This window comes from Gymnoscopelus braueri (genome assembly GCF_963280865.1).
Source record: "Gymnoscopelus braueri genome assembly, chromosome: 16".
Taxonomy (NCBI): Eukaryota; Metazoa; Chordata; class Actinopteri; order Myctophiformes; family Myctophidae; genus Gymnoscopelus; species Gymnoscopelus braueri.
Window position 1 is genome coordinate 7,213,968 of NC_137616.1, and position 72,089 is coordinate 7,286,056.

Below are 72,089 nucleotides of genomic sequence, written 5' to 3' on the forward strand. Positions count from 1 at the left end.
ACTCACATGTTTTACTTAAGTAAAAGTATCAATACCCTATTTTAGAAATAGTCTGTTACAAGTACAGTACAGATATTCAAAATTAATTTACTTGAGTAAAAGTACAAAGGTATTGGCATCAAAATATACTTAAAGTACCAAAAATTAAAGTACTCAATATGCAGAAGGTCACATTTAAAGTACATTTTTAAGTACAGTACTTAATAAATGTACTTAGTTACTTTCCACCACTGATAACCACAATGTCTCACCTGCCAATTGAGAGTGGCGTAATCCTCAGTTTAATCACTAGCCAGATTGGCACGGGAGTGGAGGGAGAGGGAGGCTTACATGTGGCTGCCCGCCAAATAAAACTATTTTTTTGTACTTTAAAAACTCAGCCGCTTGTCAAGTTCATTCGGCTGAGCACTTCTGTCTGAATAATTAGGATATCGGCTTACATTTGGCAGGTGAGAGATCCTGGATGTTCAGACAGAAAAGTTTCCCCACGCAGATGTGTGCTCAACACGGAATGAACTTGACAAGCGGGGCTGAGTTTTAAAAAGTACAAAATTAGTTTTATTCTGCGGTTAATAGACTCTTCCTGGAGGCTCAGGGGTGCCTTCTGAAAGTATACAGTACAATTATTTAGCATTCTTTATTTTGATCATTGGTAATTCTGATACGTTTGATACTTTTGTGTGACGCTGTAGTATGACTTAGTAGGGCGACTTAGTAGGGCATTTATGAAAAAACAGCAAAAGTTTGGATTATGGAGAATTGGAGATTCTCAGGTTCTGCCTGGCAGCAATGATATGGAGGTTGTGTTGATGATGTAGGCTACAGTAGTGGTTCTCAAACTTTTTCGTGTCAAGGACCCCCAAATTGATATTGATAAAATAATTCAAAATTATTTAAAATGTTCCAAACATTTTCGATATTTTTCAAATATTTTCAAAAATAGCAGATACAAGCTCACAGTGAGCTTGTAGATCTGCTATTTTTGAATAGCCAACATATAAATGGATAAAGGGTTTAAGACGATTGTGATGCTTTGTTAACCACTTTTGCTGGGGACCCCCTGGAACCCCCCTCAAGGACCCCACTTTGAGAACCAATGATGTTCAGTACATGGGCATACATGGGAAACAGACAGACGCGCAGACAGATAGATAGAGTGTGCATTGCTGTACAGGAACCCCCTCAAGCCCAGACCACTGTTTGAGAACCACTGAGATGGATGACAGCAGTGAGCTGGTTACAAGAAGGGTGTTTGAAATTACTATTATTATTGCTAGGCCAAATTGCTCCCCCGAGCAAGGCTGTAGGAGATGTATTGAAGTATAGAGCAGGTTTTGGGTGTAAAAGGCCAACACATTAATATTATCATCTGCTTCTAACATCCACAGTTGATATGAATTATTATCATCATCAACACTGAGAAATAATATGCTCTAAAATGTGAGAGCTGTGGGAAAAGGAAATTACAAATCTGACAACAGTGCCCTCAAGCGGTGGGCCAGGGTAGCGACACCACCATCCAACCAGCCTACTCCAGATCAATCTCCCTTCAAGTGCCCATTCTTCATCTGTATTCCCCTCTCTCTCTCTCTCTCTCTCTCTCTCTCTCTCTCTCTCTCTCTCAGAGAAAGTACTTTTTACATCAGCCTGGGAGGATCAGCACAACGTCTGAGTTGAAAGTGGAGGGCCCCGGTGTGTTGAGGACCGCTGTGACTCCTACTGTCGGCGTCTCAAGTTGAATCGCTCTCGCGAAATGTCAACATTTGTCCAAAGCGTCTGGGAGATTATTAAAGCTAGAATGTCACATTAGCATTCTTTTGGAGAGCCAATTCAGCCGGCGCGGGGCTCTCGGCTTGAGTTATACCCCTACCTCCAGACTCCATGTCTCAGCAGATAAATCCACTCCTCACTCCTCACTATACCAGATAAACTCTGCACATGTGTACATAAATCATCGTGGTAAACAGAAAAACGAAAATACCGTTCGTATTAAATATTTACGGCCAACTTTTTTAATACTGTCCAGATCCAGATTCCAGTCACAGCATAATATATTATCATCGTTGCTGTCGGGGCAGATATCTCCATATTTTAACCTTTTGTGTTTTGTACACAGGTCATATTAACCATGTTAGCCCGATATTACACTTTGGCTACTAAAAAATAGACGATCTACAAGCTAACAACGTGTTGTGAGCTTGTAGATATGCTGTTTTTTTAAAAAGATTGACACATTTTAAAATATTTGAGTACCTTTATTTTGGTATTTTAAGTGTATTTTGATGCCAATACTTTTCTACTTTTACTCAAGTAAATATTTTGTTAAAATAGTTGCCACATCAATTGAACCACTTTGACCCCTTTTTTTGTGTCTTGAACGTAACACAAATGTTCTCTTACGGGGGTCCCTGGCAAATAAATCTTTTCAAATGGGGTTCCGCTGCCAAATACATATCGTCTCTGTCGGGTGGAAACCTCATACGTCCACAACTGTTACTTTTCAGGATTCAAATACAAAAGTAGCAGATCTACAAGCTCGAAACGCGTCGCCTCGCGACGCGTTTCGAGCTTGTAGATCTGCTACTTTGGATGCTTTTGTGTGACGCTGTAGTATCGTCAAGTAGGGCGTTAATTTACGAAAAGCCACAAAAAGTTAGACAACAGCGGTACTGCATCAGAATTGGGAGTCCTTGACATGAAAGTGTTTGAGAACCCACTGCATTAGCCTACAACCACCATGGCTGCCATCCAGTAATTCCATTCTTCAGCTGGGCAGTCAGCAGACTGCTACATCCTGACGGAGCTGCCAACACCTACAAGCACATTGTAACTCGTAAGAGAGACAGACCCACACACACACACACACACACACACACACACACACACACACACACACTACAGCCTGGAGGAACCCATTCATTCTCATCCCACGGCCTCAACAAACATTCTGGAGTTTGTTTCAAGGTTATTACAGTTAACGAAAACTAACAAAATAACGACAACTAAAATTGAAAAAATCCTTTTTGTTAACCGAGCTAAATAAAAGCTAGGATAAACTAACTGACACTGTATTGTGTGTTTACAAAAATAACTAAAGCGAACTGAAATTATAGACAAAATACGTTTTTTATTTATTTATTGATTTAGCTATACCAAATGTATAAATAAATGCTATCTTTTAATAATTTATTACACAATACTTGCCCTTTCAATCCTGCACCTGACCTGCAGCTGAATTAGAAAACAAATATTCAAACGAAATAAAACTAAACCAAAATGAAAAAAACTATTATAACCTTGGTTTGTTTAATGGCTGTTTTTAGTTTGTAGTGGGACAACACGCACACACGCACGCACGCACACACACACACACACACACACACACACACACACACACACACACACACACACACACACACACACACACACACACACACACACACACACACACACACACACACACACACACACACACACACACACACACACACACACACACACACACACACGCATGTGTAGCAGAGTAGCTCAGCCTAAAGCCCAATATCTCTTCTACATGTTTGGTTTCCCATGAGGCCAGACCCAGGTTCGAATATTTGGTGTAACACACGCGTGCTAGTGTAGCGGTTAGAGCATACACCTTTTCATGCGGAAGGTCGTCGGTTCGAACCGTACTCGGGGTCAATGTCTGCAAGGGCATGCGGTCGCAACAGGTCCCTAACGCCAAATCAAATGGGTTCAGATTGGAGCTAGGTCTCCTGCAGGGGAAGCCTGTCCTGGACGGGAGTCTCCAGATGTAAAGACAGATGATGATGACACACGCATGCAATAAAACACAGGAAAACAAATACAACTAATGCAATAAATCAATGTTATGACTACAGACAACAGTCAGCCTCAAGCAACCATTAAACGGAGGATAAAAATGTCAATAGGATTCTAGGGGTTTACAGTACCTCATACATGGTGGCTGTAGCTACTCTGGCCTGACGTGGTACATTCTGGTATAGTTTGGTATGGTTTGGAATAGTTTGGCACATCCTAGTTTGGTCTGGGATGGCCTGGTATGGTCTGGTGTGGCCTGTTTGCAGCCTGGCGCGGCCTGGTAGCAGTCTGCCGCTGTCTGCTGCGGCCTGGTTGCTGTCTGGCGCCTGGCACAGCCTGGTACACACACTGGCAAAGTCTTGTACACACTGGCACAGTCTGGTACCACCTGGCACGGCCTGGTACACACTGGCACAGGCTGGTACACACTGGCACAGGCTGGTACACACTGGCACAGGCTGGTACACACTGGCACAGGCTGGTACACACTGGCACGGTCTGATACACACTGGCACGGCCTTCGTGCACACTGGCACGACCTGGTACACACTGGCACGGCCTTCGTGCACACTGGCACGACCTGGTACACACTGGCACGGTCTCGTACCACCTGGCACAACCTGGTACACACTGGCACGGCCTGGTACCACCTGGCATGACCCACACTGGCACAGTCTTACCTCGTGTCACCAGCCTTTCCACCGCGGAGGAAAGCCTGGTATTTGTTCTAAAACAATCTGTGTGATCCGGTTTAGAAAAAAAGGAAGAAAATAATTGTGGTTCCGGTGGTGGGTTCCGGTTGCCCCATCACATTGTTTTGCGAATCAATTAGTTTAGTCGCGCTACGAGAACATGGACATACCAAACGATAATTATACCAAACGAAACGATTAAATACCGGTGGTTCCGGTCGTGTGTTCCGGCCACCTGATGACGTAAAGTTATTTCCGCTCCGAACGGATCAGAAACCCGAAAATGGTATTGATCCCAGGCTAGGCACTGAATCTGGTATCACCTGCCATGGGCTGGTACCACCTGGTACAGGCTGGTACACACTGGCACAGTCTGGAATGGTCTGCTCACACTCCCCTGCTGGCCTGGGAAAGGGGAAACCATTAAGATTCCTGCGAGCAGGACACACTCCAATAGGAAACCATAGAGAATAAACACTGAATGAGCTCACCGTCGCGTTCCCATGACCCTGAGTAGTGTGTGTGTGTGTGTGTGTGTGTGTGTGTGTGTGTGTGTGTGTGTGTGTGTGTGTGTGTGTGTGTGTGTGTGTGTGTGTGTGTGTGTGTGTGTGTGTGTGTGTGTGTGTGTGTGTGTGTGTGTGTGTGTGTGTGTGTGTGTGTGTGTGTGTGTGTGTGTGTGTGTGTGTGCGTGCGTGTGCGCCTTTCAGCGGCTCAGCCTCCCAGTTGAACATGGAGGTAAACTGGTGGTACTGGTGCACGGTATAACACCAGACACATATTAGCTGTGACCAGCAAAGCCTTTAAATCCCTGCAATGTTTGTGTCTTGGTTCTGAGTGCAATTGGGAGAACAGAAACCCAAGGATTCAGGTATATATCAGCATTCAGCAGATGCGTGTATGTGATCAGAATCAATCTGTATTGTCACATCACATTACAAGTACGGTGGGTGAAATTCTTAGTTGTGCAGGCTCATCGTTGCAGTTTTAAAAAAGATAGTCATCTCATAGAGAGAGAGGAGAGGCATAAAGTGCATAATATGACTAATCTAGATACTACAATAATTAAACTAAAGTGCATAATAAATAAAAAGTCATGAATGTGCTTATATAAAATGTCCATTTATATAATGAATCAATATCATCCCGAAAAGAAAAAAAAAACATATCAGCCAGGTTCTGCAATTGTAAAATTGCCAATATGTCTTGTTTCATCCTTGTTACTGGATAGAGTTCAATCAACCAAACAACACCAAACAAGAGCCTTCTATGACAACAGCATAATAACGTCTCCAACGTTACTTTTTAGGATTCAAATTCAAAAGCAGCAAAAGTAGCAGATCTACAAGCTCAAAACGCTTCGCGCTCCGCGTTTTGAGCTTGTAGATCTGCTACTTTTGATGCCTTTGTGTGATGCTGTAGCGTGATCAAGTAGGTCGTTCATTTACAAAAAAAACACCAAAAGTCTAAAATATGGAGATAAGAGTTTTCTGCCCGACAGCGAAGATAAGCTGTTTGGCATTGGCAGAATGGATTTGGCAAATCTCTCATGGGCGCAACCCACATACTCCTGTGCTGCCGGTCCAAAAAATGCATGTTCCTTACAAGTGGGACAGCGTTTAAAAGGAAAATAAACATGCTTTCCAACAGCGTAAAAGTTATTGCCAAGAGACATTGTTTCAACAGAGAGACTATAATCTACCAAACACAAATTTCCGAATGTTTTGTTCAATGTTTATGTTTTTGTGTTCTTTTCTCTATTGTGTTCCATTCCATACAAGTACAGTATGAGATGACTGCACTTCCTCCCACGTCCACTAAGAGGCAGTAGAGGTCCAGTCCTGACCACTACACACACACACACACACACACACACACACACACACACACACACACACACCCACACACACACACCCACACACACACACACACACACACACACACACACACACACACACACACTGAAAGTATTGTGTTCGGTATTTGTTGATACACGACGAGGGGAAACCATATTTAGTCAAATTAGGAAAAAACAGCCGTTATCATATACAGAGATCTGTGGCGCTCCGCTTTTGATATATAATCATAGTATGGCCAGTTTAGATTTGCGGAAAAGTTATAATGTGAATGTTTATATCAGAATCAACACTCTCATGGTCCAAATCTCACACATTGCAGTGATTTATGGCCTTCCCCTGGAACAATACACGCTCCCTATTCAATGACTTCATGCAGATTTACTATGTGAACTATTTCACCACTGCAATCTCCAGTTTAGTCATCTCTGCTGGTGATGAGCCAAGCTCTCTCTCTCTCCCTCTCTCTCTCTCTCTCTCTCTCTCTCTCTCTCTCTCTCTGGAAATCCTAAAGCATTGGTTCTCAAAGTGGGGTCTGGGGACCCCCAGGGGTCCTTGGGGGGTTCCAGGGGGTCCCCCAGCAAAAGTAGTTAACATAGCATCACAATAATTTCAACCACTTTTATCCATTGATATGTTGTCCATTCAAAAATAGCAGATCTACAAGCTCACAGCGCTTCACTTTGTGCTGCACTTGTAAATCTGCTATTTTTGATTTATTTATTGTTTTAGAATAATTTTGATATTTGTTTTTAACATAAATCTCATCTTGTGGGGGATGGTTTTGATACGGATGATATGAGGCGTCGAGGTACGGTGGACGAGCTACAAAGTCTTGCGATAGTGGCGGCGGACAGTCCCTGGCACAAAACCTTTTCAGATGGGGGTTTGCGGCCAAATACAGTACATATCAAGGTCCCTGACCTGAAAAGGTTTGAGAACTATGCACTGTCATAAAAAGCTTTTTGCGCTAAATGCAGGCCACGTCACCTAGCGGAGCGGCCTGCGCGTTGTGTATAACATAGGATGTATACATTAAATAAATTTAAAAAAACGCCGGGTTGGGGGCTGGAGAGGTTGGAGAATGTGGTTTGATTTGAAGCATGATGGGGGACAAGATTGCCACTTGCTTTAGAAATGCAATGTAAAGTAGGCTATATGTTTTCTCATGCCAATAAAGAAAGACCCTTTAAATTGAATTGAATTGAGAGAGAATTGCGTGAGAGAGAGAGAGAGAGAAACCAGGGGTCCAGACAGTGCTCGAAAAGGAAAACGAGAACGAACAAGATGGATGAACGCAGAGAAATGCTAATCACATTGAAAGTGTATTTCACAGAGAGCCGGTGTCATGCTATAAAACGGTGCATATACAGTATATAGAACCTCTTATCCAAGGTGCGTTACACATTAACTCACTGGTTCTCAAACGTTTTCATGCCAAGGACCCATACAATTGATACGGATTTGTTCGCAGACCCCCATCGGAAATAGTTTTGTGCCAGGGACCCCCAGAAGCAAAGATTTGAGTTAAAAATGTTCGCTTTAAAAAACATGTATATTCAAAGATACGCACACATTTCTTTCAAGATTTTTCAAAAATAGCAGATCTACAAGCTCATAGCGCGGCACTCGAGCTTGTATATCTGCTATTTTTTGAATATAGCCAAAGCTAAGTGGTTGAAATGATTGTGACGCTATGTTAACCAATTTAGCTGGGGACCAGCAGGGGTACCCCGGAACACCAGTGGGGGGGTGGCAGGGGCGCCCACCCCCCATGGGGCGGTCTGTGGGTCCTAATGCCTATCAAACTGGAGGTCCTGGGGGAAATCACAGCATTAACCCCATTCACACACCAACAGTGCAAGGCAACCATGCAAGGCACCAGCCTGCTCATCATCATCGGGAGCAGTTAGTATGAGGCGTTAAGTGCCTGCCTTGCTCATGGACCGGGGATTGAACCGGGAACCTTCCCCGATTCCCCAAGCGTCCGCTCTACAGTACCTCCTGAGTGTGAGCCACTGTCTGCCGCCTCCACAAAGCTGTACTTGACAGAATCCATTAAAAACCAAACCAAAGAAATGCTCTTTCAGGACGGCTGCCTTCCAAAACACACCACAGGCACTTTTCCACTGATGGATGTAATAGCATGTTGTCTTTACGCTTGTGTGTGTGTGTGTGTGTGTGTGTGTGTGTGTGTGTGTGTGTGTGTGTGTGTGTGTGTGTGTGTGTGTGTGTGTGTGTGTGTGTGTGTGTGTGTGTGTGTGTGTGTGCCTAGATTGTTCTAGAGCATTGGTTCTCAAAGTGGGGTCTGGGGACCACAATCATTTTAACCATAATTTTATAATCTGGCTATTCAAAAATAGCAGGTATACAAGTTCATAGCACGGCACCGAGTGCCGCACTATGAACTTGTAGATCTGCTATTTCTGAAAAAAATGAAAATGTGCATGTGCAAATCTATATTTTTAAAGCGAGCATTAACTAAAATCTTTGCTTCTGGAGGTCCCTCGCAAAATATTTTTGAGATGGGGGTCCGCGGCTAAATACATATCAATTTGGGGGTCCTTGATATTAAAACGTTTTAGAACCACTGTTCTAGAGTTAAAAATGGGGAAAACATAAACAAATGGCATTCATAAAATCGCTGTCCTGAAATGCTGATATCCTCCCAAGTATAACGCAAGCTTGTGTGTGTGCATGTGTGTGTGTGTGCGTGTGCGTGTGCGTGTGTGTGTGAGAGAGAGAGAGTGAGAGACCGAGGGGTTCCCAAGGCAACCCGCTGCGAGGCGCCGGCCCCTGCAATCCGGCGCGGGGGGCCCCGTTTCATCCAGCCCCGCCACTGCAAAGCACCTGCGCTCTGTTTGCACAGGCTACAGTGATTATTTTGACGACCGGTAGTATAAGGCTTGGCCAGAAGCCTCTATTATTCACTGTGACATCCAACATGTCATCCATTTGTTCAGCTGGGTTTGGGCTGAGGGGAGATGCCATGGTGAGAGACGGAGAGAGACCCTGCCCAAGGCGGAGCTGCATGGGGCCCCTGGCTTGCGGCCCCCCTATGGGGCCCCGGCGGTTGTGACATGCTTGGCGCGGGCACTTTCCCTGATGACCAGTGTTGCCATGTCTGCTTATTATAAGCCACTTTGTGCTTGTTTTTCTGTACAGTTGCTTGTAAATATTGGTAGTTGCGGGTTGCGTTTTTTTTTGTGATTGTTTTTAAAGTGTAGTTATTTGGGCCTTGATGTCAAGGACACCCAAATGTATGTATTTCTCTGCAGACCCCCATCTGAATGTTTTTTTTTTTTTTTCAAATATATTCAAAAATTTCACTTTTTCTTTTTGAAAGCAGCTGATCTACTGTAGGCTACAAGCTCGGCTATTTTAAAGTCCTCATGTAGCCTATAGTCACTTCTTTTGGGCTTGTTTTTATAGACCTGGTTGCTTATTTCTCTCACAAAATCTGGCAACAGCGTTCATGACATGCTTGCAGGCTAATCTGTGCTCTCTCATCAAAGTGTGGCGAGTCGGTGGGGACTTGGCCGGGGCGTTGGCGTTAATTGCGTGGCGAGTTGGGTGTGATGCATGCTTGGGAGAGAGCAATGGGGGAACCTCGCAGAGGGTCATACTGTTAAGCCCAGGCAGGGAGCCAAGGCCTGGACACCAGGCATTCTACGTGAGGCCTTCAGTTCTGTTTTCCACCTACATGTTTAACGTTGCTGTCGGGCAGAATCTCCGTATTTTAACCTTTTGTGTTTTTTCATTGTCCAAACATCACGCAAATCGGTACACATTATCTCTAGTCAAGTGATCAAGACTGATCCGTCAGATTTTTCATATTCCATTGGCAAATTCCTAACATTGCTGGCCCACAATAAACCTACCTGACCTGGCGGAGACCTGTGCTCCGAGGAGCACTTTTTTTCTAGTTTTTGTATAGTATGAATGATCAAGTAGGTTAGTAGGGCATTAATTTACAAAAAAACACGAAAAGTTAAGATGTGGAGATAAGAGGTTTCTGCCTGACAGCAACGATATGACAAAGTTGGACTGATATCAAATTGAATGGATTAAAGCAAGTTATGGTTTTGTGCAACATGTTTAAAATGTTGGAACTACATCCAAGCAGACAAGACCTCACAGCACGCCCCCCCTCCTGTGATCTCCACGCCCCCCTCCTGTGACCCAGGGGGGGCCCGGACCCCAGGTTGGGAAACACTGCCGTAGAGAAGAGAGAGATGTTAGAGATGGAACGATAAAACGAGAGGGGGAAGGAATATAATAATGGATAGAGCGAGAGTAACCTGGGATCAATTTGGCCTGTCACAATTATTACATAATCGCCTAATTGCAATTATTTTAGATAATCGCAATTATCTTTTGCACAATCGTCATAATCATCATAATCATTTTCAGGTTGAAAATGTTCATATATTTAGAAAAAGATTCAAAAATAGTGGAAATAGCAGATCTACAAGCTCAAAACGCGTCGCATCGCGACGCGTTTTTTCTAACCCTAATATTTAAGTAATAGTGTAATTAATTAAATATGTGTTATTTGTCATATCTGCCCTGTGCAACCTTTGTTTACGAAAGCTAAAAGCCAAACAGAAATTTCATTTTTATTCACAATGTTCCAATAATGTTCAACGACACAATTAAAACGTTAATCGCAATTATTTGTGTGTCAATTAATCGTCAACTTGAATTTGTAATCGTGACAGCCCTTAGGATCAATACAATTTTTTGTTTTTCTGATCCGGTCTGGAGCGGAAATAACTTGACGTCATCAGGCGGCCGGAACCCCACCGTCAGGACCAAGCGTGCCGTGCACCTCCAACATGATTCCCTCTATAAGTTTAAAATGTGTTTAGTTTGGTATAATCGTTTCGTTTTTTTTGGTATGATAATCGTCTGTTATTCTAATAGCGTGACCAGCGAGACTAAAACTAATTGATTCTCATTATGTTGGGGAACAAAAACAATGCCACGCCCAACCAGAACCCAAATGTTCTTTTGCTTTTTTTCTAAACCAGGCTTTTCCTCCTCCGTGGCGGAACGCCTGGTGACGCGAGGTTATAGAGCGAGAGAGAGGAGTGTAGAACGGGAGGAGGGTGTGTGAAGGGGTGGTGGTGGGGGAGGGGGGGTTGAGCACCGTGTGACCAGACGGCGGTTCCTTCCTCTGCGGCTCTGCCAGCCTGAGAAGCAGGAAATGGAAGCCGCTTGTTCCTGCATTTATTGAGGAACTAACAGGAAATGCAGAGGTCTTCAGGAGGGGCACGTACTATACGGCACTATGTGGTGTTGTTGTTATTGGGGTGTGTGTGTGTGTGTGTGTGTGTGTGTGTGTGTGTGTGTGTGTGTGTGTGTGTGTGTGTGTGTGTGTGTGTGTGTGTGTGTGTGTGTGTGTGTGTGTGTGTGTGTGTGTGTGTGTGTGTGTGTGTGTGTGTGTGTGTGTGTCGTGTTCTAGAGCATTGGTTCTCAAAGTGGGGTCCAGGAACCCCCAGGGGTCCTTGGGGGGATACCAGGGGCAAAATGTATTAATAAAGCGTGACAATTATTTTAACCCCTTTATCCATATTTTATACTTTTGCTATTCAAAAATAGCAGATATACAAGCTCTGCTATTTTAGAAAAACATTGAAGATGTGTGCAAACCTTTAAATCTTTTTTTTTGAAAGGCGAACATTTTTAACACAAATCTTTGCTTCAGGGGGGTCCCTGGCAAAACATATTTTCAGGTGGGGGTCCGCGGCCACATACATATCAATTTGGGGGTCCTTGGCACAAAAAGTTTGAGAACCACTGCTCACACTGCTCGTGTGGCTCTTTGTTTGCTGTATGAGTTGACAGCTGACGTGTTGCACTTATACTGACAATAGTAGGACTATGACCCTCTTCTTTGTCTTGTCCTATGTTTTTCTCTTTTCCTCTTTATTCTCTCTTTCTACGGAATTGCGCCCCGGGGCCAGTGTTAATAACTGGATGGGGGTGCATTGCAAATACCGAACCTATGACAGCTGTATCAATTGGTGAATTGGCTCATTTAGGCCAACATGTTGTCAGCGGATGGAAATGTCGTACGTCCCAAAAACCTACGTTGTGAGGTTCTGTAGAGATGCTATACTTTCGCTATTTATCGTATAAGCTTAAGTGAGGCATAACCACTTGAACCCTATAGCACCCCTATTCGGGGGGTGTCACCGTAAATAGAGCTCTGAGCTTGTAGATCTGCTTGTACAGCTGCTACTGTAGGCAAAGAGATTTGGTGTAGAGGGAAAAAGAAGTACAGGGGCAAAGGTCAAGTTTACTAAGTATTGAGTGGTTATATAACATGTCTGAAAAACGTGTGTGTGTGTGTGTGTGTGTGTGTGTGTGTGTTTGTGGTGTGCACACATGCGTGGGGGGGTCTCAACTTTTATCTGATGAAAGAAGGGGGGGGGGTTCCCAAGGGGAAAAAGCCAGGGTTGGTAAACAGTGCTGTACTCTCACTATTGAACACCCTTCAATGTCTTTTTATTTATATCTGCTGTTGTGAAACAGTTTTTTCCACTCCTAGACTCACACTGGGTCACGATGGGGAAGGAAAGGGACAAATAGGCTACCTTTCACACACACACACACACACACACACACACACACACACACACACACACACACACACACACACACACACACACACACACACACACACACACACACACACGTGTCACTCGGAGCAGGATGTTCCTAGATTTAAGAGTAGCAAACTATTTACAGGCTGTTATTTTGACTCATGCTCCATTTTTACGCACAGTTACGCCAAATCTGTTTTCAAACCACTTTTAACCTGGCGTCACCTATTTTGGGCATGTCGTCATTATGGGCAGAGTCGTTTTTGTAACCTTTCTAAATGTTGCTCCCTGTGTGTGTGTGTGTGTGTGTGCGTCTGTGTGTAAAAATGACACAAATACTTTCCCGGTCTTAGTGGGTTAATTGTTCAGCACTCTGATGGTTCTCTGATGGTACAGTATTATGATGGTCATTTCACTGACACCAGAGTGCCAGTGAAGTGACCTGGTGGTCCCTTTTGGCTGATTCATCGTTGTTGGCAATCCGGCACAATCACTGTAGCGTTGTCAGCATACTTGATGATGACATTGGAGCAAGAGGAGAGGACTTGGCGCGCATTTGTTTTTTGATTGATTGAATACTTTACCCTTCAGAAATGTAAACAGCACGAGGTACAGTCAGACATTAAGAGCATAACACAAAAAAAGTCCTGGGGACTTTTGTATTAAATTCATCAACATAGCATAAAAGATTAACACAATATTACATATGTCATCAACAAATACAAGTTCACAGAGAAGATTGTGTGCCTGTATTTAGGCCAGGTGATTGACATCAAGGCATCAAGGCGAGAATCAAGGAGAAGATCAAAACATCCGCATACTGTTTTTAAGCTCCGACTTCATCGGGCAAATATTGAAATATTTGCCTGGTTTCTGCCCGATGCTACGCAACGCTTTTCAACTTATTAATGAGCAGAAATGGTTTCAGCACCTAAATATCATTTAGAAACAACCATTTTTGTTATATTTCCCAGTGTTGGCCTAATTATTGCAAATGCATTCAAATTATAACTATGAAGAAAATATTTATATGACAAGAGATGAACCTTTAAAACTTAGACTTAGACTATAAGATCATCTTTCTAAGTTGACTAAAATAAATAAATTCATGTTGCAATTTCCTGTTTTTTACCTACTGGTTCTGTTACATAATTTATACAAATAATGCTATAAAAGGAAAGGTGCCATGACTGCACCATGGTAACAGATGCATTTCTGCACGTCACAAACCTGGTCTTAGACTATAGATCACCTTTTATAAGTAAAGTAGAGGCAAAACTATAGCCATTTCCAGTTTGGCAATACATTTCTGCTATGCTAATTTCTCCATGTACTGTATGACTAAAAACAACAGTGACTTTAACAGCTTGGCATACAGCAGAAATGGAATCAGCACATATAAATCATAAAGAAATGATGAAGTACTTTTCCTCAAAAATGCCGACCACATTGTTTCGTGGAGTTTTTTTTTCTTTTTCGGTCGTGACTATTTTGTGCCCTGCTGGAGCTTGGTGCCCCCGTGAGCCCATGTGTTAATCCGGGCCTGGTATTTATGCCTCCTCTGGGTATGATCACACATCTGTGTCAGAAGAATGGCAGCCAAGGCATGCTGAGGCATAAGATTTCCCATGTTGTCGTGTGGGTTGTGGGTTGTGTGTTTTGGTACGTATACCCAGGGCGTCATTTGGGGTTAGCTTTCGCTTTTCGTCTTTTTATTCATATTTCTCCCCCCTCTGAATGATTTTTTTTTGCAGATTAATAGATCGACACTTATAGACACTTGTTTTCTTTCAGCAACCATGCAACCATACATTCAATAATCACTTAGAAACTGGCCTCCCAATTTTATCTGCAAAAATAGCAGATGTACAAGCTCACAACGCATCATGATTCAATGCGTTGTGAGCTTGTAGTGAGCTTGTACATCGGCTATTTTTGCCATTCTTTTATATCAGGCTTAATTGGTCACTTTTTTGCCACCCTGTAGTTTATTTTATTTTTTTATGGAATGACGCCTCTGTACATACCTCGATTAAAATACTACAGTATATGCAATGACACACGGACGAGACTCGTGTGGAAGCATAGAGAATGCAGTCAGGGGTCAGCAACCTCTTTTGACATGAAATGACATGCTTTTATTTTCTTGATAGTCAGCGTGCCATATCAACATTAAGTTTAATCATGACGCCACATCAAAATAAAATATTTTCCAACAGATTTTGATTGTCCATATACATAACAATAATAATAATAATAGATCACACTTATATAGCGCTTTTCATAGTACCCAAAGACGCTTTACAAAAATAAAAATTGTATTTAAAAGGCTAACAAATTGAGCAAGGAGAACAACCTTATCTACTTTTGAAATATGTTCTTTCACATCAGGATGTAATAACCGGTGGTGGAAAAAGTACTCAAATGTTTTACTAAGTAAAAGTATCAATACTGCAATGTAGAAGTACTCTGTTATATACTACTGTTTAACTACAGTACTTGAGTAAATATACTTACAGTAGTTACTTTACACCACTGGTAATAACCCATCTACAGTATCTCCTAGACTCCCTCCCCAGTCAGAGTTCAGAGTTTGAATGAATGTAGAATTTATGTGCAGGTTGCAGTTTGCATACAGATCTGAGGGGACTTAATTTAATTGACTAATTGACTAAAAAGATTCTCTCTCTCACACTTATGCCAGTGATTACCGTCCCCTGTGCCAACGGTTGCCTATTATACTCCTGAGAATACGGCCAGCTACAGGGAACAGACGGCAGCTCAGAATAAAAAACATGAAGCAACAATACAGTACACCATTGGTTCTTAAAGTGGGGTCCGGGGACCCCCAAGGGTCCTTGGGGGGGTTCCAGGGGGTCCCCAGCAAAATGTGTTAATATAGCGTCACAATAATTTTAACCACGTTAACCATATTTTATACTTTGGCTATAAAAAAATAGCAGATCTACAAGCTCATATCGCGTCACTTTGTGCCACGCTATGAGCTTGTATATCTGCTATTTTTGAAAGATCCCTGGCACAAAATATTTGTGAGATGGGGGGTCCGCAGCCAAATACATATCATTTTGGGGGTCCTTGACATGAAAACCTTTGAGAACCACTGCTCTACACAACACAGCCGAGTATAGAGGCGATTTGACGCTTCCATAACGTGAATGCTTGGCGTATGTCAGGGACTCTTGCATCAATGTACGCTTTCAGTGTCAGAACCTTAATAAAAAATAATGGCTCTGAAAAAAAAAACAGACTTGATCCCCTCCTATAAAAAAACAGCCGGTCCAACAATCACAAACACTGACGCAAATCATTATATTGAAGCCTCGGAGTGCCCACTGGGGAAATGAGCTTCATACAGTTGTGGAACAAGTGCCAACAAAGTGGAGTGCTTAGTGGTTATGTGTCCCAGTGGATGGGGGTGTGGGTGTGGGTGTGGGTGTGGGTGTGGGTGTGTGTGTTGTGTCACAGGGCCGGGGGCCTGGCCGGGAGAGTGTTGTTCTAGAAGAGGTCATATTTGTTACTTGAGTAAACAAAGAAATTAATGTTTTCAAGTCATTTAGTGAGTAAAAAGAAATGTCCCGGCTCTGAGATGTAAGCGGGGTAGAAGTATAAACTATAAAGTACTAGTCCATACCCGTGGGGGGATATGCGCACATGATCTGGCAACCCGGGAGCCAGCGAACACAAAAACGCTAATAAACAGCTGACATTTGGGGAAAGGGAAAAACGGGCTCCGCTGTCAATGGCTGTGTGCAAATTCAGATCAATTGCTCCAGCCACTGAGGAGAACCGGGCAGAAGAGTTTTGGGCTCACCACCCTCACACCACCCTCACAGAGCTTTGTAGAATTATAGTAGGATTGAAAAAGATTAAGTAATACATTTAAAAAATATCTATATTATAAGTATAATCAAAATTATACTTAGTAAGGCAAGGCAGTTGTATTTTTACAGCACATTTCAACAACAAGGCAATTCTATGTGTTTACACAGAACATCAAGCAAAGGAAACACAATTACTGTATACAATGACATTAGGATGCATAAAACAAAATAAGTAAAAAAAGAAAAAAAACAGATACAGTTACAGTGCAGAAGAGAAAGAAAAATAACTCAATCAAAGGCAGTGGCAAACAGAAAGGTCTTTAGTCATGTTTTAAAGTAAATAAGAGCGGCAGCAGACCTGCATGTGTTCCAGACAGTAAGTAGTACTTAGTAAGAGTAAATGTACTTAGTGACTTTCTACCCCGCCGGTTGTTGTTGTTCTCTCGGGTCGGTCGGACTCGCTGCGGTGAAGCCCATTAGCGGTCTCACACACACACACACACACACACACACACACAGTCACACACAGACACCGACCAACACACACACACACACACCCCGACCACAACTCAATTCACCACACGAGCCAAAAACACTGCATTATTAAACAGATTCACTTGTTTGCCCTGTGTGATCAACCTCAGCCAATATGATATGACCGCACGCACGCACACACACGCACACACACACGTTTGTGCAACTATACTTGTGAGGACATCAATTCCTAACCTGAATAACAATTTATCTGGTTTAAAGGGATAGTTCGCCCCCAAAATGACTTTTTTTCTATCTATTAGTCACCCCATGGAGACTTGAATTCATGGATATTTTTTTTGTTTTTGTCTTATTCCTAAGCCAATAATTTGATGACCAGCGGACCGGCAGGCAGACACAAAGAGTCTCCTTTGTTTCTCCTTCCGGTACCGCTGCCTACCGGTCCGGTCATCAAATTATTGGCTCAGGAAAACTTTCTCAAATTGTACTATATTTGTGTAGGAATATTTGGCCCTCTCAAGTATAGTAATACAAGTGCGTGCGTGCCTGTGTGTGTGTGTGTGTGTGTGTGTGTGTGTGTGTGTGTGTGTGTGTGTGTGTGTGTGTGTGTGTGTTAGCTTACACGAACCTATACACATACATACATATTCAACACAAACACGCATGATGGCGTGATGTATGCACACAGCATGCACAAACACACTCTAATATTTATGAATGCGAACTCGTGTACTCACACACACACACTCACACGCACCCACATGTATACATTCATGCACACACACACACACACCGTTTGTTTACTCTCCACCACAATGGCGCAAGCTGTGGTGGAAAGTAGCTAAGTACATTTACTTAAGTACAATTTGTAGGTACTTTTTAATTTACTTGACTATTTCCATTTTGTGATACTTCCTTGCTGTTGGGCAGAAGACTCTTCTCTCCATATTCTATATAACTTTTTGAGTTGGTTCATGAATCAATACTTGATTTATTACTTTAATACTTTTGGCTGCTTTTGAATTTGAATCCTGTTTTGGACGTAGAGTATGAGGTTTCCACCCGACGGAGACCATATAGTATTTTTATATTGTGCTATTGTTACTTTTACCTACAGTGTAAAGTGACCAAGTGACTTATTTTTACTCCATTACAATTATTTGAAATGTTCTGTTACTAGTTGTTTTGTAGATTTGGATTATTATCACAAAACATACATTAACCACTTCAGCCCTATATATACATTTCGGCCATTTCAAAATAGCCGATCTACAAGCTCACAATGTGTCGCGATGCGACACATTGTGAGCTTGTTAAAAAAATTAAAAAAACTTGCGACATTCTGCATAACGAGTACTTTTACTTTTGGTGCTTTAAGTACTTTTTGATGCCAATACATTTGTACTTTTACTCAAGTAAATTTTGAATTCCGGACTTTTACTTGTAACAGAGTATTTCTACATTGCAGTATTGATACTTTTACTTAAGTAAAAAATTTGATTACTTTTTCCACCACTGCTAAAGTAAAATAAATCTGACTACTTCTTCTACCACCATGGCACGCACTAAGGCCCCATTGCCTTCTGGGTAAAAAAAAAAACGGGCGCTCTGATTACGGACAACAATGCTGGCATTTAATATGGGTCACGGTTACCTGGCAACCACAAACCTACTGGACTGGTGTTGGATTACTGATATCGTTCCATAATTAATTAGCGGTCATGAATAATTAATTGAGGGAGCTTCAGGGTAATTTACAGCCACTCAACTGCCCCAACCCCCCCTCCCTTCAGAAAGTGTGTGTGTGTGTGTGTGTGTGTGTGTGTGTGTGTGTGTGTGTGTGTGTGTGTGTGTGTGTGTGTGTGTGTGTGTGTGTGTGTGTGTGTGTGTGTGTGTGTGTGTGTGTGTGTGTGTGTGTGTGTGTGTGTGTGTGTGTGTTCTAGGGCCAGAAATCTATCATGATACCCCGTGGTGGAAAAAGTACTCAAATGTTGTACTAAGTAAAAGTATCAATGTAGAAATACTCCATTACAAGTAAAAGTCCAGAATTCAAAATGTGCTAGTATTGGCATAAAAAATGTACTTAGATTACCAAAAGTAAAAGTACTCATTATGCAGAAAGAAAACGTTTAAAAAAAGAATATTTTGAAAATAGCCGATCTACAAGCTCACAATGTGTCGCATCGCGAGCTTGTAGATCGTCTATTTTCAAATGGCCAAAATTGATATAGGGCTGAAGTGGTTAATGTATGTTTTGTAATAATAATCTAAATCTACAAAGTAACTGTAGGGGAGATGGCAGAGAAATACATAATAACATGATCAATACTAAACAATGCCAGCATACCAGACAAATAATTGTAGTGGAGTAAAAGTACAATATTTGTGTGTATAGTGGAGTAGAAGTAAAAGTACTGACAATTAGAAATACTCCAATAAAGTAAAAATACCTCAAAACTGTACTGAAGTACAGTACTTGAGTAAATGTTCTTATTTACTTTACATCACTGCTCATATCACGATATCGATAAAATATCGACTTAATATCGATCATTGTGATGAGAAAGTGCATCATGTGTTGTGATAAATTGTAGTATAAAGTATTTATGCAGTGATGAGAGTAGTTAGTTGTTCACCAGGGTTGATAATACTGTAACGTGGATGGATGGATGATTAATCTTGCATATTAAATTGCAGTAAATTATATTTATTTCTTAAAATAAGTTAAATAGCTCTATATATCTCTTTTATTGTAATCATTGCTATAGAGTGTTTGTTCAGTTCAGAAACAGGGCTCTCCCTGTCTCTCCAGCTCTTCGGTAGAAAAAGTTTTTTTTTCCCAGATAGGGATACCGATTTCATCCAATCAGGAGAGAGAGAACTCATACTGGATACAGGACAAACAAGTGAAATTGGAAGTGATGACACAAAGAAATGAGCAGACAGAACTGGAACACTTTAACATTGAAGCTGGTAATTGGGTACTCTCTCCTGATTGGATAAAATTGGGTGTCTCACCTGAAAAAAATTGTTTAACAGTAAACATTTTTTTGAAAAAAATAAATATATATCTAAAAATATTTTGTTTCAGTGACCCCCCAGAAGCAAAGATTTGAGTTACAAATGTTCACTTTAAAAAATATATATTTAAAGAATTGCAAAAATATTCACAGGTTTTCAAAAATACAGTAGCAGATCTACAAGCGCGGCACTCTGTGCCGCGCAGAGTGCCGCGCTATGATCTTGTATAGATCTGCTATTTTTGAATAGCCAAATAAATCTAAAAATTACACAGATGCGTTCCCGGTCTTAATCGGTTAAAGAGCTAGAGACGGGGAGACCCCTGTTACTGAACAAACACTGTATAGTGGTTCTCAAACCTTTTCATGTCATGGACCCCAAAATGTATATATATTTGGTGCCAGGGAGCAGGGACCCCCCAGAAGAGAAGACTTGTGTAAAAAAAAAAAGTTAAACAAATTTCAAACACTTCAAAAATGCTGTAAAAAAGCAGATGTACAAGCTCGCAGCGTGGCACAAAGTGCCTGACACTCTTGTACGGGTATGTCAAAGTACAACATTAAAGGGGAATACCACTCATTTTCTATGTCTTTAATACACCTTAGAACTGTTGTGTGGAAATAAGAAAAAAGTCGCCCCCCCCACTAAGGTGTATTAAAGACAATGAAAATGAGTGGTATGCCCCTTTAAGTGACGGGTTTCAAGTGTTTCTGTTTTGTTACTTTTGAATTTGAATCCTGAAAAATAACAGTTTTGGACATTTGAGATTTCCACCCGACATGGACGATATATTGTATTAGTTTATTATGCCATGTTTTTCCTAGACTTACCAAATTATATGATGATTCAAGAGTTATTTTTTATTTTTTACTTTTATTTTATTTTATATTAACCTCAAATGAACATGAATTATGACTGACTTGACAATACAATATAAGTACTGGATTCTACGCTGTAGGAGCTGTTCTAGCTCTTAGGGAGAGAGAAGTGCTGTCGAGTGTGTGGGAGGGTGTGTATGTGCATATTCATGTGTTTGCACGTACGTGTGTGTGTGTGTGTGTGTGTGTGTGTGTGTGTGTGTGTGTGTGTGTGTGTGTGTGTGTGTGTGTGTGTGTGTGTGTGTGTGTGTGTGTGTGTGTGTGTGTGTGTGTGTGTGTGTGTGTGTGTGTGTGTGTGTGTGTGTGTGTGTGTGTGTGTGTGTGTGTGTGTGGAGGAGAGGAACAGCGTAGGACGATGAGTGGGTTGGAGAGAGAGAGAGAGAGATGGTGGATCTGTCTATTCTCATCTGTAACTGAACGACAGACCACAAATGAAAGAATGATGGACACAATAACTGAGGAAGAGAAAGGGAGGGATAGAGAGAGAGGGATAGAAAGAGAGAGATATATGTGTACATTCAGACATTCTTAGCTTGTAAAAAAATAAGCACATTTCACAGACAAACAAGCATTACTCTAAAGAAAAATATCCGGGCACTTAAGAGGAGACTACCCAAATAAAATACTGGAGCACTCGACTGGGTCTGCAGCACGTTTTATTTTTTGCCGTCTTCCTCAGAGTCAGACATTCTGTTTGGTTTGGGCAGTGGTGTAAAGTAACTAAGTACATTTACTCAAGTACTGTACTTAAGTACAATTTCGAGGTACTTTTACTTTACTGGAGTATTTCCAATTGTCTATACTTTTACTTCTACTCCACTACATCTCAGAGGCAAATATTGTACTTTTACTCCACTACAATTATTTGAAAACTTTAGTTACTAGTTACTTTCCAGATATCACTTTTTACATTATAAAACATACATTAACCACTTTAGCCCTAGTTTATACCTAGGCTATTTGAAAATAGCCGGTCTACAAAGAGCTTGTAGATCTGCTATTTTCAAACATTTTAGTACTTTTACTTTTGGTACTTTAAGTACATTTTGATACCAATACTTTTGTACTTTTACTCAAGTACATTTTTAATTCTGGACTTTTTTACTTACTTAGTAACAAGAGTACTTCTACATTGCGGCATTATACTTTTACTTAAGTTAAACATTTGGGTTCTTTTTCCATCACTGGTCTACAGTATATCAGTGGTTCTCAGCCGTTTTCATTTTCAAGAACCCTCAGTTTGATATATATTATAGGCCACAGACCCCTATAACTCTGAAAGAATGTACGCATGGATGGAACCAAATGGACCCCAATGCTAACGGGTGAAATTTGGTCCCATTTGTATACACTCTCTGAGTTACAGACCCATAAGGGTCCATGTTGGTTCCTAACTATCACTCATTGAGCATGAGGACTCCCTTGGAACACCCCTCGAGGACCCCTGAGGGTCCCTGGATGGACCCCACTTTGAGAATCCCTGCTCTGCATGGACAGTAAAACATACATGAGACACACAGCTTCCTCCAGGGTTTGAGCAGCTATATGTGCTGCTGTTCTGCATGGTGACCAGTAGGGGTCACCGATCGTCACGAATCCGACCAGGAGTTTCTGTTTGGGAAGGAAACCAACCGGTGACATGATGAGAGTCACTAAATAATGACTGGATGAGCTGTACGACACTGATGATGGCAGAGATAAGAGGAGAGGAGATGAGATAAGAGGAGATTAGATAAGAGGAAGAGAGAAGAGAAATTAAAATAGAGAGGGGGAGAGATAGAAATGAAAAGAGATGGATAGTCAGTGGTGGAAAAAGTACTAAATGTTTTTACTTAAGTAAAAGTATCAATACTGCAATATAGAAATACTCTGTTACAAGAAAATGTCTGGAATTAAAAATTTACTGTATAAAAACATCTTTTGAAAATAGCCGATCTACAAGCTCACGCGTTGCATCGCGACGCATTGTGAGCTTGGGCTATTTTAAATTGGCCGAAATATATACTGTATATACGGCTGTGGCTAGTACGTTTTGTAATACAAATCAACATCTACAAATGAACTAGTAACTCAAGTTTTGAAATAATTGTAGTGGAGTAAAAGTACAATATTTGAGTAGAAGTAAAAGTATTGAAAATTGGAAATACCCCAGTAAAGTAAAAGTACCTCAAAACTGTCCTTAAGTACAGTACTTGAGTAAATTTACTTAGTTACTTTACAACACTGGAAAGATGGATACTTAGATAGATGTTTGGCATATTGACAGAATATGTATAGCCTATACAGTACATGACAATATATTTACATATCTGTCAAAACGATAAAACATGGCAAATCTGATGTGTATTTCCATTGTGGTCCTTTGAGTGCAAATGTGGTACAGTGCCATTTGTATTTTGGGGAGATGGCAGAGAAATACATAATAACATGATCAATACTAAACAATGCCAGCATACCAGACAAGTAACATAGCAAAGAACAACATGGGTTCTCTAAGTAGGTAACTAACTAAGTAGTAGTTATACATTTTAGTTATCGGGCAGATCGGCCATATATTAACAGTTTTTTTCGTAAATTAATGCGCTATTTGATCATACTACAGTGTCACACGAAAGCATCAAAAGCAGCAGATCTACAAGCTCGAAACGCGGCGCGTCTCGAGCTTGTAGATCTGCTGCTTTTGATGCTTTTGAATTAGAATCCTGAAAAGTAACAGTTTTGGACATATGAGGTTTCCACCCGACAGAGACGACATGGAACCTGTTACAACTCAACTAGTTGATGGTTAGGATGGATGATGGAAGGATGCATGGATGGATGCATGGATGGATGTTGGGAGTAGAAGGAAAGACGAATGGAAAACAAAACAGAGGTGAAAGGAGAGAAGGATTACAGCAGTGTCACCTTTCTCCTACACACACACACACACACAGGTGGTAATCCGACCTGTTTGAGGGGGGCTTCAGAAAAAACAAAGGGTGCACGACTCACTGCTGGGAAGTCGCTATCAAGTTCCGTCCTTAAGGTGTGTGTGTGTGTGTGTGTGTGTGTGTGTGTGTGTGTGTGTGTGTGTGTGTGTGTGTGTGTGTGTGTGTGTGTGTGTGTGTGTGTGTGTGTGTGTGTGTGTGTGTGTGTGTGTGTGTGTGTGTGTGTGTGTGTGTGAGAGACCACTATAGGGAGCTTTTAAGGATGCTGAGAGGAACGTCATGATGAAAGCCTTCGCAACTCCCTATGAACACACACTGTCTGAATAGCAATATGACAATGCAACGTACACACACACATTGAATGTCTGTATATCAGTACAACATGATGATGAGTGGAGCGGAGAGGAGAGAAAAGAGTAGAGGAGAGAGAAGAGAGTAGAGGAGAGAGAAGAGAGGAGATACTTTAAATGCGTGATTCAAGTAAGGAGGAGTAGAGAGGAGCTGATAACACACTCATCTATCCATCCTTGTCTCTTTTCCTCTGCTCTCCTCTGTAACATCGGTGGCAGATCACTTTTCAATCCTGAAAAGTAACCGTTTTGGACGTTTCCACCCGACAGAGATGATATGGATAAGAGTGTATTGTCTACATTGTAAATTCTCAACATAAAAGTATCGTGTGTGTGTGTGTGTGTGTGTGTGTGTGCGCGCGCGTGTGCATGTGCTGACATCGTCCAGTCTCATCCATTTGTACAACGTATTAATTAGAGCACTGCTGTCATGAAGCCACACACGCACACACACACACACACACACACACACACACACACACACACACACACACACACACACACACACACACACACACACACGCGCACAAAAGCCTGTTTTATACATAGTTGTGTGCCAGTGTCGCACGCTTGAAATAGCTGGTCTTCAAGCTCACAACGCATCGCAATGCAAACATGTTGTGGGCTTGTACATCAGCTATTTTTCAGCGCACGACACCATTGTGCAGCACAGTATAACTCAACACACACACACACACACACACACACACACACACACACACACACACACACACACACACACACACACACACACACACACACACACGGTGCTTGTTTATTCAGGTATATCCTTCCTGCAGTTATCATCTCTCCACCTTTTTCTCTTCCAGGAAAATAAAGAGAAAGAAAGAACAGATCATAATGAGAGATGAAGCTGTACGGAGAGGAAGAGTGGAGAGAGAGAGAAGGATGGAGGGATGTAGTGAGTGAGGGAGGGAGGGTGGGCGGAAGAGAAGTGGAAAGGAGGGATAATAGACCAATGACCTTAGAGAGAGAGTGTGTGGGTGTGTGTGTGCGTGGGCGTGGGGGTGTGTGTGCATGTGCGTGTATGTGTGCGAGTGTTTGTGTGCGTGTGAGTGTGCGTGTGTGCGTGTGTGCGTGTGTGTGTGTGTGTGTGTGTGTGTTTGTGCGTGCAAGTGGCAGGTTGTATTTTACAGAGAGGGCACGGACGTGTCCCCAGAGGGACATGATGGGACTGAACTATGTATCCCTAGCACTGTGTGTCCTCCCCTGGGAGGACATGCAGTGCAGTCACAACACAACCACGGATGGATGGGTGGAGGGATGGGTGGATGCAGATAACAAAACCACACATGAAAGAATGATGGACAAAAGTACTGAGGAGGAAGAGAAACGGAGGGATAGAGAGAGCGAGAGAGAGATATGTACATTCACAGATTCTTAGCTTGTAACCATGGAAATACTGATAAAAAAGAAAGGGGAAAAGCTCATGATGGTAGGAACATTGATATCTTAAAAGTCTCATTGACGACTAGAAAAAGTGCTCCTCGGAGCACAGGTCTCCGCCAGGTCAGGTAGGTTAGTGTGGGCCAGGAATGTTTGGAATTTGCCAATCAGGCTGGAATGTGAAAAATCATTTGTAGGAGTAACATTATTTTTTTGTGTGCAAAAAACAGCCTCCTGGTGGCGCTATAATAGGGTAATGTTGAAAGGGTGGCATTTGTTCCTCAGCGCAGTGTGAATATGCATGCAAAGTTTCACCACACTCAAACGCTGCGCTCATGATTTGTGGCATTTTCTTCAAAACGGGCCACTTCTGCAAAATTTAGACGTCAATCTTAGCCAATCAGGATGGAATATGAAAAATCAAACCTATCAGTCTTGATCACATGAATATAGAGATCATGTGTACCAGTTTGCGTGAAATTAGGATAAAATCTGAAGGAGTAACATCCAAAAATGTGTTTTACATAAGTCAGCATAAAGGTAAATGTGATAAATGCAGGGCAATGTTTTTTCTTTGGCCTCTAGGGAGTGCACATACAAGGTTTTACACAGATCGGTGCAGTTATAGGTAAAAACACGAATGTTATAGCGCCACCATGAGGCTGATTTGATAATTTTCAAGTGGTATTTCTTCCTAAGCATAGTGGGAATGTATGTGCAAAATTACACGGAAATTGCACGCTGTGTTCATGATTTGAGGCATTTTGTTCAAAACGGAGCACTCCTGCAAATGATTTGCGTGATGTTTGGACAAAATCTGTTGGAGTACTGTCAAAAAATGTGTTCTGCAAAAAGTGGCCTCCTGGTGGCGCTATAACAGGCCCATGTGAAAAATATGGGGCAGAATTGGTATCCAGGGCAGGGAGTGTGTGTGCACAGTTTCGCTGCGATCAAGCCAACAGTGCCAGAGATTAGCAGTCTACAGTCGGACGGACGGACGGACGGACGGACGGACGGACAGAGTGCAAAACATAGTCTCTCGGCCATGCCTTTCGGCCTGGCAGAGACAATAGGAAGTCAGTTCAACAACCCTTTGAGAACAAGTAGAAAATGATCTACAAGGAATAATGGAGTCTGTCTGTCTGTCTGTCTGTCTGTCTTATGCAGCATAGTGACTACAAAAACAATTACAGCTGTCTGTTTGTCTCCGTCTGCCTGCCTGCCTGTCTGTCTGTCTGTCTGTCTATCTGTCTGTCCGAACAAGTGTAGAGACAGCGTTTCTTGCATGAATACCAATCAAATGTAAAGGAGAAGAGCAGTCACAAAATGTAGGCATTTAGCCTATGTTGAAGCTCCAGAAATCCCATTTGAAGGAGCTTGGAATTCCTTTGTTGTGGCTGCAATGTAAAGAGACGGCAGAGAAAAGTTTGATTAATGTAAGTGATTGTGATTGTGACTGATTTCTAAAGATGTGTCTCAGGCTGGACACTCTTGACACTGAAGCCTGATTTATACTTTGTTACACGACCAAAAATAGCAGTTGTAAAAGTAGATCTGTTATTTATTTGTGCTGTCATACGCACATCCAGTCTGATCACTTGCAAATAGCAGTGTGGACAGTCAGTCCTAAAGATCAGATTTGAGAAACCAATCAGATTTGTGTGCAGGCCTACATAAACAGTGATAGTTTTAGGTTGAAACAAGACGTAAAAGGTTAAATCACTATATTCTGTTAGTATTCATTGCTATAGAGTGTCTGTTCAGTAACAGGAGTCTCCCTGTCCCAGCTCTTTAATAAACAGAAAATACATTTTCAGGTTGGGTTGCAAAATTTCAGCCAATTTTGGTCAGAGTTTGGCCAAGTTGTTCAAAATGAATGAACACATTGGAATTATCGGAGAGTTGAAATTACCCTGGAGGGTGACAGCAATATGTTTTTGTTTTCCCATATTTACAAAACGTTTTTTATTTCCCACATCCATGTGCAGATGTGAGGTAATATCGCATTTGTCGTGTTTTGGATATCGTATGTCGAATAATAAGCCGTCTTCACTGCGAACAAGGCAATTCAGCGGAGTCCCTGCAGAGAGAGAATACCAGGGCTCCATCATGTTTAAGTTTGATCCAAATCAAAGATGAGTCAATGGAATAATAACAGCAAAAGAAAACATGGTTTATACAGCTGTGTTTTCGCCATTTACTACGATACAAACAGCACTGGAATCTCTTTGGATCCTGCAAACAAAACTGATACGCGATACTTTCGTCGAATCCCACACGGCTTGCGTAAAATGTGTTTACGAGCGATTTACGATCACATTTGTTCAGCTCACATTTGACAAATGAGGCCCTCTGGATGTCGAATGGTTCCGTTTGGGTTCCGTTTGAACACTCCCACTGAGGATTGTTCTGTGTAAAGACACAAAGGGCCAGAGTATTGACCTGCATCACAGCCATATGAACAGCTCTCCACACCTGAAAAATATTAACTCCTTAATTCTTATTTTTTTAACATCCGTTCAGAAAACCAGGGGTTTCCATCACACCTATCCAGGGGTCAGGAGGGATCAGTTCTCTCACGCACACACGCACTGGTGGAAAGTAACTAAGTACATTTACTTAAGTACTGTACTTAAGTACAATTTTGAGGTATTTGTACTTTACTTGAGTATTTCCAATTTCCAATATTACTTCTACTCCACTACATCTCAGAGGCAGATATTGTACTTTCACTGCACTACATTTATTTGAAAACTTTAGTTACTTTTCAGATATAAATTATGATATTATGAAACATACATTAACCACTTTAGCCCTATTTTATACATAGGCTATTTGAAAATAGCTGATCTACAACCTTACAACACGTCGCATCGCGACGTGTTGTGAGCTTGTAGAACTGCTATTTTCAAACATTTTAGTACTTTTACTTTTGGTACTTGAAGTACATTTTGATGCCAATACTTTTGTACTTTTACTCAAGTAAATTTTGAATTCTGAACTTTTACTTGTAACGGAGTATTTCTATATTGCAGTATTGGTACTTTTACGTGAGTAAAGAATTTGAGTACTTTTTCCACCACTGGTCAGGAGGGATGCGTTCTCTCACGCACACACGACTGCAAAGATCCATTGGCTTCTTAGATCACTGGTTCTCAAACGTTTTCCTTTTTTTTTTACTAACAAGGGATTAAATTTGTTCTACTGCTATGCCACAAAAACAGTCATAAAAACATGTGAATCCTTACTCTCCTTCAAATCTGCTCTAAAAGAGGACTTACAAGTTGGCTGCAATTCGGAACTGGCCCCTGTAAAAGTCAAAGCCTAGCCCCGTTGGCTATTTTTGAATAGCCAATGTTTAAAATAATAAAAGGTGTTCAAATGATTGCAATGCTGTATTAACTACTTTTGCTGGGGACCCCCTGGAACCGCCTCAAGAACACATGGGGTTCCCCGGCCGGACCCCACTTTGAGAACCCCTGTCTTAGATTACTTTTCAGATTAGGCAAATAATGGAGAAGCACCTCGAGTTGATGTGATTTCTTTTAAAATGTTTATTAGTCTCATTAACCACTTTAAGGGCGACTTCACCGATTTTCAACCTATCCTCATATAATAGGTCCTCATTAATGCTCATGATAAAATGGTACCATTTTCTTCTACTCGGTCTGTGTCTCATAGGAGGACTGTGGACAGTCCAGAAACCCGTCTACTAGTGACATCATCGTTAGGCAGGACATTTTTTTCCAACAAAAATTTAACATTTTTATTTAGATTTTATTAACACAAGAACAATGGCTTCTATTATTGCATTGGAACTTTCCAGGAATAGAAAGCCTGCAGTTTCTATTAGCTTGTATTCCCCATCGATGATGCCATTGGTAGACAGGTTTCTGAACTGTCCACATCCCTCCTCTGAGACACAGAGTGAGTAGATTTTTTTTTTCATCATGAGCATTAGTGAGGACCAATTATATGAAGATAGGTTGAAAATGGGTGAAGTCGTCCTTTAATATTGGACAATATTCGATTAAATTATTACAATATAATATATTCTTTATAATTGATAAGATTGATTAGTTCGATTAACTGTTGCACCCCTAACACACACACACACACACACACACACACACACACACACACACACACACACACACACACACACACACACACCCCTTTCTGTTTGTCAGGAGGAGCCTTCCTTCGGCCCTGGTATAGGGGTGGGGTCTTCGTCCCACCCAGACAAACAAAGCAATAAACCATCCCAGCACCGTTTGATCCTTTGAGAAGAGAGGAAGAGGCTTTGTATTTTTTCCTTCGCACACGCGTGGCGTTTCAGGTGTTTGGTTGTTTTTGTCCTTCATGCCCACAGGGACGCCCAATGCGTGGGAGAGCTTATGACCCCATGTATGATTTACATGTTCAAAACAACCAGTATTGGACAAAGTATATGTTCAATACTCAAGTATTCAAAAGTACAAATTATTAAGTATATTTTCTTTTTGATATATATATATATATATATATATATATATATATATATATATATATATATATTATAGATCTGCTATTTTCAAAAGATTTTCAGACATTTTATACCTTTGAAAACTTGAGAAATGGGACATGCTGCATATGGAGTACTTCTACTTTTGGTACTTTAAGTACTTTAAGTTTGACATTTTGTACTTTTACTCAAGTAAATTTTGAATTCCGGACTTTTACTTGTAACACAGTACATCTACATTGCAGTATTGATACTTTTACTTAGGTAAAACATTTGAGTACTTTTTCCGCCACTGCTGTCCAGCGCTGTGCGTGGGAGAACTTATCAGGAGGTACACGTCCAAAACAACACATCGACAGGTGACATCATCAGTGGAAAACAATGGAAACATGAAATCATTCACTCATTCCCATTCAAGGACCCAACAGGGTGCTTCAAGTTATATCGTTGTTGTCGGGCAGAAACCTCTTATCTCCATATTAACTTTTTGTGTTTTTTCATAAATTAACGCCCTACACTTGATCATACTGCAGCGTCACACAAAAACATCAAAAGTAGCAGATCTACAAGCTCGAAACGCGGCGCGAAGCGACGTGTTTTGAGCTTGTAGATCTGCTACTTTTGCTGGTTTTGAATTTGAATCCTGAAAAGTAACAGTTTTGGACATATGAGGTTTCCACCCGACAGAGACGTTATATAATGTGTGCGAGCGCTCACGAACACACACACACACACACACACACACACACACACACACACACACACACACACACATACTGTACACACACGCGCACATTTGTATTACTATAATTGTGAGGACGTCAACATTGTAAGGACTGCAATTTTAGAAGTGTCATTTTTACCATTTCTTTTTTAAACACTAACCCCGAAGCCGGAGTGATAGTTATAGTTGTGCGCCGGTGTTGCGTACACCGAAAATAGCCGATCTACAAGCTTACTACGGCAATCATCATAAATCCAACCCTAACCACTAACACCATGAATCTTTTTCCTAATTGCAAGCCTGAATGTAAAAATATTTTTCAACCATAAAACAACCAATTTCGTTCTCTATGTGACGACCATGGAATGGGTTCTTCAACAATATCTTATTTCTCAAATTCTGTATACTTTTTGGGGACATTTGGCAAGTACACCAGGACATATGGTCTCTGACGTGGTGGAAATCTCATAATGTCCAAAAATTGTTACTTTTCAAGATTCAAATAAAAAAACGTTTGAATCTTGTAGCATCTTTTAGCAGATCCCCAAGCTCAAAGCGCGTCGCTTTGCGCCGCGTTTCGAGCTTGCAGATCTGCTAACACAGGGAAGCTGTCAGAACCTTCCCCAAAACATCCGGGACAACGCTACACGTCCCAGACTCTTCTCCCTTCTGAGAACTTAGAACTGCATCACCCCCATCACCCCCATCATCAGCATACTGGAAGACATCATGTTATTCCATTGGAAAAGATTAAATTCACTATCAGAGGATCAGTTAAAAAAATGTACTCTACCTGGCAGCCTCTAATAAGTTATTTTATTTATACCACCTAACAGTGCTTCCCCCAGATTAAGACCACTAACACTTTTGACTGAACTGTGTTTTATACTAGCCAATGTAAACCAACCCGTGATGTGATATATATGATTAGAAGCTGTATGTGATGTAGGGGTGAGAAGGAAGGAGTGAAAAAAAGGTTCTGTTTATGTAACAATATTTATTCCCCTTTCCCCCCTCTTTTCCCCCTCTTTCTTTCTTTTCGTTTTTCCAATGATATATATTTTCTTCCATTATGTATTTTTCTATTTTATTTATGCGCCCGCACGCACGCACGCACGCACGCACGCACGCACACACACACACACACACACACACACACACACACACACACACACACACACACACACACACACACACACACACACACACACACACACACACACACACACACACACACATACAGAGGCATTCAGGAGATCAGAGAGAGGGCTTGTCCATTAGGAAGTGAGTATAATTGAGGAGCTGTAACACACACACACACACACACACACACACACACACACACACACACACACACACACACATACAGTAAAGGTGTCAGAAAACACTAATTTATGACACAAAAGGGCTCTTGGTTTTAAATAGACAATGACAGGCTCGACTAGCGGATGTTTTGGACTGACCTTGTAGTTCTTTTGATGTGGATATCCATTATCAGCAAAAAAATGTAATAAAACTATGGCTCATTAATTATCCATAATATGTATCAATTAATTCATTTCTAGACACAGATGTATTCTGTATTTATGGATGTGATCTTGTTGAATGATTCACTTTTCTCTTTTCACGTTTGAACCCTATATCATCCCCGTCCTGGGAGGGGAACATTTGCCGAAAATAGCTGAAATACAATGTGTTATATTTAGTGTACAGTAGAGCGTAAAACAGGAGAGCCCTTGGGAATCCGGTCAACTGATAATAGTATTTATCGTCCCCTCAGGGATATTCATCTTCACATTATGTTCAAACAGAAAAACACATATAGCACAGAGCAACGTAGCTATTAGCGCACAACAACATGACACCAAGACAATACATGAAAGTCCCATAGAGTTAAAAATAATAGAGAGGGCACTGGAAATCCCCGCCCATTCACTTGTATGGAGTTGCTCACCCAGCGCATGCTCCCTTTTCACCCCTTCTTCCGGGCTGGGTTGGGAGATGTGACGGCGGGGTGCGCAAGCTCGTGAGTCGAGCCCATTGGTCGAAACCGTTTTCGCTCGTTCATGTGTCTGGCCCCAGCCGTAATAGGCTGCAGTACCTATGATCGGCCACCATGTCAAATGCGCTTCACTGCTGCGTGATTATGAATCCCACCAACGTTATATGATAGACCCGCCTTACCTGTGTCTGATTGGCTCCCTAAGGATAGGTTTAGGCATAGTTGCAAAAACGAGAACTGTCAATCACAGCGACTACTGGCCAATCACAGCGGGTTTTGCCCAGAACTGTGGTGGGATCCATAATAACGCTTCACTGCTCCCTCTCGGTTCTGGGGGCTTGGAAAGTCCCCAGTATACACAAAAACCATCCCATCAACTTGTTTGTTTAGTGCAGCAATGGCTGAAGGGACAAAAAACTCCTACTGAAACAAACCTTTTTCCATTTCAAAGTGCTGTATCTTCGTCCAGATGGCATGAGTCTGAAGTGACGATAAGGGATGATCAGTGTGTCATTTGCTATTGTGTGCTTAATTTGTGATGGCTTTATTGTTCATTATCAGAACGTGTGGGTTTGGGATGTCGATAATCAATATGGGTAATACTGAAAAGTTTGTTTTTAAGTATTAGTGTTTCAGTGTTTAAAAAGCCTCCTGTGGGCAGGCGTTGTAAATTAGTGTTTAACTACTAAACACATCTGGTCCACATCAGTAATGCTACAGTACTGTGATGTCCATATCAAATAAAATACCATTGCTGTCGGGCAGAGAGACCTCTTATCTCCATATTCTAACGCCCTACTTGATCATACTACAGCGTCACACAAAAGTATCAGAAGTGGCAGCTCCAGAAGTTCGAAACTTGGCACGAAGCGTTGTGTTTTGAGCTTGTAGATCTTCTACTTTTGTATATGAGGTTTGGCTAAAGTTATCCTCAGAATAGGGATGCTAGGGTTGAAGTGGTTAATGTAAAAAAAATCCTATCACTCAAAGATTTGGCGCCCCCCCCCCTGTAGTAACTCTGAGGAGCGGTCCCGGACCCCCTGTTGAAGAACCCTGTCTTAAATCTTAATCATCTTATCCCCCTAACGTTAATAAAACACAAACTTGGACACATCATCAGTGTTGTTTCCTGGAGTCACTGGGTGTTTCGAGTCTTGCTGATCAGACCCCGGCGTGTGTCCAAGTAGCATGCCACTGTCTCTTGGGGGCTTAGGGTGGCTGGTGAGATGTTAGCAGCAGGTGTTATGGCGACACTATAGGAGGCTCTAGGCACTGTGTGGGTTGCCTCCGGGCCTGGCTCCGCCTTCGCCTGACCAGAAGTGAGTGTTCTTCTGTGCGTTGCGTCGTCGTTGCTGCTGGGCACAAACATCTCATTCTGCCTCGATGGATTTTTAAACCCTACTTTTGCAGGTTTTACCGCAGTCTGTAGCTTTTGGCTTCTTCCTCACAGAAGGAGTGCTTTGGGCTGCCAACCCTCTCCACCCCGGGTCGCCGTCTCTCCGGCCGTCCTCTGTCTCTCCAGACGTCGCCACACTCTTCGTGGTCGTCACCCGGTCTGTTCCTGGTTGTCACTGGTACTCCCACTCCCAGAGTTTTCAGTTAATATAAAACATCAACCGATGCACAAACTTGGACACATCATCATCAGTGTTGTTTCCTGGAGTCACTGGGTGTTTCGGGTCTTGCAACAGACACCCTCCTCCCAAACTGGGCCCCAGGCCCAAAGGGACGTCTGACACCTCCACTGTGCTGTGAGCACATTGGGGACAAGAGTCATCATTAGACTGAGACCTCATCAACACTAACCTGAGGAGAGAGGAGAGGATTGTGTTCATAGGTCATTACGAACAGTGGTTTGCTGTTGTACCGTTTTTATAAAACAAAGCAAAACACAAAACACTGAACCAGGTTGATTAATGTTGGCTGGTTTAATACAAATAAGAGGACATTGGAAAAAAATTAGTAGCAGATATTCAGGCTGTCTCTGTCTGTCTTCATCACATCCAGTTATTGAGCGCTTATACTGGGATGTCTTATCCTATATGTCTTCAGCCTCTAATTCCTATAGAGAGAGAGATATAAGCTCACAGATATCATAGACTTTCACTTGACCTTATACACCTTGAAAAATAGGAAAGATCAAAGAACTCAAAACATAATATTTTCAGATTTACTTTTTGGTCAATGTTTCTATATTTTAAAAACAGAAAAACAAGATACATATTAATTGTCTTTTATATCTGGGATATTTTGTACTACAGCTGCACAAACTTTTAAATAGCTATAAAAAAGGACTACAGCAATATACCCCTATAAAAATATGCTTTAAAAGAGAGAGATAGTGTTTTGTTGACCATTTTAATGTCAATAGGAGCATAAATATAGCTATAAAAAAGGACTACATTAATATACCCCTAAAATTTTAAAGTAAATGCTTTAAAAGAGAGAGATAGTGTTTTGTTGACCATTTTTTATGTCAATAGAAGCATATGTACGGGCAGTAATATAAGGTTTTATGGACGGCTATCAAACAGAAAACAGCTACCGCACAGATAATCATTACTGAGAAAAGTGCCAGACTGTGCTTTATACAGTAGCTTTATGACTGCCATTTACTGTTTTGTTTTTTAGTGTTACGAGAAGAGCCAGGTGTTCAATTATGTTTGCCTTACCGACCGTGGCTGCGTGTGTCATTATTCCGCTTAGCGATAGACTGCCATAAACAAGATAAGAGATACGAGATGTGAAAGCTGTCAGGATTCTGAACTCAGCGGCAGTCGACTTGTTTGTTCACTCACATGTTCCTTTATGAAAATAAACTCCTTTTATCGTCTCAGAGGTCTTTGTCTGTATGAATATTGTAAATCACTGCCCAAAAAATACCCTGATACAGTAAGGGCAGAAACCTTGTAATTCCCCTGTTTTCATCTTTTTTTGTTTTTTCATGTCGTTGCTTCAACTCACCTGGACCTGTTTAGGTTGAATTTAAATGTTCTAATGATAACAATTATAAAAAAATATGATTTTGATTTAAATCCTATTATTATAAACTATGTTATTGGAAAAAAACAAAACGCACCAGTTATTATGCGCAAACTTGTCAGCACTCGTAGTGTGCTCTCTTTTGGGGGGTCCCCAGATGCTTAGCTGAATGTGCAACATTGTTTTCTCACTCAACAGTTTAAGTGTATACACTACAGGGTATTTGCACATTTCTAAAGTTACAATTTAACAACCTTTAAAGGGCAAGACCACTTTGTTAGAGGTTTGGGTTGTGTAGTTACCTTGCCATTATGTAACTCCAAAGGTGGACAAGAAATCAAAACTAATTGCTCCATTGATTCGAAATTGAAAATATGCTCCATTACATTGTACGCTGAAACAGCTCTCAAAGTCACTCTTTTATCACATAAACGGACGCAAACGAAGTTGATTCAGACAATATAGAACATCACCAAACCCAGTACTGTTTGTTTTTTTAATAAAAATGTTAACTTCCCGTTGATTTTGCTATTTTTATGTAGAAGAAAACCCGGACTGGATCCGCGGATCCGGATCCGGATCTTCAAATAGTAAAATCAACAGGAAGTTGACATTTTTATTAAAAAATCAAACGGTACTGGGTTTGGTGATGTTCTATATTCTCTGAATCAGCTCTATTTACGTCCATTTACGTGCTAAAAGAGTGACTTTGAGAGCTGTTTCACCGTACAATGTAAGTCAATGAGGAGCATATAAAGAATTATCAATTTCTAATCAATGGAGCAATAATTTCTTATTTCTTGTCCACCTTTGGAGTTAGACCATGGCAAGGTAACTACACAACCCAGACCTCTACCAAAGTGGTCTTGCCCTTTAAGACCTTTTTAATACCAAATTCGCCAAATTGTGAAATATCACGTAAGAAAGAGGCAAACATTGCAATATATATGCAACCGAGTCAAACTAAATGTAATGCCTACAAGTCCAAGTGCTTGTCAGGGTGGGGGGTCCCTATAGTTCAAATATGATTATTTTGGGAGGTCGCAGCCTGAAAAGTTTGGCAACCCTTGCTCTAGATTTGTGCGTAGATTCTGTTCTTTCCTATAAAAGAAGAAATTGCAGCTAAACATTGGTGAATGTCAGAATCTTCGTGAAAACTGCCTAAATAGGTCTTAAGGAGATATTTCTTCTTAAGAATGGTTGGCAAATGAGGTCCATTGTTTTTTAAAGAGTCTTCCAGACAAACTAAATAGTAAAGTGTGCCAACAGGAGGAGAGCGATTGCTTCAAATGATTGAGTAGAAGCATTTGTTTTTGGGTGGGGGTTAGGGTTGGGTTAGGGGTTGACAATGCCAAAAGGCTGCTTTCAATCTCATTCAGATGTTTTACTAGAACACTGAGAGACAGACAGTATATGAGAGACAGACAGGACAGCTGAGAGGGAGACAGTGTAGGACATTGGTTCTCATAGTGGGGTCCGGGGCTATTTTTCAAAAATCTTGAACATACATTAGTGAACATTTTAACACAACTCTTTGCTTTTGGGGGTCCCTGGCACAACATATTTTCAGATGGGGGTCCACGGCCAAATATTTATCAATTTGGGGGTCCTTGACGTGAAAAAGTTTGAGAACCACTAATGTAGGAGACACAGACAGTTGGAATGTGGGAGAGACAGACAGTGAGAAAGCTGCGAGGGAGACAGTGTAGAGAGACAGATACTAGGACAGCTGAGAGGGAGACAGTGTAGAGAGACAGATAGGACAGCTGAGAGGGAGACAGTGTTTTTGCCTATATTGATATGCCCAAAATAGGGATGTGAGCTTGAAAGTTGTTGAAGAATTGCATGTCAGATTTCATCTGGAAATCCAATCTGTCCAAGCTTTTATCTCCTTCAGGGTTTTACTGTATTTGGAAACTTATGTGAACCTTGGCAATGTAGTTTCACAAGATAACTGTGCCCATGCTCTCAACATATTATTTCCTCCCACGTAACAGATTTTGTGGACAATTATGTATATTTTGAAACATATCTCGTCTCTGTCGGGTAGAAACCTCATTATATCCAAAACTGTTACTTTTCAGGGTTCGTTTCGAGCTTGTAGATCTGCTACTTCTGATGCTTTTGTGTGATGCTGTAGTATGATCAAATAGGGTATTAATTTACGAAAAACAAAGAACGAAAGAAACATATGGTGTGTGGTGTTTGTTTCTTCTCCAGTAAAGTCCACTTCTAGCAGCAGATGTTGGCCGGCTTGCCCTCGATCATCTGGCCCACATAATGGCTATCGCTTCCAAACAGTGTTGCTAGATTTGGCGAGATAAATAAGCAACCATGTCTATGAAAACAAGTCCAAAAGAAGCGCTAATAGGCCACATGAGCACTTTAAACCTATATGCATCAGATATTTGAAAATAGAAGATCTACAAGCTCCCAACGTGTTTTGCTGTAGATTTGCTATTTTCAAAAAAAAATTGAAAAAAAATTAATATATTTTTTAAACATTTTAACAACACAAATCTGGTACAGGGGTCTGTGGACAAATACATATTAATTAGGCAGGGTCCTTGACATGAAAATGTTTAAGAACTACTGGTTTAAACAACCTTAAGAAGAAAGCTCAAACAATGAACTACACTTTAGAAACAAGCCCGAAAAAAAAACATCAACCCGCAACTTTACAGAAAAACAAGCCCAAAGTCGCTTATAATAAGCAGACATGGCAACGCTGCTTCCAAAGAGCAGTGGTGGAAGAAGTACTCCGATTGTGGACTTTAAGGGGCACAACACCCTTGGCCATGGGTTTTCAACAGGGGTCCGGGACCCCTAGGGGATCCTCAGAGTTATTGGGGCCACCAAATCTTTCAGAGATAAGAACGTTTTTTATACACTAAACACTTGAACCCTTGCATCACTATTTTGAGGGGAACGTTAGCCAAAAATAGCCGATCTACAAGCTCACAACGCCTCGCAGCACGAGTCGTTGTGAGCTTGTAGATCGGCTATTTTCGGGCAAAGAGGTTTCGTACAACCTGCCCTGATTTATTGTTCTCAACTTCAGGTCAAAAACTACAGCAGGATAAAAACACGGCAGACTAAGCAACACAGCTGCACCAAACAAATGAATAATGAGTGTGTTAATTAGATTTTCATAGGTGTGTCCAGAGCTAAGGGCCAATGTGTAAGCATGATAGACAGTATTGATACATCATCATAAAATCTAGCACACCCATTATTAATTTGATTAGCTGCAGCTGTGTTGCTAACATCACGGTGTACTATAAGGTCACTATGATGCAGCCAACATGTTGCAATTGTATTAATTTATGACGCATTCATCATGTCAATTGTAATTCTATATAATCATGTGTGCCAACTTTATTGGCTAATTATTGTTATTAAAGGGATAGTTCACTTTTGTATCGATTAGTCACCCCATGGAGACTTGAATTCATGATTTTTTAAATTATTTTTTGTCGCATTCCTAAGCCAATAATTTGATGACCAGCAGACCGGTAGGCAGCGGTTCCGGTAGGAAGAATTATTGGCTTAGGAATGCGACAAAAACAAAAAAATCTCCATGGGGTGACAAATCGATCAAAAAAAGTTATTTTGGGGGTGAACTATCCCTTTAATGTTTGTTTGTATTGTGTTATACATAGGTAGAAGCCTCGTATAAGCCTTTTGGGCTTCTTGCCTCCTCCTGGCACTTTTCCCTCCTATATTTTGTGTACTGTTTTTGTAATATTTTTTTTAACATTTTGCTAAATAAATCAAATCAAATGAGGTATGAAAAATGGAAACACTTCAAAACTGTATACTCAAGTGCAATACTGGAGTAAATGTACTTGGTTACTTTCCAGTACAGGTCTTTCTTGGCCGGGGCTTTATACCTTCTTCCTGGCCCATGGGATGATGATGGGTATATCGTCTCTTCCAAGGAGCAGTTAAAAGTGAGTCTGGGGGCCCCCCGGACCCCAGCTGCTATCGCAGCCCCACAGCCCACAGTCTGCCCAGTGTGAATATTCATTAAGCCCTGCTAAGATTATCATTGGCTCCCTGATGTTTGCCTTTGCTGCCTGAGGGGTTCGTGCAAGGGCAAAAAAGAGAGGGCCCCCATGCATTCACACACATAGGGTTTTCCGTTTATTGCTGGCAAACCGAGGAAATGTAATCTGTTTTTTAGGTCACGGCTCTTTATGAGATTTATATCGTCGGCGCGGCCGCGTACGTTTGAATCAGTGACATCGTAAAATATTGAAACATTAGACAGTGTTATAGCGGATAAAGAATGGCCGGGGTTGTAAATTGTTTCACTTTATCGACAGAGGCTGTGAAGCAAGAGAGAGAGAGATGGGAAGCTGTGAAGCGCCAGGCCAGGCCGTTATCAAATGTTATAGGGGCCGTCTTGGAGAAAATCGACACTTGAGTCAACTAGGGCTGTAGCTAACGATTGTTTTTTCAGCGATTATTCTATCGATTACTTTTTTGATTAATTGAATAATTGAGAAGCACCTTTTTATAATCTTTTAAAATATATAACAAATCAATTAACCACTTAACCACTTTTATACTTTGTCACGTGGTGTGCAAAAATAATGAAAATAGCAGAGCTACAACGCTTCGCATTGTGACGCATTGTGAGCTTGTACATCTGCTATTTTCACCATTTTGTATTTCTTTAATTTTTATGTAATGACATATAGTGAGTGACATGCCAAATTAGGGATACATTATCAATCATTTTATTAAATTATCTTTTTTTATATAATAGATTAAATCGATTAGTTTGATTACCTGTTGTACCCCTAAATTAAATTTGCTGTGAATGCTGGCCACGTTTGGTGGAGAAGGGAGGAGCTTTCTCGAGTTCTCCTCTGTGGTTGTTTTGGGTCCGATACCGATCACGATTTTCAGTCGTAGACCATTGATTATGATGTTTTGACCACTATTATGTTAAAAAAGTGGAAAATGAATTACATCAACAACAACAAAAGTTTATATTTGAGAACAATTAATGTATAAGCAAACAAATGGATACAAATAAACAGATACTGCCTCAAAGAAACTAGAATACCAGGTAAACCATGAACCTAGCATCTGTGTAAACAATATGCTATCTGAAAAACATTCTTAACATTTGTCATCGAGAAAAAAACTAATCAAGAAACAAACTAGAAAAAGTTCTGCTTGGAGCACAGGTCTCCGCCAGGTCAGGTAAGTTATTGTTGCCTCCTGGTGGTGCTATAATAGGCCAATGTGAAAAGGGTGACATTTCTTCTTAGGCCTTTCACGGCAATCGGACACTGCATTCATGATTTGAGGCATTTTGTTCCGAAAATGTGCATTGTTAAATTAGACCTGGTGGTGGCGCTATAACAGGCCAATGTGAAATGGGTGGCATTTCTTCCTCGGCCTAGTGGAAATGTGCGTGCAAAATCTCAGGGTGCGTTCATGATTTGAGGCATTTTGTTCAAAACTGACCTATCCTGCAAACTTTGGAAAGCAATGTTAGTCTTGATCACATGACTATAGAGATATTGTGTACCGATTTGTGTGATTTTTGGACAGAACCTGAAGGAGTGATAGCAGTGATAGTGGCGCTCTTAAAGGCAGATGTGAAAAATGCAGATGTGAAAAATGCAGGGCAAAGCTTTTTCCTTGGCCTCTAGGGAGTGTGCGTGTACAGTTTCGCAGCGACCGGGCCAACAGTGGCGGAGATTAGCTGCATGCTCACAGACAGACGGACACACACACGGACGGCCGGACGGAAGGACAGGGTGCAAAACATAGTCTCTGCCATGCCTTTCGGCCTGGCGGGGACAATAACATGAGAACGTGTGACCAAGCTATAATGCCTGCAGCCTTATCTTGGACGATTGCTATAGCATCAATGGAAAGACAAGGTGTCAAGAAGGGGTACAAGGAGGGAGTGAAGTGCTAGGGGATGAACTTCACTTCCGCTCCTGAGCAGAGACCGATGCCCCCCCACGGTGCATCGGGAAAAGGGGGAAGGAGGGGGGGGGGCTTAAATCTCGGGTGTCTTCAGCCCCCGAGATGCTGTTAATGAAATTGGGGGGCCTCTGACTGGGCAGGAAAAGGCTCTATTTCGGGGGGATATAGGCGAGGGGACCAGATGGTCAAAAAGGCTCGCAATTTGCTTTCCTCTGCAAATTAAGTTGGAGGAAATCTAGGCAGCTGCCATGAGACGTGTGTTGGGGATTATGACGAAGAAAAACTGAAAGGTTGAGATGTTGGTGTTGTTGGTTCAAACCATGAGGGAGAATATGCTTCATGTTTGGAGAAGGTTTCTAGCAGTGGTGTAAAGTAACTAAGTACATTTACTCAAGTACTGTACTTAAGTACAATTTTGAGGTACTTTTACTTTAACTCTTTGACTGCCAGAGTATTTTCATAAAGTACTCCCCCAGTGCCAGCAATTTTCGTGTTTTTTTATTTTTATATTTTGAATTTTTCTCATGAAAATAATTTAAGGACACATAATGTAAAGACCCAGCACAATTCCGCCACTAGAGCGCAGCACATGACAGCTTTGATCATGTCGTTGGGTCTCTCTCACCCTTCTTCATAGATTAGACAAGGAAAAACATGAAAACGGATGTGACGTCCCCCCCATTGTTTTGATCGGCGAAAATTACGTTGTGATATACGACGGCGATGACTGATCGTCACCCAGACCATAGATTATAGAAGAGAAACTGTCCGTTTGTCCGTCATACCGTGTGAAAGACCGTTTATTTACCTATTTTGGACGAAAATGACTGGGGAAAAGAATCAAAAACCGGAAACGGAATCCAGGTCATGAAACCGGATGCAGATGTCCGTGAAGTAAGTGGAACTCGAGAATAACATTGAATATTAAGCAGCATAGCGCAATCAGAGATTAAACAATGAACGCGCGTCCAGCGCGTCGAGCGCGTCGACGGCCAACTGGACAAAGTAGCACTTGACGCGTTATCGCGTCGTCCGCAGTCAAAGAGTTAATGGGGTATTTCCAATGTTCAATACTTTTACTTCTACTCCACTACATCTCAGAGGCAAATATTGTACTTTTACTCCACTACAATTATTTGAAAACTTTAGTTACTTTGCAGATATAAATTATTATATTATAAAACATACATGAACCACTTTAGCCCTGTTTTGTATATAGGATATTTGAAAATAGCTGATCTACAAGCTCACAAACATTTTAGTACTTTTACTTTTGTTACTTAAAGTATATTTTGATGCCAATACTTTTGTACTTTTACTCAGGTAACATTTGAACATGGGCCTTTTACTTGAAACAAAGTATTTCTACATTGCAGTATTGATACTTTAACTTAAGTAAAACATTTGAATACTTTTTCCACCGCTGGTTTCTAGGCCAGTGGCACTTATACAGCAAAGCAGTGATTCTCAACCTTTAGTACATTTGTATGACCATGATACATTTTGATATGCATTAGGCCACTGACCCCTTCCTTCCCCCCATGGACCCACATAGCCCCTTTTGATTTGAATGTAAAGTAATTACAGTCCTGAAGGAGTATAGGCAGAAACGCTTTGTGTGGTGTTCTCGCATGAATTGAATGCTATTCCTTTTACTTTAAAACACCAGCTAAAACTGACTAGAATGTTCCGGTACATTTTGTATAATTTATTTGTACACTCTGAATAAGAGCGTCTGCTAAATGTTTAAATCACTGGTTCTCAACACTGGGTTGGGGGACCACCGGTGTTCCAAATGGACCCTTATACAGGGTCAGTAACCCTGAGAGCATACAAACTCTCAGAGTTAAATGAACACTAAGGACTGTGTAGAATTCCATTACACATGAAGACAGACGCTGCCCTCCGACCGATACTTACATTATTTCTTTATCCTTTAGTCTTTATTCACCATCTTTGGGTAATTCATTCTGGCTGTTTAACTGAATGCATAACAAGAGCTATCCTGTTACTATAGAGTGGTCTCTCTCTCTCTCTCTCTCTCTCTCTCTCTCTCTCTCTCTCTCTCTCTCTCTCTCCTCTCTGTGTCTGTGTCTCTCTCCTCTCCCTCTCTATGTGCCAGCATGAGCGTGTGTACTAGAATTTGAGAAATAGGCATTGTGAGGACATTTTTCCTGATCAAAGAAATGGTTGTTTTTAGGTTGAAAAAATATTTTTTGAGTTAGGATTTGTACCTAATTGCGGGCCAGTGTCACACACTGAAAATAGCTGATCTACAAGCTCCACAGTGAGCTTGTAGATCAGCTATTTTTAGATTCAGGGTTTGGGTTTAACAATGGCCAAACAATGTCTATGTTGATGGCCTCACACGTACAGTAATACCGAGAGGAAATACGTAGAAAACAGGCTGTCTGTATCGGGCCTATTAGAGTGTGTGTGTGTGTGTGTGGGGGGGGGGGGGGTGTGTGTGTGTGTGTGTGTGTGTGTGTGTGTGTGGAGGGTCTCAGCTTGTGTCATATGCAGGTCAAATTTAAGATTTATTTGGCTATTCAAAAATATCAGATCTAGATTGTTTAAAGCGAACATTTTTAACTCTTTGCTTCTGGGTGTCCCTGGAACAATATATTTTGAGATGGGGGTCCGCGGCCAAATACATATCATTTTAGGGGTCCTCGACATGGAAAAGTTGGAGCACCACTGATGGAGAGAGAGAGAGTGTGAGAGAGAGAGAGTGTGAGAGAGAGAGAGTGTGAGAGAGAGAGAGAGAGTGGGGGCGCTCGTTGCCTTGCGGTGCCGTAGTAGAGCGGATCCTTTGGGCGATCAGGTGAGTTTTCAGCCAAAGCAGCCTGAATAATTGAAGAGTCGGTGGGCGAAACTACTCGGGTTCCACGGTCGATTCAGATTACCCAGTGTATACAAACACACACACGCACACTCTCTCTGACACACAAACATGCACACACACGTACGTTTGTATTACTACACTAGGGAGGATATCAACATTTTAGGAGGGACATTTTATGAATGGCATTTGTACTTTTTGTATTTGTTTACCATTTTAACCCTAAGACTATAAAGCAGATGGTCTACAAGGTTCACAATGTGATGCGTGACTGCTATTTTCTGTGTATAAATCAGGCATATACCTGTAACTCCAAACCAGCCCTTATAAGCCTATAACCTCTAAATGCCTAATCCTGATCCTAAAACCCCAACCTGAATCTTTTCCTAATGGTAAGCCTTTACCATAAAACAACCCTTTCTCTTGTAAAGGACCAGGTCAAAAGGTCTAAAACGGTCTTTTGGTGCTTTTGGCCAGCCCATCCTTTTCTTTTGTTCGTTAGGATTTTAGTTAGGTCTCAGTTTTGTTCCACATCTATTTACATTTGCAGCTATTTGTTTTGTCATGTGAAAAAAATAAAACACTTGACATCTTATTTTGTTTGTAAAATAAACTCAACACAAGTGAGACCTGCGGTCCTGAGCCCGAGCTAGGTTCAAAGGGCCATAACACTCACAATGTCTCAAATTCGGCATTACTTGTGTGTGTGTGTGTGTGTGTGTGTGTGTGTGTGTGTGTGTGTGTGTACTTTTACACACACACACGCACTACACAGAGAACACAGAAAAGTAAGACGCAGACACAAACACACACTGGATCAAAAGACACACACGTGTGTACAAATGGCATATAGTCCATCCAGCTTCGCGCCGCGTTTCAAGCGTGCGGATCTGCTACTTTTGCTACTTTTGTGTGACGCTGTTGTACGATTTATGCCTTACAGCAACGATATGTGTTTAGTGCTACTTTCCACCACTGTTCTCCATCCATCCCTCTCTCTCCCTCCCTCCCTCCTTATACCCCCCCCCCCCCTCTCTCTCTCTCAATTATCTGCCACACAATCAAGCGGGGCCTGAAAACAACTTAATCCCGGGTCTGGCATGTGGTGCAGTGCTGTGTTGTTGTTTTGCTGCCTGCCTGCCTGCCTGCCTGCCTGCCTGCCTGCCTGCCTGCCTGCCTGCCTGCCTGACTGCATGGGGTACAATTTCACACTATTGTATCCCCCTCAGGCCTCTACACACGTTCAGCTTTACACTGCTGTTATGGAAATGTCCTGCGAGCGAGTGAGTGAGGGAGTGAGTTTGTGAATGGGTGTGGGGCTGCTCGCTGCACCTATTGATTATTTCCTTGATTTCCTAGATACATTTTCCAATGAACATAATGTTTTTATAATAAACTAAATAGATTAGTATGAATAACCACTTACAGTATATGCTAATTATACATTATCGTACATAGGGGTGGGACGATGTATCGATATCGCGATATATCGCGATACTTTCTCCCGCGATAAATAATCGATATACTCCCGAAAAAAATCAATATAATTTTTTTTTTGTGATACATTGTTTTTCCGACTCTGTATTTGTGTAATGATGATTTTGAACTGTTTGGTGCAATTTTAAGTGTTAATGAATTGAATACAAGGACTATCGTGATATATCGTTGGTGAAATTTCATGCAATATATCGTGATATCGCAATATATCACAATATATCGAAAATGTAACTTTCTTCTATCCCGAATTTGAACTCTGGTGCAAGTGCTACTTTTTTTTACCACTGCATAGAGCCTGCCTGCCTGCTTGCTCAGGGGAGAAATAGAAATGTTACCAAAAAAAAGTTACATAATACAGCTGTAAATGGGTTAGTTCAATCAGCTGTTGCACCTCTATGACCGACTGTCTGTCTGTCTGTCTGTCTGTCTGTCTGTCTGTCTGTCTGTCTGTCTGACTGACTGACTGACTGACTGACTGACTGACTGACTGACTCACTGACTGGTAACAGCATAATGATGGTGTACACAGTAAACACGCACAGTTTAGATAAGAAGTGTTTTGGTTGTCAATTTGTTTTATTTACTGTTCCACTAGCTCTGCTTGCTCGTTGTAATTTGATTGAATTATCATTTACACCTGACACTGTGTCAACACAACTGTTCCATGACCTTATAACCACACCAAACCGCTGATGAAGCACTTTCTGATACCTAGATAATTATGTTGTAACACTAAACCTGTTCCTAAACCCCAATGCCAAAAAAGTCACCTTTCTTTCAAATAAAACATGTCATTAGCGATAATAGCAAATGAGCAGGGAAATTGCTGCTATATACTGTATATCCCTGTCAATAAATCCTTACTCAGACTGTGTTCTTATAATAAACAATGAAAAAAAAAACGTCCGTCCGTCCATGTCAAAAATCGATTTTTATCGATTTTTATCTTTAAAAAATAAATGTTTTATCATATTGCTACAGTAATTGCACAGAGCAGCAGCCAGATGTATATGTTGTTCAGTATATCTGACTGCTTGTATTGACTGATGAAAAAGTTGCCATGTTGTGCAGTAATATAGAAAAGTGTGACGCATCGCGATGTCATCGTCGAATTGAATCAAATTATTACCTGGTGAATCGTAATTGAATTGAATCGTGAGGGCAGTGCCAATGCACACCTCTACCATCTATATATCTGTATAAAAGGCATCCTATTCCCAGTTTCTATTTCTGTAACATCATTGTTTATTTGGGTTTTATTTTTTTTAAACCTTTTTTGCCTTTATTGTCAGTTGTAATTATTGTCTGAGGTCTCTGATGTGAACGTGATCAGCCATCATTTTGTGTAAACCTTGCCAATAAAGCCTATACTTCATAATCAGCTCTGCGTGGTCTACAATCTAACGACGCGCTACGATGTGACACGTTGTTAGCTTTTAGATCGGTTATTTTTGGCGAGCGACACTGTCATTGGGATAGAGCCCGATCTAAGCTTAACACATTAAGACCGGGAACACATCTGTGTAACCACTTAAACCATTAATACTTTAGCTATTAGAAAATAGCAGATATACAAGCTCATAGCGTGGCACCGAGTGCCGCGCTATGAACTTGTAGATCTGCTATTTTTTGAAAAATCTGAAAATTTGTGCAAATTGTTGAATGTATATTTTTTTAAGCGAACATTTGTAACTCAAATCTTTGCTTCTGGGGGTCCCTGGAACAAAATGTTTTGAGATGGGGGTCCGCGGCCAAATACATTTAATTTTGGCGGTCCTTGACATCAAAAAGATTGCACCACTGACATAGCAACATACGTTTTTCAGAAACCTGTTAGGATTTAGAAGACATTTGTAGATGTGTTCCCGGATTGAATGGGTTACGGTGACGGCTGTGGGGTGACTCCGTGCTTCCTGCTGTGTCACTCCGGTGCTGTGACACCTGAGTGATGCCACCGGGTCACCCGATCGGGCCTGGCATGGCCTGCATGGACCTGTTCATGGATGTTGGTACACGGGTAAAGTGACAGCCCGCTGCTTTCACATGGCGTCACGCTGACGTCTCCACACAGATAACAAGGAGAAGGTGTACGGGAATGTTGCCACATACATATTGAAACGGGACGGTACACTGGAACAGAATTAGATCAAAGATGTGGCTATTGTGACCTTGGTGAAGTGGAGGATGAAACCCACTCTTTACTGTACTGCCCATTTTATCATGATTTTAAACTTTTGATAACCATACATTCGCAATTTCAAATGTTATCCATAAAGCCTGGAACCGAAGAAAACATGCAACTTATGCATATAGTGACACTGTGATGGATCATACCAACTTGTTCTCACTCCTAAGCTTTGAGTTCTTTGTATTGTATATCACTTTGTCTAAGTTAAACATTCAAGTCTGCCTTCTGTTTATTCTCTCCTTGTTCTTTTCTCTCTCTCTCTCTCTCTCTCTCTCTCTCTCTCTCTCTCTCTCTCTCTCTCTCTCTCTCTCTCTCTCTCTCTTGCCCTCCACTCTCTAGTTCGAAAATTAAACTGTACTTTTGATCAGAGTTATGTATACAGTGTGTGGTATTTATTTATTTTGTTTATTATTTTGGTGTCAGCATGTTGGCACTGGAGAAACTGTTCTTTAAATTGTGTCTGAATGATCCCGTAAGGGATGGGCTGTGAGAGGCAGCCAGACACGAAAATACAATTATTCATTCATTATTCATTCATTGTACACTCCAAAAATACATTTCACATTATAGATCAAATAATATCACAAAGAATATGGCAAATATATATATATATATTTGGAAGTATATATTATTTTCTAAAGCTAATGTATAAACACAACCATTTTAATCTTATTCCTAAACTTTAAGCAGTATGTACTATGTAACTTTTAATGAATACATTTTAATTGTGTCCAATCTGTATGGTAGAGTATGTTAGTACAATATAACTTATACGATTGGGGTGGTTGTATTGTGTCTCCCTGCTCTTCTATTGAGACATTTAGATCATGTCAAAGGTCATGTATCACCTATAGACACAGGATCTGACACGAATTCTGACCTGATGGTCAAGATTCAATGTATCCCCTGAGCAAGCAGGCAGGCTCTATTAGCTCAATGGTAAAACATGTCAGCACTTGCACAAGAAACAGGGTTCAAATCCGGGGTGAACCAATGTGACAACAATGAATGATAGTATACAGCAGCATACACCCTGTACACCAGTGGTTCTCAGGCAGGGGGTGTGAAGAGTTATGGAGGAGCCATGATAGCATCCAGCTTCCTCGCTGTTTTCACTTACTCCACCTCCTCCACCCCATCCAGGGAGGATTATTAATCATGTCTGTGGGTTTTTATGAATGAAAAGTATTAACGAGAGCTTGCGACCAAATAATAACTACATTGGATCCTTTGGAACACATCAGGCTATTTTGTCCATTTCCTGAAAAGTAACGGATTTAGACGTACAATTAAGGTTTCCACCCCATAGCAACGTAAACCAAAATCATGATTGACACATCAGACACAACAGAGAGAAAGTCTAAGGTTAGTCATTTCCCACGAATGACTTCCGAAACGCTGGTTTCAGGGAGGAGAAATGAGTGTGCGGCCGTCTTTTACTAGGTTTCCCATAAAAACAGAATGCCACAACGTGAAATTTTGCATCATGGCCCCTCTCACCCAGCCTTCTGAACCAGCCTGATCAGACTGTTTATGTCCAGTGTTGCCAGATTTTGCGAGAGCAATAAGCAACCAGCAGGTCCATGAAAACAAGCCCAAAAGAAGCGACTAGGCTACGTGGCTATTTGAAAATAGCAGGTCTACAAGCTCACAACTCGTCGCAATGTGACACGCTTTGAGCTTGTAGATCTGCTATTATCTAAAACAATAGCTAATTTTGGAACATTTTTGAAACATTTTAACAACACAAATCTGGCACAAAATATTTTCAGATCGGAGGTCTGCGGACAAACACATATTAATCTGGGGGTCCCAACATTAGGAAACAAGCCCAAATAAGCAACTACACCCCAAAAAAACACAATATTTAGAAGCAACTTTTCAGAAAAAGAAGCCCAAAGTTGCTTATAATAAGCGGACATGGCAACGCTGTTTATGTCCCCAGCGCTGTTGTGACCCCCACAGCAGGCAAATACTGAGAAAAAAAACGCTTCTAAGCTATTATTGACAGAGCACCTGCAGTGTCTTGTTCCCCACACTGAAGCTAACTGTTCAGCTTCAGTCATGCAAGGACGCAGCTTGCGTGACTGAAGATAAAATGCACTGAAACTGATTAAACTCCTTCGAAGAAATGGAATAATAAAGAACACATGAACCCGGTTTCTTTGACAGACACCAACAGTGAAAGGAAAATTAATGCTATACTTAAGGGGCCACTTAATTTTAGTTTTTTAAACCAATTTGATGAGACACAAAGGAGACTCTTTGTGTCTCCTACCGGAACCGCTACCGGTCATCAAATTATTGGCTTAGGAATGCGACAAAAATATTTATTTATATTTATATATAATATACAAGATTCCATGAATTCAAGTCTCCATGGGGTGACTAATTAGAAAAAAAGGCATTTTGGGGGTGAACTATCCCTTTAAATAGTAAATTGTCCAAAACTGATTCAAATTCAAAAACATCAAAAGTAGCCGATCTACAAGCTCAAAACTCGTTGCTTCGTACTTCGAGCTTGTGGATCTGCTGCTTTTGTGTGACGCTGTAATAAGACCAAGTAGGGCATTAACTTTACAAAAAAACACAAAGTTAGAATATGGAGATAAGAGGTTTCTGCCCGACAGCAACAAAATCGTGGATCAACCATCATGTCTGTTGCCATGGACACCGTCACCCAGCTTCTCCTGACTCCCAAAGATGGAGGAGAGCTTTCTGATTGGCTGTTGTATTATTTATTTACCCTTTTTTCCTTTTTTTACAGTCTTGAAAAAAGCCCGTTGTTTATGTATGCATATTGTTGAGCTATTGTACGTACACAACATTATGCACGTTGTGAATACTGGCTGTTCTTCATGCTTGAACTGGAGGAACTCGGTGAACTCTCTCTCTCTCTCTCTCTCTCTCTCTCTCTCTCTCTCTCTCTCTCTCTCTCTCTCTCTCTCTCTCTCACACTCGTCTCGTCAGAGAGGCATTGAGTACCATTTTCATAGTCTTTGGTAACACCCAAGACAAAAAAAGCCCAAGCCTCGCAGTGCGAGGCGTTGTGAGCTTGTAGATCTGCTATTGTTGGCTAAAGTTCTCCTCAGAAAAGGGATGCTGAGGTTCAAGTGGTTAATGTAAAAAAAATAATCATATCACACAAAGATTTGGCGGCCCCCCTGTAGTAACTCTGAGAACCCCCTAGGGGTTCCGGACCCCCTGTTGAAGACCCCTGGACTAGAGTTCAATAAACACTAAGTCGCTCTGGATAAGAGCGTCTGCGAAATGCTTCAATTGTACATTGTAAATTGATCGCTCAGGAGCTTCGACAGTGTAGCGAGACAGATAACCAACAGCAAAGAGGCGGGGGGTTGATGTAATGTAATAGAGATCTACCGCTGGAATCGAACCGGTGATGTTATATCGGGCGGTGGATGCCATAAACCTGTCAGCTACCAGCGTACAAGTCGCAGTCACGATGCGTCGTAATGTGTGTGATAGATTGTATGTGATGTATTCCCACAAAGCAGCGCAGCTTAAGCTGGCGTAATCCCTCTCATTATGGGTATCCTGTTGCAGGCGGACGGCGGTTGATTTCCTAAAGCGCAGAGGAAGCGATTAGTGTTTGGATGACTCACAAAGTTAAAAAACTCTCCAAATTAAAATAAATAAATGTGTGAATGGTTTTTATATGGAAACATTTTTATAATGCTTCTTTATATGAATGCTTCATTTGAACCATAATCGTCTCTGTCGGGTGGAAACCTCATATGTCCAAAACTTTTGTCCCGTTACTTTCCAGGATTCAAATTCAAAAACTGCAAAAGCAGCAGATCTACAAGCTCGAAACGGCGAAGCGACGCGTTTTGAGCTTTTAGATCTGCTTCTTTTGATGCTTTTGTGTGACGTTGTAGTGTGATCAAGTAGGGCGTTAATGTTTGTGGAAAAGGCCCGGGCACCTAGGCTCCAAAGTAGCCTGCGTCGCAGGTTCGAGTCCCGACCCCGACGGCCTTTGCTGAATATCACTCCCCATCTCTCTCCCCATGTCAACCTACTATCCTATCAATAAAGGCATTAAAAAAAAAAAATACGGGGGAAAGAAAGTTTGAATATGGAGTTAAGAGGTTTCGATATGAGCGACGATATGCTGGTTGGTAAAGTGTGCTGAATGAATTCCCCGGTGTTGTTTTCTCCGTTTATCTGCCTGGTGGACAGAACCTTATCAGCTGCCCTTTGTGTCTTCATCAGCTGGGGAAAAAAAACTCAGGCGGCGTGTCGTTGCATCTATTTTCGCTTTCTCTTTGTGTCTCTCCGTCTCTTTCCTGTCCTCGCCTGTCCTGTCCCGTCCGTCCAACCCCTGTCCTTTTTCTAAATTTGAGCCGCATGAGAGTGGAACTTCGGACTCGTGTTTTCCAGGCAAAGATTGTCGTGTCGATAACAGTGTCAGACAGCTTACAAGAAACAGACGACGTAATCCCAAAAGGTCCTCGATGGGGGGGGGGGGGGGGAAACCTGGGCTTGTTGGTTTCCTTTTCTTTGGTTTCTCTTCCTATTTGTTTGCTGTCTGGCAGATAGGACTGGCACCGTGGCACGATTATGAAATTTCACTTGACGATTTATTGTCACACAAATAATTGTGATTAACGATTTAATTGCGTTTTACACCCTGTAGAGGGGGTGTGAGGAGTTGTGGAGGAGCCATGATAGCATCCAGCTTCCTCGCTGCTATTCACTTACTCCACCTCCTCCACCCCATCCAGGGAGGATTATTAATCATGCCTGTGGGTTTTTATGAATGAAAAGTATTAACAAGAGCTTGTGACCAAATAATAACTGCATTGGATCCATTGGAACACATCAGGTTATTTTGTCCATTTCCTGTAAAGTAACTGTTTTGGACATACAAGGTTTCCACCCGACATCCAAAATCATGATTGACACAGACACAACAGAGAGAAAGTCCACGTTAGTAATTAATTCCCCACTAATGACTTCCGAAACGCTGGTGGATTAAACTGTCAGGGAGGAGGAAGTAAATGAGTGTGCGGCCATCTTTTACTAGGGTTTTCCCATAAACAGAATGCCACAACGTGAAATTTCTCACCATGGATTTCTCACCATCTTTTCCTCGCGCGTGATTTCTGGTGATACTTTCACAGATCATATGAGGGAGCACATGGTGTTAATTCCCATGGTTAATGTGGTACAGTAGAGAGAGAGAGAGGGGGGGGGAGAGACAGACAAGAGAGGGAGAGAGACATGCAGAGAGAGAGGGAGGGAGGGAGAGAGACATGCAGAGAGAGAGGGAGGGAGGGAGGGAGAGAGACATGCAGAGAGAGAGGGAGGGAGGGAGAGAGACATACAGAGAGATGGATAGAAAGATAAAGACAGACAGACAGACATGCATAGAGAGACACAGACAGACATGCATAGAGAGACACAGACAGACAGACAGACAGACAGACAGACATGCATAGAGAGACACAGACAGACAGACAGAGGGAGAGAGGGAGAGAGACATGCAGAGAGAGATGGATAGAAAGATGGAGAGAGAGAGAGACAGACAGACAGAGGGAGAGAGACATGCAGACGGAGACAGACAGACAGACAGACAGACATGCATAGAAAGATGGAGAGAGTTTGATGGAGAAAGAGGAGAGACAGAGAGACACTGTCCTTTATTTATGCACATGTTGTGAATACTGGCTGTTGGATTCATGCTTGAATTGGAGGGAATTCTCTGACAGAAACTGAACATGAATAAGTATCTCTTTCTCTCTCTGAGAGAGATGCCAATCTGACTGCCACTGACTGGCACTCAGCATCACGGTATGGGATCGGGGGGTAAGTCCCTGTTACATAATAGCGTCATGTCCAGGTAGTGTACTATCGTGTGACATACTGTAAATTCCCATCGAAAGGAGGTGTCATTCACTGCAGTTTTTTCCTTTTTCTCCTTTGTATATATAATGTTTTGTATTTGTTGATGACATGTATTATTAACATCTGACTACAAACGTGACCACAAATACAAACACTATGTGTACATATAGGGATGGGAACATTACCTTTACCTCCCCTTGAGGTCTCCTGACGTGTTTTTTCAGGCCAATTTTGAAAGAAACCAGTGTACATATCTTTTAATGGAAGGTGTCAGGGCAATGAGGGCATTCCACATGTTGGTGGCAGAGCAGTAGAATGACCAAAACCTTCCCATGTTTGTTCTAAATGTGTACATCTAGCTGCCTCATGCTAGGCTTCTGACCTGCGGGCCAAACCTTCGGTTAGAGGTTAAAGGGTCATGACACATACAGTATAAGTATAACATACAGTTCATACTTGTATTGCAAGTGCGTGTGTGTTTGTGTTTTCACAGATGAAGGTCTCTGCACAGATCCTGAACAATGTGTTTCTCCTTTGCACCTATTAACATAGATAGTGATGTCAGGCTGCGCTTTAAACCGCAACAGTATGGATGAGGAGAATGACGTACACAAGTATCACGGTTGGAATGCAGGAGGAACGGAGAGAGATGAGGAACAGTGTTGCCATGTCCACTTATTACAAGCGATTTTGGGCTTGTTTTTCTATTTCTGTAAAGTCGCTTGCAAATATTGGTAGCTAAGGATTGTGTTTTTTTTCCCAAAGTGTAGTTGCTTATTTGGGCTTGCCTCCTAATGTTTACACCTGCAGGTTCTCAAACATTTTCATGTCAAGGACCCCCAAATGTGTATATGTATTTGTCCGCAGACCCCACCATCTGAAAATATTTTGTGCCAGGGACCCCCATATAAGAATTGTCTAGTTAAAATGTGTCAAAGCATTCCACATTTATTTATTTTATTTTCAGGATTTTTGTATTTAATAGCAGATGTACAAGATCAAAACGTGTGATTTTTATTGAAAATATCAGGTCTACAAGCTCAAAACGCATGATTTTTGTTGAAAATAGATCTACAAGCTCACAATGTCAACGCGTCTCAAATAGCCTGTATAGAGACGCATATAGTTTAAAGTGGTTAATAGTCACTTCATTTGGGCTTTTTTTCTTGGACCTGTTTGCTTGTTTCTCTCACAAAATCTGTCAATCTGGCAATCTTAACAAAGTATCACAATCATTTTAACCACTTTATCGATTTATATGTTGGCTATTATAACATAGCAGATGTATAAGCTTGCATGCTGATTTTTTTCTTTTTACATAAATCTCTTCTGGGGGTTCCTTGACACAAACTCTTTTCAGATGCGGGGTCCGCTGTCAAAAACATATTATTTTGGGGGTCACTTCAGTACACCATTATGAACAGAAAAGGACAGCCCCACCGCGTGTGAGCACGCCTTGCGTTTGCGTGTGTGTCACCTCGCTCATTCCATTGGGGTCAGTGCGGTGCAGTTCAAATTATTGATAATAAGTGGTGCAATTATGGTGAACAAGTGGGCTTCACATTGACGCTGACTCTACAGTATCTGTCAGGGCCTTAAGGTCACGTTACAGATCGTCTCTGTCGGGTGGAAACTTCATATGACAAAAACTGTTACTTTTCAGGATTCAAATTCAAAAATAGCAAAAATAGCAGATCCGCAAGCTCGAAACGCATCACGTCACACCGTGTTTCGGGCTTGGCCACCACTCAAAGGTTTTAGGCCTTAAAAACAAGGCTCCAGACATCCCAAAACAAACTGGTAAGGCTACTCGGATGGCTCAGGGTAGAGGACAGAGTACCACAATCACAACACCAGAGGAAGCTCCACTGATCACGTCCAACCCAGATTTGGCTCTAACAAGGGGTTAAATTTGTTCTCCTGCTATGCCACGAAAATGTGGAACAGTCGTAAAGGAGTGTGAATCCCTACTCTCCTTCAAAACCGATCTAAAGGAGCACTTACAGGTGGCTGCAATTTGAAACTGGCCCCTGTAAAACTCAAAGCCTAGTTCGAGCCACGTTTCGAACTTGTGGTTCTGCTACTTTTGATGCTTTTGTTTGACGCTGTAAAATATGGAGATAAGAGGTTTCTGCCCGACAGCAACGCTATGTGAGATGTCAGATAAGGGGGCACGGTATGGGAACTAGTACAGAGGTGATGTTCCGCTGTGAAGTCATTACTTCCTGGTTGGGGTTTCTTGGTCATGGTGACAGCATCGACAACAGGAAGTCAACCTGACCAACAGTCTCATTTCCCCCAATACTTTGTTTCCTCTGAGTCAAACCCTTTGAACTGGGCACACTCTCTCTCACACACACACACACACACACACACACACGCATAAACCTTTCCACCGTCACACCCTTCTTTGAGAGGTGTGTTTGGATGAAGTCGCACATTATTTACTGTTCTGTGATGACTGCCTTCCTCCCTCTCACACACTGGCATGCTTGCGTCCGCTCACATGCACTCACACATCTCTCTCTCTCTATCTCTCTCTCTCTGTCTCTCTCTCTCTCTCTCTGTCTCTCTCTCTCTCTCTCGTTTGTGTTTGCACTTGTTTGACCCTTTTACACTCACACACAAACACGCACGATACCTCTATAGAGTATAGACACATACTGTAATACACATTATGCAGTGTCTCACACACACACACACACACATGCACACACTACTGTAACTCTCTGTACAGTACACATGCGTGCACACACACACACACACACACACACACACACACACACACACACACACACACACACACACACACACACACACACACACACACACACACACACACTCAAAGATGCAAACAAATGTACAGACACATGTTCTCTCTGCCTTTCATGTAGTCCTCTCCCTCTCTCTCTCTGACACACACACACACACGCACACGCACACGCACACGCACACGCACACAGGCAGAGGTTAAAAGCAGCACTAGTGTACACTTCATCAGAGGAACAACACATGTGGCATCATCAAAGCGAAGGAGGAAACTCCGAACCACTCAATCATGGGGCCGAGCGCCACAAACAAACCCGTCAGATCCCAGGCTAACAACACCAGTGATGCAGCGCTATAGCGCTACACATGCAGGCTAATGGGGAACGGAACCCCACCACCTAAAGACCTGGCTGTTTTCTGACCAAGGGGACAGGCAGGTGGGACCGGTACACACACACACACACACACACACACACACACACACACACACACACACACACACACACACCGCACCAGGCACTGGTGGAGGTGGGGGGGGGGGGCACTACTAATGGCAGGGACCACCAGAGGCCTACGTGACGCTAGCCAGGACAGGCCAGACAGCCCGATGACTGATGCACTGATGGTTGTGTGTGTGTGTGTGTGGTGGTGTGTGTGTGTGTGTGTGTGTGGTGGTGGGGGTGGGGGTGGGGGTGGGGGGGAGAGAGGGGGGGGGGGGGGGTCATTAAGGATTCTGGGAGCCGGGGGGCTGTAATCATAGAATAACACGGCCGTCTTTTATCGGTGTGCCTTTCGGCTCGCTCACGTCCGTCTCTCGACGTGAGAAAAACCCCAAGAAGAGGAGTTTAGTAATTCAAGAAGAACGCCGGGCGGAGTGGCTGACTGCACTTCAGGGGGAGGGGGGGAGGGGGGGTTGAAGAGTCTCTTAACCCATTCAATCCGGGAACGCATCTGTGTCATTTCAGATTTCTTTGGCTATTCAAAAATAGCAGATATACAAGCTCATAGCGCAGCACTCTGAGCTTGTAGATCTGCTATTTTTAGGAAAATATTTGCTGCTTTTGGGTCCCTGGAACAACATAATTTGAGATGGGGGTCCGCGACCAAAATACATATAATTTTGGGTGGTCCTTGACATAAAAAAGTTTGAGAACCACTGATATTTTTAAGTTTTTTAAGTTCTTTCAAAAAAACTGTTAGGATTTCGAAGACATTTGTAGAATCCCCCAGACAATGTGTACAAATGTTCGCTTTTAAAAAATAGCAGATCTACAAGCTCATAGCACGGCAGTCGGTGCCCCGCGCTATGAGCTTGTAGATCTGCTATTTTTGAATAGCCAAAGACCTCTAAAATGACACAGATGAGCCGGATTGAATGGGTTAAAGGCTCAGTTATCCTTAAGTTGCGTGCTGGCGTCGTGCTCAGTAAAATAGCAGATCTACAAGCTCACAATGCGTCACGATTGTGACGCGTTGCGAGCTTGTATATCTGCTATTTATATAGCACGCAAGACACCAGCGTGCGACTCAGTATAAATCAGGCTTTAAAAGCTGCCAGGTTGGAGCCATCTGCAAGCCATCCCGCTTCTAAACCTACTGTCAGGAAGGTTAAAAAGCAAAAGCGTGTTGAAAAGCGAGTATAGAGGATTAATTGGATTAGTTTTTTTTAAGGAGCGGTTCTTTTGCTGCAGTCATTAGGAGTACACAACGTCAAGTACTTAATTCGGGGTCCTTCAGGCAAGGATTGGAACTCCTCCATTCATCACTTCATATGTTGTGCAAGAGCAGGTTTTTTTTTCCTCCTTTTTTTGTTGCAGAAAGTATATATTGTTGCTGTTGGTAGAAACCTTGTATCTCCATATTTCAAATTGTTATGTTTTTTTTTTTTAATGAATGCCCTACTTCATCATACAAAGTATTGAAAATAGCATCATGTACAAGCTCGGCTATTTTCACTATTATATAAAGTGTACATACAAGGTTTTTCCACCTGACAGGGACGATATATTGTTCCATAAAAAAGCCAAAATGAAGCCAAAATGAAGCAGGCCAGGAATATATATATATATATATATATATATATATATATATATATATATATATACATACATTTATGAAGCATAACGTCACTTTGACAGTAACGAAAGTTGACAATCGTAAGTGTAGGTATTGTAAAATACTTCTTCTCTGTCGGGGTGGAAACCTCATGTTTCCAAAACTGTTACTTTCCCGGATTCAAATTCAAAAGCAGCAAAAGTAGCAGATCTACAAGCTCGTAGTGTGATCAAGTAGGGCGTTAATTTACGAAAAAACACAAAAAGTTAAAATAAGGAAATAGGAGGTTCAGGTTTCTGCCCGACAACGACTTGTAAAACAAGTCCTGCTCTCACTCTGTAGGTAGAGAGGAACAGAGGAATGCCGACTGTGCAGGTTCAATATGGGATTTAAGTGCTTAAACAAAAACTCAGAGTATACTTCTTCCACCGCTGATTGGCTGCCTGTGTGTCCAGGTTCAGGTATCAGTGAATAAAAGTTAACTGTGTTGCAGATTAAGCATCGCTAATCGCCCTAGAAAAAGCAAAACATACATAAAGATCCAACGCGCTGATTAGCCTCTCCAGCCATGAACCCACACAGCACAGCTAAGGGGATGATGTGTGAACCGGCTCATTCACATAATTTGCTTTGACGTTCTCATTCCTGAATGGTGAGACGATGCAGCAGCGCGGATCTTAAACTGATTAAATTGACCCGGGGAGGGAGGGAGGGAGGGAGGGAGAGGGAGAGAGAGAGAGAGAGTGGAGGGAGGGAGGGGGGGGGGGGCATTAGTTAAAAAAACAAAGGGAGGGGGGGGGCTTATCGTGAGCCGGGGACTGGGCTAATTCACAGTGAATTAGGCGAGTCGTGCGTGCTGAAATAATCAGCCTCTTGTTTATTTGTTCAGGCCCTGGCACAAGCCTCTATCTGCCTCCCCCTCCCCACTGAGCCGTTTCCCCCTCCCTCCCCTCTGCCTTGTAGTTCCCCACCCTGCCTGACTGCCTGCCAGTGGTGGTGGAAGTACTCAGATTATTTTGTTTTACTTAAGTAAATGTAACAATACCACGATGCAAAAGAAGTTTGCTACTTTGGGGTTGAACTGGTGGAGTGGGAGCGGCTATATAGCTTTGGGAGAGCTCTTCTCTTGTCCGTCTGCATGGATTATTTATTTGTGCTGTATTGTTTGTGTATTGTATGCCTTGTTCATTTGTGCTAAGGACCCCATCGAAAAGGGGGTTTATCCATCTAATAAAGGTATATACAAAACTGTTACAAGTAAAATGGCCTGTACTGTATTTTAGTACGAAATGATTGGCATCAAAATGTACTGTACTATACTGAATACGGTGCTTAGAGTACCAAAGTTACCAAAGTCACCAAAGCAATCAAATATTTCAAAACTGTTTTGAAAATAGCAGATCTACAAGCTCACAATGCGTCGCTATGCGACGCATTGTGAGCTTGTAGATCGGCTATTTTCAAATAGCTGAAGTATAAAAGGGCTTAATTGGTTAATATAATACTATTAGTATTATATTAACCAGTATTAGTATAATTTATAGTATAAATTATATTATATTAGTAATAATAATCTAACTATTAAAAGTAACATGTTAACTGAAGTTTTCAAATAACTTAACTTGGGTAAAAAAGTACAACATTTGCCTCTGAGATGTCGTGGAGTTACTCAAGTAAAGTAAAAGTACCTCAAAATTGTACTTAAGTACAGTACTTGTAGCAAATGTACTTATTTACTGTCTGGGTGTGGAAGCCATCCGCTGGTTGTAGCAGGAAATGAAGGACAGAGGGTCAAACTGGAACCTGTTCTACAAAACGCTGGGCTCTTGTTTAATGTAAGCGCAGCGCTGCTCAGTCGGCAGTATGCAGAGAATGAGCTAAACCAGAGCCATGTTTTTAATAGGAGGAACACCTCACAGAGAGAGAGAGAGAGAGAGAGAGTCATGGCTCACCAATGCTATTATGTTTTGAATTAATGTACTGTATGTGTTGGTTCAACGCTGTTGTTTTAAATGTGCTCTATAAATACAGTGGATTGGATTGGATTGGATTGGATTGGATATTTGGGGCTATATTTTCGCCTGCCTTATCAATTATCCCTACACTTCTTTGCCATTTTTTACTATTTTTAAAAACATTTTCAAATAGTTCAAATAGCCAATCTACAAGCTCACAACGTGTCGATGTAGATCTGCTATAGTTGAACTATTTGAAAATGTTTTTAATAATAGTAAAATTTTTTCGAAGTTTAGGGATAATGGGTGAATTTGTACTTCCATGTACTGTTATGTACTGTCATGTACTATTCTCATGTCTTACTAAATAAACTACATCAATCAATCAATGGGTAAGGTACCGGCGAAAATATAGCCCTCAGTTTCAGTTAGTTTTTTGCGGGTTTGATTTTGATTTCTAGTTTAGTTTATAATTTATTTTGAAAAAGGCTTAGTTTTAGTGATTTTTTTGTGTCAGTTGTATTGTTTTTCATTGTAATATGGGGTAGTCAGTGTCAAGATACATTGTGAGCTTGCAGATCGAAAGATATCGGATACTGACAAAGACTAAGGACCTTTTCTCTGACACACACACACACACACACACACACACACACACACACACACACACACACACACACACACACACACACACACACACACACACACACAGAGAGAGAGACAGAGCCATCACTTGGCCTTGGACATGACAAGCAAAACGACATTGTGAGTGAAACCTGGTTATTGCCCAGGATGCTGGAGTGACAGTCTATAAACATGACGTTGAACACATCCATTAGCAGCTCCGTGGTTGGCCTGTCAAGGTCGGTAATAACACGGGGGAACATGTTCCGAGCTTGACAACCCGCCCGACACCTCGCATGCATGCACGCAGCAACAGATGGGGGTCAGTTTGGGGCAGTTTTTTTCCCTCCCTCACACTGACCATAATCATCAGCCGCGGGGATTTATTTCACGTCACACTTGATCAGTGGTGTAACTAAGTACATTTACTCAAGTACTGTACTTAAGTAAAATGTGCTTGGTGTTTTTACTTTACTGGAGTATTTCCAATTGTCTATACTTTTACTTCTACTCCACTACATCTCAGAGGCAAATATTGTACTTTTACTCCACTACAATTATTTGAAAACTTTAGTTAGTTACTTTGGAAATATAAATGATTATATTATAAAACATACATTAACCACTTCAGCCCTATTTTATACATGAAAATACATTGAAAATAACCGATCTATCGCAATGCGACGCGTTGTGAGCTTGTATTTGCTATTTTCAAACATTTTAATACTTTTACTTTTGGTACTTTACATTTTGAGTTTACTCAAGTAAATTTAGAATTCCGGACTTATACTTGTAACAGAGTACTTCTACATTGCAGTATTGATACTTTTACTTAAGTAAAAACATTTGAGTACTTTTTCCACCACTTCACGTGATGTCCTGTGAAAAGGACCATGAAATTGGACACAGCGTGCCTCGTTAATTTGTACATGTGCCAAAGCGGTTTGCACGCGCCGTGTCTTTAAATTCAACCAGAACATAAAAACAACAAGATTATGCAGCACAATCTGTGCATCGCTCCGTTCTGGCTAATCACTGTTATCGCTCAGTGGGAATACAGTCGACATCTGTTGCCATGTGCAACAGAATGCAGTAGATATGCATATTTCGTGAGCAATTTGAGGTTAATATACCGTGTGAAAGGCAACGTTTCAACTCTGGATATGAATGTTGCTTGTTCCAACAATCTGATGTGTTGTTCTGCAATACATTTGACAACTTCAGTCGTATACTTAAAGGGATAGTTCATCCCCCAAATTATTTTTTTCCTAGCGATTAGTCACCCCATGGAGACTTGAATTCATGGATATGTTTTAGTTTTTGTCATATTCCTAAGCCAATAATTTGATGACCAGCAGCGGTTCCGGTAGGAGACACAAAGAAACTCCTTTTTCAAGTATTTCTTTGGGTGAACTATCCCTTTAATTTTACGACAAATAGTGAAAAAAGCCTATCTATGAGTTCATAGATCTGCTCTATTAGCCATATGTGAAAGATTTTGACAACTTGGGACGCCAGGTTGAAAGTGGTTCCACCCTATTAACCCTTGCATCACACTTCTACCTAAAACAACCATATTACTCTCAGTGAGCCATCCCCCCCCCCCCCAAAAAAAAAACTTCACCTTTGACCCCGGGGTAACTCCCCATGAACTTGCAGCTTGCATGCACACGACTGCTGGCACCCGGGTCTGCTGCCATTCTGACTTCCATTGTGGGCCAGTCTGTCATTAAGAGCGGGAGGGGAAACAATGGTTTGACGGAGCTGTGCCACGGCAAACGGCTCCCCTGTGGATCCAAACACAACAGTTCCACACCGCGGGAAAAAAGCTGCACTATAGCGCGGCGGGCGAAACATAAGTGCGACCCCGGCCGGCCTGGGCCCGCACAGTGAGGCACACAAAGGCATTGTTGTGGCCCCGATGAATGCTCACGGCTCTCACACAATGGCTTTAAATCACGCTCTGACGGAAGAACCCAGACCAGCGTTACAAAGACCATAAGTTGAGGGCAGGCTGAAGGGATTTTTTTTGCCCCCTTCTCTCTGTGTCCTCAATGTGAACTTTATGCGCTGGCTCCCCAGGATACATAAATAAGGGTCCGTGCCCCCTCGCGAGGTCTGGACGCGTGCTGCGTGCTCTTAGATAAACACACACGGTTTCAACATGTTTAAAGTGCGCTCATTAGAGTTTATGTGTTGAGGTACAAAGAAACAACCCACCGGCGGAGGTCTTGTTTATATTAACGTGCCACGGACGGCAAGGCGCACGCTGACAGAAGGCTGTTGAGCGCCACGGCGAGACGCGTGTGTTTACAGTTTGTGTCGGCCATGTTGGTGGTTCTGTTTGATGAACCCTGCGGGTGGAAGCATATGCCCCTCACACAACCCTGCATCACTTCATCTCCATTCCTCTTCCACTGGCCCGCTGCAGTCAGGAGTATAGGGACGATCATTGCTATTTTCATTTATCGTGAAATTGTCCTCCTAGGATGAATTAGCTTTTTTGAGCTGCAAATTGAGTACCACTTAAACCCTCTATACTTGATAAAACTGACCTGTAAAGAACACATTTAGTACGCTCTTATTTCACTCTGCACAAATTGATTCGCCAAAAATTGCAGATCTACAAGCTCACAACGCTTGTTTAATGTTTCTCAAATCTGATCTTCAGCACTGCCACCGTCGGAAGGTTCGTGGTTCGATACCGGCTTCGCCTGGGTTAGGGTCGACAGTGTCCTTGAGCAAGACACCAAAACCCTATAACTGCTCCTGATGAGCAGGCCGGTGCCTTGCATGGTTTCCTCTGCTGTCGGGTGTGTGAATGTAAGTAATGCACATTGTAAAGTGCTTTGGATGAAGGCTCTGTATAAATGCATCATTTGGCATGATTCTTGGCGAATAACACCATTGTGCGATGAGTGTCCGAGTGTCCAATCTGAGACACATCTGTAGAGATGAGATTTTAAACCAACTAGACCAGCCAGATTTCAAACCAGCTAGGAATGTGGTTTGCAGAAATCTGATTAGCAAAAATCATGTTCCATGTGGATTTTTTAATGTTAATGTTAATGTTCATTCCAATCCAATCCAATCCAATCCATCCATCTCTCCATCCATCCATCCATCTTCAACCGCTTATATGGAGTCAGGTCGCGGGGGCAACAGTTCCAGCATCGAGTTCCAGACTTCCCTTTCATTCCAATCTAGATCGGCCAAAAATCTGATTTGGGCTGACAGTTTGAACATACAGTAAGTGGTCTTTGTGTTTGGATGTCACCTCCTGTATGGGCAGGTTAGATTCACCACTATACGCAGCATGTGTATCAGAGGCTTTAGAAGAAGTGCTGATGGAAATTCATGAAGCAACACATAATCCTAGTTACTTCCAGTACACTCCGCTTTACATTGGGTTGTCATCCGTTGTGTATTGTTGCATGGTGTGGAAAAGCTGCCTGGCCAAGTTTAAGCTTCTGCAGCTCTGCCATCAGCGAGATGGTACCTCTGAGGCAGGACTCAGCATTCAGCATGGAGGGTTTCGATGGTTCCTGTGGGGGAGGACTCAGCATTCAGCATGGAGTGTTCTGACGGGACCTGTGGGGCAGGACTCAGCATTCAGCATGGAGGGTTCTGATGGTAGCTCCGAGGCATTGGAATTGGTGCTGATACAGCAGATTAACCCAGTGCTAAATAACGTACTTTTTTTTTGTATTCCAAGGAGACCACCCAGTTTGGGTGTGCATCACTCCACAAACCCCCATAACTCAGAGAGTGTACAAATTGACCCATAAGTGTCAGTATACGGTTCCATTTACACTCTGAGTTACAGACCTGGAAGGATCCCCACTTTGAGAACCATGGGCAGAAACCTCCTATCTCCATATTTGTATGTTTTTTGTCGTAAATTAATGCCCTACTTCACCATACAAGAGTGTCACACAAAAGTAGTGAGAATGGCTGATCAATACGATATACTGTATATCGTCTCTGTCGGGGGGGGGGGGGGGAACCTCATTATGTCCAAAACTGTTGCTTTTCAGTATTCAAATTCAAAAGTAGCAGATCCACAAGCTCAAAACGCGTCGCTTCGCGCCGCGTTTTGAGCTTGTGGATCTGCTACTTTTGATGCTTTTGTGACGCTGGCTTACAAAAAAACACAAAAGGTTAGAATACGGAGATACGAGGTTTCTGCCTGACAGCAACAATATATGATATTTATATCGATCATTATGAAGGACTGTGGGGTCCCTGATGGTCATCCGACCAAACAACCGCAACGTTCTGGCTCCCAATCGGACTTGACCTGAGCTATTACTCTGCCTGTCGCCTCACTGTCCAAACTAAATAAAGCACAAAATGCTTAAAAAGCAATTATCTTTAAATAATCCACACACAGTTCCCCTGTACACAATCCTGCTTTCCTCCGTTTCAGCTGCCACACAAAGGAAGACGTGTGTGTGTGTGTGTGTGTGTGTGTGTGTGTGTGTGTGTGTGTGTGTGTGTGTGTGTGTGTGTGTGTGTGTGTGTGTGTGTGTGTGTGTGTGTGTGTGTGTGTGTGTGTGTGTGTGTGTGTGTGCGCGTGCGTGCGTGCGTGTGCGTGCGTGTGTTGTGCCAACAACACCATGTTGTTTCAGTGTGTTTATGGGCTCCAGAAGCAGGTGCAGGCGTAGCAGTGGGGTGCTAACTGCTAACACGTACGCTAACCCAGTGTGCGCTCATCTGTCAGCACAACGCAGCGTTTTAGCAGCACACACACAGTGCACTGAATACACACTGCTACTGTCAGCATCACACACGCACACACACACACACAAACACACACATGCAGCCAAACTTTTTCATCTCAAAGACCTCCAAAATTATATGTATTTGGCTGTGGACCCCCATCTCAAAAAAAAATTATGCCAGAGATTTTTCAAAAATAGCAGCTCTACAAGCTCATAGCGCGGCACTCGGTGCCGCGCTATGAGCTTGTAGAGCTGCTATTTTTGAATAGCCAAAGTATAAAATATGTTTAAAGTGGTTTAAATGATTGTGACGCTATATTAACACATTTTGGGGACCTCCTGGTACCCCCCCACGGACCTCTGGGGGTCACCGGACCCCACTTTGAGAACCAATGCTGTAAGAGAGTGGTCGAACTCTGGCCCGATGGTGGAGTGACCATGACACCACAGTCACACCACTCCTTCGACACACACACACGCACACGCACACGCGCACACGCACACGCACGCACACGCACGGTGGGATTATGCTGCTCATTGTTAATCTAACCCGCTCAGCCTCCGTATGTGAATGAGTAGATTACCTCACACGAACCGTTACAGACAAATAGCTCCTGCTGCCAAGCCATGACTATAGCTGCATGCTGAATGCTGCGTGATGCGTAAAATCGGACCATAAAAACGGGTCTGTGACCCACAAGTGCGTCCCGACCCACCTTTTGGGAAACAGTGCGCACATGCCCTCAATCCTGATGGTTCATTCAAGGCGTCTGTGTTTTTAAGCAGAACGCAGTTCACTCTTCATACTATATACACACTCAGCATTATTGAAGGTCGCACTCCTGATCACACTCCCTCCACCTCCCCATCCTCCTCCTTGTGCCATCTAGACATCTACAGTTGTATGTTAAAGGGATAGTTCACCCCCAAAAAAAGAGACTTGAATTCATGGATATTTTTTTTGTTTTTGTCACATTCCTAAGCCAATAATTTGAGCGGACCGGTAGGCAGCGGTTCCGGTAGGAGATACAAAGGAGACTCTTCCTCCTACCGTAACCGCTGCCGGTCATCAAATTATTGGCTTAGGAATGCGACAAAAACAAAAACATATCCATGAATCCAAGTCTCCATGGGGTGACAATCGATAGGAAAAAAAGTCATTTTGGGGGCGAACTATCCCTTTAATTGTACAGATGTCTGTGGCTTGTACAGTATGATGTTTTGTGTTGTCACCTTGCTAAACTAATGGCCTAAGTCATTTTTTGAGGGAAATTATGTCAGCTCCTCATGACACTGGCCACCTCTGGTAAAATCGCCCATCTCCTAATTGAAAAGGCATGCTGTTCACTCCCCTTTTAGTATAATGCGGCCTAACTCCCTAGTGTGACTTAGGCCAAAATAGTTTTTTTTTTGGCCTAGTCACATGGTTTTGTGACTTAGGCCAAATTATTTACTGATTTAGGCAATTTTATAAAATATGTTACACAACTGACAGACAGTGTTATTTCTATTTAAATAGTCATAATTTGTTATAAACATTTTGGGTGAAATGATTAAGAAATATCATATAGTTTTGTTTTGGATCAGTTTTGTTTTGGATCAGTTTTGTTTTTTTCCTGGAAAACTTAAAAAAATTACATAGGCCATTAGTTTAGCAAGGCGACTGTGTGTTTTACGTTATGCCCCTGAAGGGTTCAATGGAATGTCCATAACTCTTACATCTTACAGGCTCTGAAGCAGAGCCGGGGGTATCTCGGATAAATCTGTAGTATCACAGGAGTCAAAGTCAGCAGTGGTGGAAAAAGTACTTAAATGTTTTACTTAAGTAAAAGTATCAATACTGCAATATAGAAATACTCTGTTACAAGTAAAAGTCTGGAATTCAACATTTACTTGAGTAAAAGTACAAAAGTATTGGCATCAAAATGTACTTAAAGTCCCAGAAGTAGAAAGTTCTCATTGTGCAGAGGGTCCCGTATCACAAGTTTTTAAATGTATAAAATGTATAAAAATCTTTTGAAAATAGCAGATCTACAAGCTCACAACGTGTCAAAAAGCTAAGCGTGGAGGTGTGGAGGTGGTGGAGGTGTAGCTAAGCTAAGCGTTTTGAGCTTGTAGATCGGCTATTTTCAAATTGCCAAAGTACAGTATATACTTGGAAATACTCCAGTAAATTAAGATACCTCAAAATTGTACTTAAGTACAGTACTTGAGTTAATGTACTTAGTTACTTTACACCACTGAAAGTCAGACCGCCAAATTTTATGCAATATCATTGCAACAAATGGTTTTATCTTGAGGAAATGTCTGACTCAACATCTGTGTTGAAGTTGACACGGTATTGTTTACGGCAGAACATGTGTGATTACTGGAGATCTCATCTCACAGCATCCATGACCCACACTGGAGTATCGTTGCTGTCAGGTGGAACACTTGTATGTCCAAAACCATTCCTTTTTTCATTAGTCTAAATGTTACATTAAAATAGTGAAAATAGCCGATCTACAGGCTCACAACACGTCGCATCGCAATGCGTTGGGAGCTTGTACAGTATAGATCTGCTAACGTATTTTCACTACTTTTGTGTGACGCTCATGTCCATAACTGTTACTTTTCAGGATTCAAATCCAAAATGAGCAAAAGTAGCAGATCCACAAGCTCGAAACGCGCCGCTTCGCGTCGCGTTTCGTGCTTTTGGATCTGCTACTTTTGTGTGACGCTGTAGTATGATCAAGCCGAGCATTCATTTACGAAAAAACACGAAACGTTAGAATATGGAGATGAGAGGTTTCTTGCCCGACAGCAACGATATCCCTCTGTCTTCCAGGGTCATGATGATGTTACACCTCCACCAACGGAGAGCATTTGAATCAAGCTGTGTGACTTCACATAATAGAGAACGTACCGCAGAGTTTTATAATAAAGACGTTGGAAGTAAACATGTCAAAAATATATGAACTGTGAGTCACAGCTTTCGCTGTGAGTGATATAAATCCCAAGGACAAGAAGGAGAGATGAAGAAAGGAATACACCCTCTGTGTGTCAGCATGTGTTTACCATCAGCCCAGTCAAACACGTCAATTTGAAACATTACAAAGTACAAATTACAAACAGTTTCTGGGATGAGCAACACCCAGGCCTAAAGCCAGAGGTGGAAAGTGTATTTACTAAAATACTGTACTTTGGTTTAAATATATATATTTTTTACTCCACTACAATTATTTGAAAACTTTAGTTACTGCGGATTTCGATTATTATGCTGCCACAGCTAAAAACGTGCGGGATTTCAGTCTCGAGATTTCAATCTCGTCTATAGCGAGACTTCCGGTGGGGCGCATTCAAGACAATCACATTGCATAGTGTTCTGTCACTATGAACGTCAGATCTCACCAAAAATAAATAAAAAAGCTATCAAAATATGCGATCTAGCGCAAGGCCTGTTGGCGCACGTTTTTATCTGTGGCGGACCCGGGATGGAGTTATGACATTGTTTTACTGCACCATTCATCCTAGGATATCATAACATCATAGAAAAGGTAAGAAAACCGTGGTCCAAAATTCCCCTTTAAGTACAGCATGTTGATTCCAATATTTTTGTACTTTTACTGAAGGCAGCTTTTGAATACAGCCCTTTTACTTGTAACAGAGTATTTTTATATTGTGGTATTGCTACTTTTACTTAAGTAAAAACACTGTCTAAATCAGTTTGGATGAAGGTTTTAGCTGATACAGCTTTTGTCCAAGCAGTATGGGGGAAAGCAAACAAATGTGAGAAAAGCTTGTTGTTTGTCATCGCCTTCGTCATTCAACTCGTCGCGTTCACGTGTGGATAACTTCTCTCTGAGGAGAGTTTGCAGCTCAAGCTCTCTGGCAAGCGTTTTAAAGGTTTTTTCACGGACACACGGGGTCCGGGGGGGGGGATCTCCGCCAAGCCTCTGCTCTCCCATGTAGGACTAAATCAGAACAATGTGTAGCTCTGCATGGGTGTGATAACATGAGTTTATTCTGCTCTTCTTGCAGTGGAGAAAGGACACTCATCAAATAAAAAAATAATAAAACATTTTTTTTAAATGTGTTTATTTTGTATGCAAAATTGCAATAAAAAAACACATAAAAACATATATATATTTTATTTAGGCCTAAACCTTTTAGATTTTTTTTTAATCTGCAAAAAGAGAGAATTTGTTTTTGCATTGCGAGCTTGTAGATGGGCTATTTTTGCTAATTGTCATATGACGAAGTACGTATATAATAAGGCGATTGATTAAGTGATTAAAATGATTCTTTCCCGAAAAACGAATTAACTTGCAAAATACACAAACCCACAATCATCATCATAATCATCATCATCAATGGATCCCACCCTAAAAGGAAATGACATGATTCTACTTAACACACTTGTCTCCTCAGAAAAAATACAAAACAGAGACATCACGCCTTCTTTTACTCAATTTCTCCTGTTCCGCAATTATATTTCCTATAAGTACGAGGTCCCTCTGCCAGGCGTGGCTCCGGTCAAAAGGCTCGTTTGCGGCACAATGGCCCTCATTCGTCAAAACCCGGCGCTTTATTGGACACAGGTGGAGAGACGTAATGTCACTCTCCTCCAAACACACGCAGCTGGCATACCGACAGTCTGTCACAAACTGTTACATCCCGAGCCCTAAAAACGACAGCATCTGTTTTCTATCCAACCTCCTTGAAAGAACCGTATGGAGACCACGGTCATGGTTCCATTCGTAAAAATAAATAAAAAAAACATGGGGAGCGGGGGACGTTTTCTGAACCACTTAATCCCTATTTCTACAAGTGATCTACTGTACAGGCCGATCTACAAGCTGAACTTCGACCTCACAATGCAGAGCTTGTACATACGCTATTTTAGAAATTTAAAAAGGAAATAAATGCAAAAGACTTTGAAAAAAATATTGACAAATTCATTTTTGACACATTTGCCCAAAAAAGGGACACCAGGGTTAATGTGGATGTACATCATTTTCTTTATTAAATTGTTAAATTGTGATTATCAAACATATCGTACAGTCTACATCTCCCAAAAGGAAAAGCATGTATTTAAAATTCAGTATCAAAGCATACCTAATTGCACTTACATCGACAGTAGGGTGCTAGGCCAAAGAAACAAAGGTAGAGCCTGCACACCGTCTTCCAGGTAAAGGATCACTTTATTTAATTGAGACAACATTTCGATCGTCATGGGATCTTCATCAGGTCAAGACCTCTATTAATAAAATACAGTATCCCCACCGGCCATGATAACGTATGACTGTAGTGGGGATATAAAAAGCAGAGATATGGACTTCCCAAACCCCCAGAAAATCCAACCCTGACCACAGTTAATAAACTTTATTAACCGTGGTCAGGGTTGGATTTTCTGTGTTGGCCTGTGGTCTGTAATGATTAGACCACAGGCCAACATAACTCTGAGAGTGCACAAATGGAACCAAACGGACCCTTACGGGTCCGTTTGGTTCCATTTGT